The following is a 61,346-nucleotide window of genomic DNA, read 5'->3' on the forward strand; positions in this document are numbered from 1 at the left end:
CTCATACAGCTGCATTTAAAATTATTGCATTAACAATGAAGCGCAACACAACATTTTATTCTTAGATGGATTTCTTTTTGTCATGTAGGTCTTAACTTTTGAGTAAAGAGAAAGACCAGTTCTGTGTTATTGCTCCATGTAAAAGTGTCTCAGAAATCCACAGGGCTATATTTGACTATAATATGTTTTTCAGTTCTGATATTATTATACTTTTAGGTCTTGTGCCAATTTTTGAGACCTCTGCATGAAACTTGCATACCCATAATGAAATATTTGTCTGCTATTTGAATACTTCTGGAGTCACAGTGAAGGGAGATGTGTAAATAATTATTAGTATATGTACTGAAGAATAAACAAAAATGACACAGCACAAATTTAAAAAGTTTCAGGCTTGCTTAAAAGAAAACACTTTAAGGATAATATGACTATCACTTTGGAATGATGCAGCTGTAGCTGTGAACCTCTATTAGATCATAACACAATATGTGAACATTATCTCTGCAGCTCAAACTCTGAAAAGGTAAAGCAGAATTAAATTAGAGAGAGTTTACAGACAGTTCAGAGGAGGTCTCAGTTTGGTTCCATCTGTACTCAACATCCCCAAATTTGGGTACCCTCATGTGTTCATCATGATTCATCAAATCTTTGGTTAAGAAAGAAATGTTCATGCTCTTCATCATATCTTCCTGAGGAGATCATCAAAGTGGAGCATTAACGGAGAGAAATGTGGTAAAATCACTTTTTAATGATCTGAGTTTAATAAAAGATTTTGCAACAACAATGACTGCAGGACTTTTCTTTCCACTATTTTTAAATAGTTGGATTATGTGTTTTAAAGGGTAGACAAGCACAGATGACATGACTTTCACTGAGCTGTAGTTCAGTGGAAGGCACTTCCTAATTCTCATCACAGAGCTGTCTGACCTATTTAAGTGGTAAAGTGTATTGCACTTTACCATATGTGTAGTGTAGCATGTTGCCAGACCTATACCTGCTGGTACTAAGCATATAAAAGTCTTCTATGTGGATTGAGAATCACATCACATATAGTATGCTGGAACAGCTCTTATGTAACATTGGCTCCCTTGACAGCTGTTTCACACTTCTGCAGTCCAGACATGCATGGAGCACTGTACGAATATGGTAGTAGTGTCCGGAGGAGAAGCAGGAGTAACAATTTATAGAGCTCTGTTCTCTCAGCCCTGATAATAACTAGACCAGATCTGTGGCCAGACACAAGCCAACAATTTCCCTCTAGGTCAGAACTGGTGCCATAAGGCTGGGAGCTGAAAAGCTGGTGTTCATAGAGCAAGATACAGAAGTGCTGGGACAGAGTAATGTAGTTAAAATACAAATATCAGACAGAAAATTATTTGACATCATAGCTGAAAACAAGGACAAAAGTGTTTGAAAACACACAGGTGTCAGAAAAAGTTGTTTTGAATAAAAAACACTGAATATTCATGGACATACTAATTGCTTACTGTTTGCAAGAACCACATTTTATATATTGACATATAGTGAATTAGCATAGCATGTATAATAAATAATGTTAGTAGGTGTGGGGGACACTGGTGGCTTGTTATTTGATGCTAGAACGGCCAGATCACATTTAATCCCTCAGAATGTGCAATTGTGCAACTATTGTGCAAATCCCTATGCAATACACCTTTAATCTCATAATGACAGGTAGGCCTACTGAGCACTGTAAAATATGGAGCAGTACCATGCAGGACGGATTTGATCAGTCAGCACCACAGTCGCTTTTATAAAGGCCTAAGGTTCAACAGTATTTTGAGTTTGTGGCCGGAAGTTCTGAGACAGGAAAAACTCAGTAATCTTGTTAATGCTTTGTGAGCTGTGAGCAGGTTTGGGTACAGTGACAGGAAGACAATAGTGGCGCTGTGAGGCAGACAGCTGGGTTTCCACCACCCCCACCTCACCACTTCACCCAGCCCCCATCAATATGGCTTTGTTCCACTAGCATAGAAAGCTGCAGACCCTGGGCTTCCCCGAACTCTCTGACATTGCAGCCCAGCTGATAGGAAGCACAAAGGATCCTGCCAAAAAAAAAAAAAAAAGAAGGATGCCTTCTATTTATATATCTTGAATGACTTAAGTGATTCCACTGCTTGAGTTATTTGTGCAGAGCCCTCAAGCTAAACACTGCATTACAAAACATAAAGAGGGATTAAACAAAAAAGATTTACTTTCTTGACATACAAATTTATATTATTGCACAAAACTTTTAGGTAAGTTTTATGTATGAAAATGCAAACAGTGACATATTTGAAGTCTTACAATTGCTCTTTGGTTTGAGTAAAAGTGTACATTTATCATTTATATATTAAAACCAGGATTGTAGTGGAGGGTCATTACCCACCACACAAATTGTACATGAAATGTGAGATATGAATAGTAACATATTGTGTGAAATCATTTAACAGTGGCACCTCTAAGCATGAAAGTTCTCTTAAACTATCAGCTGGACTTCTAGGAACTTTGGTACAGATATCCATCAAGTCCAGAGAATACATCTTATGACCTCTGGAGACCCTCCTCTTTCCCAATGCAGTGAAATACTGCTACACCTTCAAACACTGGAGGGGGAAAAATCTGTATGCAGTATAAAAATGGAAACACAATCCATAGCATAATTTTACACTTCAGCTGTATTTTCCTCCATAATGAGCTCTAAGTGCAACATAAAACACAGATGATCTACACACAACATTATGCCTGAAAGCCTCCTGTGGAGACACAGCAGGAGCACCAGATCTGCTGCTGTTTGGCTACACGAACATGCTGCTCATGCTACACCTTTCTTATAGACACAGCTTTAGTCTTATCAGCAGCTCTTCGTGTGGAGGTTGTTTTGTAATGCTTTTGTTTTCAGCTTTTTTTACAGCTACACCTGCAGATGTTTTTGTTTATTATTATTTATTTATAGCGCTGACTTCAGGCAGACAGTATTTTGTGTGTTTTTGTGTAATTCGTTAGGATTATGGATTTCAGCACCCTTCAGCGAAAATAATGAGTAACTGATAAAGAACTAAATGAATTTCCCATTTGCTTTAGTATCTGAACATTATCTTTAACATGGTGCAGCAGGCATCTAAACAAACGGTTAGCACAGATTTCATAAAGAAAATATCCAGAAGTTACAATATTTAAAAGGTAAGTTGTATTTCAGCAGTGATTAATGGTACCATCAGATCCAGGCATGACTGCATGTGGAGTTCCACTGGGATCATTTGATGGACTCTTATTATTTGTCCAAGATTAAACGGATTAGAACATGGTTGTGAGGTTAATTTGTATGCTGATGATACAGCTTTCTTAGCAAGTTCAAAATTTCTGAAATGGAAGACATTTTTTGTCTAGGCATGTGAAAATTAAATCCATGTTTGTTGAACTTTTACTTCTTCGTAAGTTGCAAAAGTCCATACCCTCATTGGAATGGTTTCTGTTTTTGGCATTATAGCCTGTAATTTGGAGTTCATTCATACCAGCCCTGCTGATTCGAATACTAGCTTGTTTGCTCAGAAAAACTAGTTCGTTCAGGGAAGTTTCAATGCGCAAATAAACTCTGCTGTCAATCAAAGAGGCAAAATGTGGTCTGCCTAAAACTTCAAGTGAACCAAATGTAGGAAGTGGACTACAACGCAAAGGGCAGTGTGAGTTTAATACAGGGCACTGTCGGTAAACACAATCAAAACATACATGCAAGTCAAACAATAGCCAGGAGAAATGACTCGTGGTGGATTTACAAGAAAGTTCTGGTAGAAATATGATCAACCCAAGACGGCTTTCATGCAGCTCCATGTTTTGCTCTTATGTGGCAGAAACAAAAGTCCTGCATTAACCAAGAGATGGGCAAGTTTTCTTGTTCACCGTTTGTCTCGTCTTCTCCTTCAGTAATTCTTGATGCAGTGCCGTCTGTGGCTGGGGTGGGGATGCATTATTCAAAGGATCTGGTTCATTTACTTAGTACAGTGTAAAAACAAAGTTGGACTAGAGGCACCCTGAATTTATTTATTTATTTAGGGGGGTATAAAAACAAATTATTATTAATAATAATAATACAGAAAGAAAACAAAAGGTTTTGACTAAGCTCTTACTAATCCCTAAACCTTTCAACAAACCCCTTACTAAGCTCTGGTGCTATCAGTTACCTGTGAAATTCACATAATTAGCTAAATAAGTTCTACCTGTGTGCAGTCATGATCTGAGTACACATACACCTGCTCTGAGAGACTAGAACCTGGGATGACTGAAATTTTCTTCCCTGTGAAGGACTGAGCTGACGAAGGACAAGAACACAGGTGATTTTAAAAAGAACGGGTTTTATTTACCCAAAAAATAATCACACAAAACATGTGGGCCCTTAAAAGCGGTCAAATAAACTAAACCAAAGGTGTATCGTCAGCTCAGAGTAACTTCAATCTACCTGTTAACACAAAGAAACCAAATGAACCTAACAAGAACCAACATTACCTAACAAACATGAAACAAAGGGCAACTTAAATTCTGGCTGATCAGACCAGTCTGTAAACATGAGGGGTTGACAACTAACAAATAATCTAAGCAAAGAGACAAAACCTAAAGAGATAGTTCAATCACTCAAACAAAAAAAAATACCAAAAACAAAGAAGAAATCAAACTACTCAAAATCAAAACAAATCTAAATATTTAAAGAATAGAAATAAATGATCTTCCCTCTGGAAGAGCTGGCTTGGTACAGGCCCATGACCCTTCCTGTTCCTTAGCTTCTACCAGTTGTGCTCACTTCTGCCTCCAAGTTTTCATATGGCTCCCCCAGCACCAGTAAGAGAAACAAATACAAGTTAAACAAATGAACAAAAGTCTAACAAAGTTGCTCTAATGTGCCAACAAAAGAGAACTAAAGCATTTCAACTACATTTAAACCAAATATGTAAACAAAGAAAGAGTGTTAAATGATAAACTAACATAAAATGTGTAGGTGTATGAGGTTACCGCCTTTAAATGTGTGGCTGTAGGTGCGGCTATCACATTCCTGCTTTAAAGTACAGCATTAGATAGTCAGGTACAAAGCTGGGTGTAGGGCAGTCCTGCACCCAGCTTGCATGATCTTGTATTACCTCCAAGCACAGAGAAGGGAGCTGAAGAGGGGTCGATAAATCTCATATCCAGTTTCTTTTGTGCTGGAAGAAGGTACTCTAATGATCTGTCCTGGGATTTCTATCAACTTCATTCTCAGTCAGTACAGTATAGTTTTACCTTCCATCTTTATATTTGTCTGAGATGATGTCTTGTTAAACCCAATATTAGTTTTTGATGATACCCAGAATTCAGTATGTCTGTTCGATTCAAGGAATTTCCATCCTCATACTGCTATAAGTTAGTGTTTATGTTATATTTATGGTTCATATTCTGTTAGTAAGCTTTTTAAAATGCAAAAAAACTTAAATGTGTTCATTCAGTTTAACCTTTTTTAAATAAACAAGTACAACGGGAATGATTTTCAGTGTTTCATTGACCAACTTCATTGTACTCAGAAAATATAAACGAATTCAACATTACTTTAAATCCCTCATTCTTTCAGCTACACTGTAAATAATTTGGAAATTAAAGATACTAATTTTTGGCGTTTTGCAGAGAAATCTCTCCACTTTTGCTGAAAATTAAATTTTAACAGTCTTTATTGTCGTTTGATTCATCTGTGTGCTGCTACTTACATTTTTAATAGGAGACTATTGTAGAGTGCAGGCAGACCAGTCAAGCACACACTCCATGTCAATGAAGACACACTGGTATGTGTGCAAAATGAGGTCTGGCATTGTCCTGCTGCAAAAGCCTGACGCTACTTGATGGTAGCAAGTACTGCAAAATTCTGCAATAGTTCTTTCATACATATGCAAGTCCTCCATCGCATGAGCTGTAATGCTCCCAATATCAGCAAAGATGCTGGCTTTTTCACCTCCGGCTGACCACGTCCTGGGTGGTCTTTCTGTTCTTTGCTACATAGAACCTGACATACATTTTTTTTAGATTCATGTCCGAATTGAACGTCCATTGTCAAAAGCTTGTGTCCAGATGATCCAGTGCTGTTTCAGCACAGAGCTGATATATGTCCTCCCCCATGCAAAATATGGTTTGTTTAAAAATCTGAAAGCAGCGTGTTGAGTAAAAAGGGTTTTACAAGATGCTTCCCAGTCAGCATGTCAATACTGATGGCAGGACAGTTTCTGCTGCACTGTTGCCTGAGGGCACAAATGCAACAGTTGTTTCTGTCCCTGGCCTTTACACTCTTGGATTGTACCAAATTCCCTGCATCTTTTCACACTATTACTCTCTGTGGGTGTTTGAAAGAAATATCAAAGTCCTCTATAATTTTGAAATAAAGAATATGAACAACAAATTCTCTTTTGGGGTTTGACACAAAGTCTTGTGCCACTAACCACTCTTGCTAGAAAAGACTGGATCTTTGACTCTCTTTAATAAGCAATCTTGATACTTTCTGTTGTCAGTAATTAATCTGAAGATTGTAGAGTGTGAATATAAACTCACTAGCCACTTTATTAGGTCCACATTGCTTGTACTGGGTTGGACTGGGTTTGCCTTCAGAACTACCTTGAGGTGTTGGAAACATTTCTCAGCGGTTTTGCTCTATATTGACATGATAGCATCAGACAGCTCCTGCAGATTTGTCGCCTGCACCTGGTGTGGTCTTCTGCTGCTGTAGCCCATCTGCTTCAAGGCTGGACGTGTTGTTCAGAGATGCTATCTTGCAGACCTTAGCTGGAACTACTACTTATTTGACTTCCTGTTGCCTTCCTATCATCTCCACCCAGTCTGTCCATTCTCCTCTCACCTCTGACATCAACAAGACATTCTGGTCCAAACAACTGTTGCTCACTAGATATTTTCTCTTCTTCAAAACATTCTCTGTAAACCCTGGAGATGGTTGTTTGTGAAAATTCCAGTAGATCAGCAGTTTCTGAAATACTCAGGCCTGCAACCATGCTACGTTCAAAGTCACTTAAATCCTCTTTCTTCCTCGTTCTGGTGCTCAGTTTGAACATCAGCAAGTCGTCTTCACCGTGTCTACATGACTAAATGTGTTGAGTTGCTGCCATGTGATAGGCTGGCTAGATATTTGTGTTAATGAGCAAATGAATGTGTGTACCTAATAAAGTGGCTGCATGATATATGGAAATAAATCATCAGAATATCTCGGCTAACAGAAAAAATATCATGACAGTCAGTCTATAGGGAATAGCTTGTAATAAGTGGTCCATTTAGTGCACTGACTTCTAGTCTTTTTTTATCTATTATTCTCATTCTGTAAAATACATCTTCTTCCAAGAGACCATATTTATGTTTGGTCCAACATATCAACTTCTATGTACACACTAACATGGCAAACAGTGGGAACATATGGGAACAAAACACTGACATTTGTTCCTCTGAGCCAGTGAGGGGCATCTTAGGGTGTAAGTTAATGAATCAAACTTTACAGCCAATGTTAAAGTTTGAATGGTGTCCTTTACACAGGAAGGCAGAGAATTATTGAGACGTGAGAATCATTCAACTGATTTATAGACAGCTGGTCTCCCAGGAACACATATAACAGTTTTGAAAATTAGGGTATAAATATAGACTATTACTCTGTAACTCAATGCTCTCATGGTACGTACATATTCCAGTGTAGTTAAATTGATTTTACTGATCAAAAATCATATCTGCTGATAATTTTTGAAGACACTTCTTAACATTTCATTATCATGAACCATAAAACTCTGCATGGATGCATAGCCCTTCATTAAAGGTCCCATATTATGCAAAATTCACTTTTTAATGGTTTTGGAACAGTCATACTGGTCCCCCCGCATGTGTAGGAGACCCGTAAGTGTGAAACTCTTTCAGGCGCTCTCTCTCCCCCCTGCTCCACCTCTAGGGAAGTAAGCGCTGAATTGAGCGAGTTTGAAAGCCTGTACGTTAAGACGTCATAAGGGACAATAACCACTCCCCACAGAGCGATGGACCCGCTTACCGGCTCTCAAAGCCCGCCCTCTAAAAATCACCTAGCGCCCAGTGTTTATCCTTTTCGGCAACCCTCGTTAGCGGACATGGCTAAGCGACAGAAGCACTGTTCTGTTTGTGGCTGCATAAATGAACACGAAAACGTTTTTTTACTTCCATCCACTGAACCCACGAGGACTGAGTGGATTAATTTTATTTTTGGAGGAAATGTACCCAGAAAACTTCCAAAGGTTTTGCATGTCTGTGGCCAGCATTTCAAAGAGGACTGTTTCCACAACATGGGGGCATGGAAAGCAGGCTTCGCCAACCGTTTGAAGCTGAAGCCAGGTTCAATACCAACTGTCCGTGACACAGCTGGAGAGGTAAGAGCTGGCAGTTATTTTATCGTTTCGGCCTTATTAGTCTGATAGCTTGAAAATATATTAGCACTGTTGTAAATGTAGCCAAGTCACTGTTTCTACTGTTTGTATCCGGTGCCATTGTGCATCAGATTGGTGAGCGTAGCTAGCTGTGTTCTCCGTGCGTCGCGGTTTGGGTCGGTAATGGGTGCTTCAGGAATGGGTTCCGGTGTTCCGGCGTTTGTTTATCCTTCACTACGCTGTAATCAGCGTCTAGTAACCGCTAAGGCCTAACCTGTCAATCACCTCATGACGGGCGATGCGATGGGCGGAGCCAACAGCTGAGCTGCTCCACCAGGGTTCCGCCCACCATAAACGGCACATTTCTGAAGCTGCTAAAAAGAGGGAGGTGAAGAGAAGCCGCTGCACTCAAACTGAGGGTCGATTTGTTCATACCATGGCGGAAATATTTCATTTAGATATTAATGAATGGTCTCAGATTGGGAATAAAGTGTATAATATGGGACCTTTAAAGACTTAACTATGCCCTGAGTAGATCAACCATACACCTACAACTTATTCCAGCATCTTCTGTCCTCATTACTTTTCAAGACTTTCTGTCTTCCCAGCAGACCTAAAGAAAATCCTCTCACAAGCAACTGGCTGTAAACGTATCTCATTTTTACAGCAATACTCTAAAACCCAACGGCAGACGTGGGGAGACAGAAGGGCCGAAGGATTGGATTGCAAACTCCTGACTAGACATCCAGCAACCCCCTTCTCTCCTGCTGCACTGACTTAACCTCTGATACACTAAGAAAACACACGGCTTCATTCCCTAGAACCACGTTTGAACATTTATGTGATCATTAGCAGCTTCGGCCAGATCCAGAGGGAACAATTATGAGACAACTAAAGCACAGTTCAAGCCTCGTTCATTGTAGGCCAGCCGAGTCTGCAGAGTGTTAGAGGGTGTAAAAGCAAGTTGTAAGAGAGCGCCATCGCCTTCTGGTTCCACTCAGTGGAGCGGGGCGAATTCAATTTTGATTAATGGTGGCAATTAAACAGATGAAAACAAGTGGCCAAATGAATCAATCAGCATTTATTCCACAGTGTAGAGGGAGGCTTTAAAACCGGTCCCACTGCCTGACTTCATTAATTTGATAGCATAAATCACTGCAAAGGCTTAGGTTAGGCTTTAGTCTTGTTAAATCCTATTGAACGCTGCAGAATGCGATCAGACCTCCCTAATTAGCTTAGCCAATGGGAAACACTTATCTGTAATTATGGCCATATGTTGACTTAACTCAGCTTGATGAGAACTCAATTTGTATGCAAAGTAAATAAAGTTATAATGTTATAATGTGCAAGTGATATTTTAGTAAAAGCACACAACAGATGTAATGTTTAACTGAATGTCACTGGTAATAACTCAGCAGCTCTTTGAACTGTAAAGTGGAAGTAGGACGAGCCAGGAGCATATCAATCATCAGAGAGGATTAACTCTTTCCCCAGGGACTCTTGTTTCAACGGGAAAATATCGCTTAGGCAGACTGTGTCTCGGATCAGAACCAGTCATTGTGCTGGTCTGTGTGTTTCCTTTCACTGCATGAGATATCCTCCCAAGACTCTGGGCTGCCGACAGGTCAGCACACAAGGCCTTTGTCAGAGGAATCCGGATACAAGAAGTGAACTCAGCTTCTGCTCAATCTCCTTACCACCACCTTATTATTGTCATTAACAACATAAAACAGAGAGATTAGACATACAATTCCATGAAAAGTCCACAAAACTTTCCCAACAACAACATTTACATAACAGTCACATAGCCTCCATATTCTAGAGTCAAAGAGCAAACAAATACAAGTGCATTTAATCATTAAATGCTTAGAAAAGTTCCTTTAAGACTTCATGATATTGCCCAATTTTCTTCAAACATGCTTTACTGTTTCTGTGGCTTGTATGGCCTTCAAACTTTCCAGAACAGAAAATAATTCATGTGGAAAATATTAACAGTGTGTAAAAACATTTGTAGGTAAATGTGAACTGACACACCTCCTGGTTTGTTACACTTAATCATCACAGAGTTTAAAAAGCAAAATTTTTCAGATAACAGCAACACTTTTAAACAGAAGTTCAAATGCATGATTTACATAAAGCTTCTGTCTTTTATCATTTTTTATCATCTCAAAGTGTGAGAGCTAGAGTTTAGTGAGCTGGAATTCCTTAAGTTAAGACATTTTCTACAGTTTGTTTAACTGGTGATAAAGGGGAAACCATTTGACCCAAAACTTACTTAGAAAAGAGCAGATTTTCAGAAACTCAAGTTTATCCAGAGACACAAGAACATTTAGCACAGAGAAAATCTTTGTATATTCAGAACTGGAGAAGACTGTTGGATTAAAGGTTATACACCTAACATGAAGACCAGCTGCTTTTTATTTCATTTTAAGACTTCCTGACAGTAGTATTATTAATAAGAAGCTTTCTTAGAGTTTTTTTCTCATTTTTTTACTGCCCTACCGCTGTCCTATGTCTCAAAATATCCATAAATGTTTCTTATGCTAGCCTTACATCAGAAGACTTGAGAAGATTTGGAAAAGACACTATCAGCTCACACCTGCTCACATCTAAAGACAAGTGTTTAGAGTTTTTAGTCACAGTCTAGTCTCAGACTGAGATTTTACAAAGACTATTTACAGGACTAAAACTAGATTTTTGTGATATGTTGGACAGTTGATATCAAACAGGCAGAGCTGATCTGCCACAAGCTCTACCATCCACCCCTCTTTCTGGACGGTCCACCTACGACGTTTCATCACCGGTTTTTGCTTGTCTTTTTTTATTATTATTACTCAGTTATTACTGTAACCAAGTAATAAATATTTACACATGGTCACATTTGTTTGTCAAAGCTATAAAGCTATGTATAAAGTATATTTACTTTCTGGTTCCTGTGAAGGTGACATGTTAGTCCAACTCCGTGCTTAAAAATGCAGTTTACCATGGACCGCTACTTCTGTACGCTGTTTACTGTGAACGAAGGACAACCCTGCCCTGTACCATTGCCCCAACTAAAAAATTTGGCACGCTAAAAACGTGAACTGACACAACAAACGTTGAAATGCACACAAACGGCATCTGAGAAGTCCTTCAAGTTGCATCAAAACGGTGGGTCCTGAAACTGTTGCTTCAGGTACTGCAGAAATCAGTGGATAGAAACTATTTAGTTACCAAATAAAGTCTTAGTGAAGGAGACGCGAGTCAGACATATTCACTAATATTTTTTCATGAATCTTCTTAAAAAATCTAGTAGAGTGTACTTTAGAATTTTTTTTTTTTTCTTTTTTTTGTATGACAACCCCTCCATTAGATTCATGAACATGTTCGTAGACCACATATCATTCTTCTTAGACTGGTGAATACTAATCTCTTTTAATTTAAAAGGGTGGACCAGCCGGCCTTACTTTGCATAGATAAACGCCCAAAAAATGCCCATAAAAGGTCATGACTTACAGCGTGTGCAAATGGGACCCAGGTGAGAAGATGAGGAAAAATTAACAACAACAAAAAAATAAAATAACAAACACAATGATTAATGTAAACAAAAAATAATAATAAAGATGTGCAATGAAGCCTGATTTTCTTCATTTTTAAAATGTTTACTTGATCATAAATAATCACATGGTGAGCTTAAAGTAATATAAAAACGGCTTTATGCACAAACAGATGACAGCCTGCAGTCTGGCGTTAAGATGCACATCATTGCGTTGCCATGGCTAAAGAGGAAATGGTACACTGTAGAATAAAATGTCATTATCTGGCCTACTGTACCTTACACCGTTTGTAAAGCACATTTCCAGCTGCTGTGGCTTCATTTTAAAATGTGGTTCACTTATGGAGCAAGTGCTGCATCTGATTATCCTCCAGGTGTCATTATAATAAAAAAAAATACACTGTTGTAGTAAATGTTATTTATTAAAGACCACATTCAGCAGGTGGATCTGAAAGTTACAGGTGACTTGGACATTAATGGAGTGATATTCTTGTGGTTATGGGAACAGATCTGGCGTGTGTGCAATCTTTTGCACCGATGGTGTTAAGACTGCAAAGTCCATCTTGACTGCAATTTGTTCTTGTTCATCTTGTTCTTTAATGAATGAAATGGAGGAACAATAGTTTAATTTCCCTTGAGGGAAAATATAACGTTTGGGTCTGCAGTACTGGTAATTATCTTAAATAACAATATGCTTTATACTTAACCAAAAGTTATTTACAGATCTTTTCTGTAGTTTAATCATTGTATTTGAATTAAGAGAACAACAGAAAACAACACAAATGCTGATTTTGTGTTGGTTTTCAGATGTTTGTAAGAGTAGTCCTGGGTGTTTGTAGGATTTTTTTCTTAGCTAAGAACACATCCAAAGTGCAAAAGTTTTGATGGATGCCACAATTTTCATAAAATGTTACGAAGTAGGATTTTAGAACAAATGTGTTTGTAGGATTGGTTGGTGAATGAGGCCCATTGTCTTTAAGGGCTTTATGAACCTGATCGATCAGGAAGTGAGCATTACAGAATGCTCACTCATGCTGTCTCTACCACATTACCATCATCTGCACCATCATCATGTTCTCAGCATACAGTAATCAGTAATAACATCATCAGCACATTTAGGTTAAGAGACATCTCTGCAGGACATATCGTATGAACAGAAAATATTCTTCACAGCATATCTAACCCCTCATTTCCACCAGGTGCGTTATGGCTGCACCACGGCCTCCGAATCTATTCGAGGACATTTTAGCCAGTGGTTTGGTTCACAACGGGGAAAGTCACGATGCGTGTCAGAAGCATCCCAGAAGCACCTTGTCCCAGCTCTCCGCTAAACAGTCCGAGTCTATTTTTGACGGGAACACGGTAGGAGTGTAAAAACTTCTGGTATTTTCCAAAATAAAAGCCCCTGGGCAGCTTTGCGCTGCTAAACCATGTAAACTTTAAGGATAAAGGGTCCAATATTTCAGAAAACTGGGCTTCAAATATTTTTCTCAAGTGAAATTAGCTTCCGTACCAAAGAGCATCACAAAATTGTGAGTACTGGCTTAATATTTAGAAAGGTGAACAATGGAGTGGATTAATGAAAGTTCCCTGATTGGATCAGTATCTGCTGATAATGCGGATGAATGGATGAGGGAGAATAAATGAATGAAGAGCTATAGTGGGGGGATGAATGAATAAGGGAGGAGAGTGGCTGAGGGAGTAGGAGGGTGGGGTTGAAAGAACAACACAATGTTTGAGCCAGGTCTAAGAGACCTTGCCAGGTGATTAGAAGAGTGGTTAAATCATGTAATCTTTTAAGTAAACCAAAGTAAACTGATAATACTCTTGACTTTAGCTGTAGAGCTCCACTTACTGGAGACAGAGAGCGTTGTCAGCCTGCTATTTCCTGCATTTAAATCAATATGAATCATATCACAATATAATACATGATGTAAATAAACACCTGCTGAGCTATTTACATTTTATAAATTCTCCTATGAGACAGTTTTTTACAGTTGAATTACTGCCTGACCTTTCAACACTCCTACAAACAGAGGTGACTTTTTGATTCATTATACAAATGAATGGAATTGAACAGAGCTCTAAATTGTGCCCAGTTCACTTTGAAAATAAAAAATATTATTAAATAAGACACAAAGTCAGTTTGTTCATCTCTGGGCATAAAAAAAAGATCTGTTTTATAAGCAGCTTCTACCAAGCGGTCAAAGAGAAACTGTACCAGTGGACCAGTTGAGGCTTAAGTTACTAGGTTACGTGCTTGAAGGCATCTCAACAGTAGCTGATGAGAAGATGGAAAATTTTAGTCATTTCCCTTCACACAAATATCACATGAGCTTTGGGGAGTCTGATGTATTTTGCCAAACCCCCAGTCTGCTTGTCCACATCTCCCTACTGAATTAGACAGTTTATTATTATAACTACCTCCCACTATTCATTTGTACCAGTCACCCTGAAATTTTGCCCCCTATGAGCTTTGAAAGAGACTTTTCTATCAGTGGGCCAATGTTTCCCTGAGGGAAGGATTTTTATGTTATGTATGTAGCTTATGATTAAAGGTTTCATTAGCTAATGTGATGTCCACTCACAACCAAATTTCTCACCATTAAAAGGTCATTTTTGGTCAAAGAGACAGAAAATCTCAGAGAAAAAGATTCTTTGTGCGAAAGCAAAGGGTCAACCAGGGGCATAACAGCAGGGTCAACCATGTTAAACAGGTCTCAAGGGTAGGGACACAAACACAAACAATGGATCCAGGTTTCCCTTTCCCAGTCAGGCTCAGTCCCAAAAGGGTGACATGACAACACCTACAGGAGGGGTCATAAGGGTCAGTGTGAGCTGGGTGGCAGCCAAAGAGGGGACCCTGGCAGTTGTAATAAGTTGTAAACTAACAGGCCACCAGTTTACTCCACTAATACATCCATACAGTCACACAAATTAATTTAATTAGTGCCGACAAACAAATTAGACTAAAATCTTTGTAAGGCAAGATAAACTTTTCAGTTAATTTAAGCAAAATTCTGGTGTTTACCTGTGGAGGAGAAACTTTGCCAGCTCTCCTGGCTCCTGACTTCTCCACCTTTCAAAAGATTCTCCAATATTGATCCTCATTTTATTCCGTTTTTGGTTGTTTGCTTTTTTAGCAGGATGCCAAGGCTTTTTAGGTTTTTCTGAAACTATTTCTGGTCCGTTTCTTTAACTAGCTTCCATACCTGCACGCTGCTGCTCTTTTTCCAACATAAAATACCAAAAGCTGCCTGTTGTTGTTAGGCAACCGTGGGGAGTCGCATATGATTGGTTAAGGAACCAGGAAGTAGGGAAGAGCAACACAGTGCACCGAAATTATTCAATCATGTAACTCTTACTTTGAAAGGAGAAAAGCTTGACCAAACATTGTTAATGTAGAGAGACAGATTGTTTATAGGGAAGCTTCCTTTTATTCCTCGCAACAAATAAAAACATTTTAAATTACTTTTACAGAAAAAAAGCCTAATTATTCAGCCTTTAAAGAAACAGTTAAACGTGAATGCTTTTTTTATACAAAGTAATTCTGAAGAATGGGAGGTCCTCAGGGCATAATATTCTGTTCACCGAAGTTATTCCAGCATGGAACTCTTACATCAACAAAGACATTGTTGATGTAGGAGACCGATTGTTTATAGGGAAGCTTCCTTTTATCCCTCACAACAATAGAGAACATTTTAAATTATTTTTACAGAAAAAGATAAAATGGTTTTCTTTTTCTTTCTGAATATATTTTCTCATTGACAGTGGTGGCGGAGATAATGAGGATGATTATGATTATGAATTTTTAATGGACTTTTTAATGATTTTGTTGCCCCTTGCTTTTAATGTTTTATGTAAAACGCTTTTAAAGAGACTCGGACTTGAAACGTGCTATACAAATAAAACTGCCTTGCCTTGTGCTACTGGCTAAAATGTTAGATATTTTCCAAGGAACCAACAGGACCAACACAAATCTAAAAGCAGAGTACACGAACACATGGTCTTCATAAAGAAATGTTTTCTTTTTTTCTATAATCTAATATGGCCCTGTGATAGACTGGCGGTCTGCCCTGGGTGTACTCAATCTCTCACCTGATAGCAGCTGGGACAGCCTCCAGCCCCCCCATGATATTAACTTTATGAAGTGTATATAAAAAATGTATGAATAGATGAATGGGTTGGGTAATCTGATATCAGCTTGTAGTAAAAATATCTTATGTTTGTGGTATTTAAAACTTTCCCAATAAAGTTACTGGAAAAACTTGCTCATTACATCTAACTATCAGCATCATTTCAGCTCTTATTGTCCTTTAGGTGATTCATACAGTGAAAGGAGGCGAATTCTAAACATATCAAGTTGTTGTATGTTGCGTCATTTAATTATAGGGGGCCAGTCCCTGGTTATATTACAGCTGACACTGCAGTGAGTATTGTCTCTTCTCTCTGTCGTTACAGTCAAAGCCGCCAACCAAGGCTCCCCAGTGAATGTCTGGAATGACGGCAATTTACAGGGTCAAACACCATAAATAAATTTCACTGACAGGGGGTCAGTACTACTGATCTTTTAAAACTGAAATAAACCTTAAAAAGTTGTGTTTTGTGGCATCTTTCCTAACTGAAATTTAATCGTTGCTGTCGGGCACAAACCTCCTATGTCCAAAATTCATGATTTTTATTTTTTCTTCATAAATCAGTACTAATGGTGAGCCTTTATGTCTGTCTGTAGTTTTACAAATATTTAACCAAATATATATGATTTAAAACACAATACCAAGTCTGATGACATTATGTCCAATTATTTAAAAAAAACATACAGTTTTGTTCATTTCTTGAAAAATAAGAGTTTTGGACATAGGAGGTTATATTCGCCTGACCAGCGATATATGTCCTAGTTTCTCTGGAAAAGGCTATTAACAGAAACAGTTTTACTGTTTGAAAAAAGCATCAGGAGTGACGGTGCTCACAAATCATCATAGAGCAATCAGTCATTAATGCTGTTTAACTTGGTGGACTCTTCATGAAAATGAGCAGTAATTTGTTGCACACAGCTTTGAATGCATCATTCTCTTGTACATGAACTCTTAGGGCGTTTAGTCACTCATTATGATTTAAAGAAAATACAGGGTGCTTCTGACATGCTTCTGATTCTTTGACTACTGTAGCTATCAGTATTTGTCCGCCACCATAGGAACTTAGCTCTTAAATGACAAATGTTTGGAAGGAGAGTTTGCTAAGAGTTTGTGTAAACACAAAAGACATATTTATGGCAGTACTGAAGGGATGATGCTGACAGATATATGCTTGAAAGATTTTATTGCGTGGTTAAAAAGAAAAATAAAAAACAGTTGGTTCTTTCTTTATTTTCCCTTTTCTCATGAACTCTTGCAAGGTTCTGAGTTGCGTTGCAACATGAGTTAATGCTCAGATGCCTCCATGTGAGCTCTCATTTTTCTGACTGCAGTAGGAGGAAATAATAACTATTATTAGCATTTTTGTCACATAGTTGCACCTTGTAAAGCATGGGAAAGATCCAGGTGCTCATAGTCCACCTGTCTTTGAACATGAAGGATCAAAGCTTTAGGGGAGGACCTGAAATGCACAAACACTGTCCTTCATATCATAAGCAGAAGCATACTCATCTAGATCATTAAAACAAGTTCACTCACAGCTCTAAAAGGTTAAAGTTGGCTAAGTGGTGCTAGCGTTTCTAATTAACGGCAGCTTAAAATTAGCTGGAGAAGCACAGCTCATCCAGGCATTTTTAGTGAGGGTGGTAAGTGTCAGGGCAGTAATTTAGAGGCAGGGCTTTGAAAGTGAGCCAGACTTTCCAAACCTGTAGCTTTTCACTCCATAATTCTTTTTTCTCCACTCAATAAGGCAACATGCTGCATTGTCCATGTATCTGTGAGGGGAGCCCTATGTCCTGAAAAGGTTCAATGGCCTAATGTTCTGTAAATGTGAGATTCAGTGTGTGAAATATTTCACAAGAGAGTCAACCTAATTTTTTATTCACTTCAGATTAATGTGCGATGCCAGCTTTCCCTTTGAGCGCCACTGTTTCTAGGAATCTGGTTCAGAACACAGTCTGGCTTTCTGGTGATGGATTCACCTTTAAAACTCAAAGTATATTAATTATACAATTTGCCTGTCTGAAAGTTTTAGAAATTCACCCTTTAAGTTAGCTCTAAGAAACAGCATTAGACAAATACTTATCTGCATTTTTCTTTTCCTTTACGCAATAATAATAAGAATTAAGTAATTAAGAAGTTTTGTTTGTTTGTTTATTGTTGTTGTTGTTTTGCTTTGTTTTGTTTTTGTTTTTTGTTTTTTGTTTGTTTTATTTTTTACCAAATATAGCCTTATATAGTAACAATAGTAAAATTGTCAAAATTTGAAACAGTAATGAGATAACAAACATTTACTTTTGGTATTACATGAACCAAGTTGTAGAGATGGCTCAAGCAGGTTTATTTCCACAGAGTTTTTAAAAATTCGTTATAGTCACTGAAAAAGTTTGTTCCACCAAACGGTAGAGCAGGTTGTTAAAGGGTTTAAAAAGTTGTGAGGTTGTCTCAGCTTTAAATAAAATAAAGAGTACAAATGTCATCAATCAATTTAAAACAGTCAAATGTTAAACTTTAAATGTTGAAAGAGACATTTCACTGTTTCATTAAACATTTTACACGGCCAAGAACATTTAGGACAGGAAAAAGAACAAAGCTTAGAAAAGTAAGGAGCATGTTGCCACTAATTATTGATTATTAAATTTAATGACATGATTGGGTTACAGATTAAGTGAAGTGAACCTTAAAGTGACTGCTCTGAAAAGGGCTGTAAATTCATGAGAGGAGGAGGATCTGTTCTATTGCAAGTCTTTCTGTGGTGTTTTGAACAAAGGTTTTTCAATATCTCTGCTTTTTGTTTTATAATGTAACATATCCAGAGTCAGAAAAAAACCTGTTACATACTAAGGCTGGGCCATATCATACCGTCCGCTGTGATATCTGTGTAATGTTTGGAAATAATATGAAACTAAAATACTGCAATAAAATTTGGGAGAAATGCGCATGCACAGCACTGTTGCTTTCATCTCTTCTAAAACTCATGGAGCGAGAAGCATGGCAGCAGCTGAGGAGGAGGGCGAAAGCAGTGCATTGTCTGACACAGATGAACCAGTTTTAGTTTGCAAAAAGGGTGCAACCTCCGTGGTGTGGAACTGGTTTGGTTTGGGGCCATCATCATCATCATCTTCTTTATTTGTCAGTCTCAAGGTCCATAAAAAGAAACATCAAACAAACACAACAACAACAACAACAACAACAGTTATAAAAGTGTTTCTACAGAGAAGACTGGTAACGTACTCTACTAAAACTAGGATACACCAGAGTTATTCAAGCGACAGATAACTCTATACATCGAATTTCTCATTAGTGCCTGAAAGGTACTGACACGAGCGTGAGAGAACAAAAAACTGGCACTGCTGGACCTGGGCTTCTTAAGTAGAACCCTTAATGCATCATTGTAAGCAACTTTAAGCTTCTGTAGACTAGCTCTTTTATATTTACACCACAATGGGGCAGTGTACAGAGCTGTACAATAATTTCTGAAGAGTTGGATTTTTACATCAGATACACACCAAAGCATTATTTTTTGCAAAACATGTAAGAGGAGTGTTGTGGCGAAGACAGGAAACACCACAAACTTGTTTCATGATTTGAAGCAAAAGCATGTGAGGTAGTACAACAAAGCTGTAAAAGCAGTTGAGGAGGCGTCTGCGTCACCCCATATGAAAAAGGTAGCAAATGCTGGGGTGGCCTAACTAACGCAGTGACACACTGTTTGGCAAGGGATATGATCCCCAGTCAGATAGTTGAAAGAGAGGGCTTTACAAATATGCTTAAAACGTTTGATTCCTGTTTCAAGCTGCCACCCAAGAAGTACTTCTCTGAGGTCGCCTAGCCAGCATTATATGAAGAAGTCCGTACTGACGTGTCAAATGTACTGTCTTCGGTGGAGTTTTTCGCCTCCACCACGGGCATGTGGTCAAGCCGCACATCGGATGACACTGTAGCAAGACAAGATCAACTCGTAGAAAAACTGAAAGAAACCCATTTTTCTTTGCAAGTGGATGAGGCTACAGACAGCCATAAAGATTATCTGCTTATTGCTTATGCTCCCTTTATGACATCAGACTAAGTGAGGATTTGCTGTTCTGCAAGTATGTCGCAAAACAGGGGAACAGCTCTGTAGGTATTTAACCCTACTGATGGATACTTAACAGAACACGGGTTGAAATGGGAGAATGTGTAGGTGTTTGCATGGATGGAGCACAGACTATGGCAGGGAAAACGATGTGTCTGCAAGCTCTAATCAAAAAGGTCTCACCATATGCACATTGGACATACTGGGTTATACACAGGGAAGCACCTGCAGCAAGACATATGAGCCCTGAATTAAACGTGGTAAAGTGGTATCATGAGTGTTTGAGCCCTGTGAAGAAATTTGAGTGTTTCTCAAGAAGAAGTTTGCTGATGAGCACTTCATGATGAAGCTGGCCTATCTCAGCGCCATATTTGGAAAACTCAATGACTTAAATCTCCAGCTACAAGGCAGAGACCAGCACCTTCCACACCTGGCAGATGAGATCAGTTCATCTCTAGTAAGCTGTAGATGTGGGACAAACACCTTCAAAGAGGAAATATTAACTCTTTCGAGAATCTAAGTGAATATGCTGAAACCAAGGATTTGGATGCCTCTGCAGTGATTTTGTGTCTGAAAGAGGACATGGCTCCAGACAGCAGTAGATAGATAGATAGATAGATAGATAGATAGATAGATAGATAGATAGATAGATAGATAGATAGATAGATAGATAGATAGATAGATAGATAGATAGATAGATAGATAGATAGATTGATAGATAGATAGATAGATAGATAGATAGATAGATAGATAGATAGATATTTTAATGTTTACTCAAGGGTTTGTGCAATTTTATTATTTAACTTATTTTGCATACTTCAGTTTTATGTTAAAAGCAACTCTGCTTTACTTTTGTGAATAGTATACATGGTTATGCCTATTTTTTAAGTTTAAATGAACTTTTTCCTTTTTTTTAATTTGCACCAATAAAGAGCACTTTTGAATTATATCGTCAATTGCAAATTTTCTAAGTTATATTGTGGTCAATATGTTCAGCCAAATCAACCTGGCCGATTACATAGTCCTGATGTTATACGCTATGGTGAAAATTGCCTTTAGATTAAACAATTACCATGTTACATGTGGGATGCACTGTAAGCATTTCTGGGACTTTAAAATATAAGGTTACATAAGGTTCACAACCCAGTCCAAATTATTTCTGTGCAATGTCATGTAAAAGCAGCACCCTAATCTTAAATTAAATGCAGTTTAAGCCTGCAGCTGTGGGGACCGAGCTGGAAGACATGCATCTTAATTTCTAAAATGGGTTACACACATCTGCAGGATATTAGATACTCAGAGTGCTACTGAGGGCCCACTACTGGAGGGTCAGGTCTAAATTAAATTATTGTAGCCACTCTATTTCAGAAACTAACAACATCTGTGTAACAGTCCATCCAGACCCATGATCGCTTCATAAATTGAAAGTTCTGTAGAATGTGTGATAATGAGAACCATGCATAGATTTGCTTCAACCATGAGTTTTTTTTTCTTTTGGCTCACCCAAATGTCACTCACTTTACCTTCTGCTACGACAGCTCTATTCACTGAGAGCAAAAGAAAACAGTAGCCGTTGACAAGGAAAACACTATCCTCCTGAGAGGCCCTGGTGCTTCAGAAGATATGGCCTCCAGCAATAAAAATAAAGCCATGTGAATGTCCAGATCATCTACAGACAGACAGACACACTGAAGCCTCTCAGAAGCAAACTACAAGGTGACCATTTTAGAGAATAGAGCAACATATCATCAACACCTTGAACATCAACAACTTCAAGAACATAAACTGAAACTGTAAATTTGTTCAGAAAGAAGATAAAATGTACATTTCTTGTCCAGCCTGTTAGAAACCAGCTGAATACAGCAGCGAGTGTAGCAGCCAAGGTGATCCAGACTATGATGAACAAAGAGTCACAGTAAGAAAGGAATTTCTTTACATTTAAAGGAATCAGTACGTTTACTTATGTTTGGCCATTTAATTATACTACTGTCCTTCTTTCACTATACATGCACAGGAGAGGTATTGATTTATTGACTGATATGTCGTGGTCGTGTAGATCATGTGAACTGTGTGACAAATATTTCAAGATAATTTGCTTCTTCCAACTTTCTTTGTGGAAGATAATCATACCTGTAAGTACAGCCAAATTCACTGCACTTCATAGGATACTTGAATGTTAATTTTTGTTAGAAGATGCTGCATCAGGTCCACCTGTTAAATCACTTGTTAACACAAATATCTAATCAGCCAATCACATGGCAGCAGCTCAACACGTTTAGTCATGCAGACATGGTCAAGTTGACTTGCTGAAGGTCAAACTGAGCATCAGAATGAGGAAAAAGGGGATTTAAGTGACTTTGAACGTGGCATGGTTGTGGTCCTGAGTATCTCAGGAACTCCTGGGATACTGAGATTTTCACACACAACCATCTCTAGGGTTTCCAGAGATGGTCTGAAGAAGAGAAAATATCCAGTGAGCAGCAGTTGTCCGGACTAAAATGTCTTGTTGATGTCAGAGGTCAGAGGAGTGGTTGGAGATGATAGAAAGGCAACAGGGACTTAAATAAGCACTGATTCCAACCACCAAGGTATACAGAACAGCATCACCGAACACACAATATGTCCAACCTTGAAGTTACAGCTGAGGCTGAAAAATGTTGGTTCTCCATTTCAGCTCCACATTTCGATGGTAGGGTCAGAATTTGGTGGAAACAAAATGAAAGCATGGATCCATCCTGCCTTGGATCAATGGGTCAGGCTGCTGGTGGTGAACAAGAGAAAATACAGCTGTTGTCTGGACCAAAATCCCTGGTCCATTTTTGTTCTCACCAACTAATTTGTTCTTTTTTCTCATATAATGGCATTTTACAAGCCCAGGAGGGTGCAGATGGACGGTTGCATCCCCATGACTCAGGAGAGCTGAGTTCCTGTGTTTTGCAACCATTGAATTTTCATTTTATATTTAATTTTTCTTCATTAGCTGTTGATTCTTGTACCAATATGGCTGTTGGTGAAACACATTCTCTGTCAACAATCTCATGTTGCAAAACATTCAAAAATGAAAAATAACTTCAACTGAAATGAATTGTACTTTATCTTGTAAAAGATAAATAAGAATTATGTCCAGTATTTTAGTTTGTGGCTGTTTTTACAATTCTTTTCCTGAAAACAGGTGGGAATATTGGACTTAAGTCTCCAGAAAATGGTTGGGAACTTATCTGTGTTTTACACTTTACATGTCATGTGTTTTGTACACATAACATCACATATTCATGATTTTCAAAAAGTGGCACTACAGGCTAAAGATAAATGTAAAGTCAAACCTTAAAATCCTGTTTTATTTTAACTCTACACTTCAATAATTCAGACTCTGGACTCACTTTCAGCCAAGTAAAGATTTGTATTTCAGATTTTACAGATTGTCTGTCGCACGCCACAGAAAATCACCTCAACAAAGACCTTATTCTTCTCTTTAGTGTTGAAAAGCACATGTGAAAGACCTCCTGGTCCAAAGAGAACATAGCTGGCTGTCAACAGTCAAATTCAATCAACTCATAAGCGTAAGGACAAGGCCATAATCAAATTGTAGTACATTGCAGAGCATGGCAGGCCACTTCAATAAAGAAAGCTTTGCAATCTTGATCCTTATCTTAAAGATCCAGTACAGCTAATCAAATCAAGATGTGCATAATGATGATACTTCAAATTTAGTTTTGGACAAGAAAATGTCCCAAAAGCCTGAGTTTACTGTCTTACATAATTTACTACAAGACAGACTTTTAAAAGTAAAACATGAATAAAGTTGATACTAATCTTTAAAGTTAGGTTTTTACAAGAAAAGTTCTCAAAAGCATGAACTCATTGACCGTTTACTCTTCTAACCAACATTTAGTTATAGAAGGCCCTATAATTAGGGGTGGGTGATATAGGCAAAAAAAATCTTGATTATTTATTCTTTATTTTCCGAAAACGGTAATCTGGTGATATTCTTTCAACTGTGTGTGTGTGTGTGTGTGTGTGTGTGTGTGTGTGTGTCTTGTTTTTATGTTTGTTTTTTTGTTTTTGTTTTTGTTTTTTATAAAAAAAGTGCTGTCAAACTCTAATTCCTCACCAGGACATCTATGGAAAGACAAGCATTTCAGAACAACAGCTCTTTATTTTTTAAGTGCTTCATGCATCTTGTGCAAAAGTGTGCACACAAACATATTATGGCATTCTGCAAAACAAAATATTCTATGGTCATATTTGACAATGACCAACTTGAAGTTATGTCCAGGCTTTACTTAAAATCACAGGAGAAAATGCCAAATAAGGTTTGTTCAATAGTACCTTACTTAAGCTTTTGAACAAAAAAAAGTAAAAAAAAAAAAAAAAAAAAGTAAACAAATATTAGATTAAGTTGACATCAGAATGTAAACCTAATTGTCTATTTGATTTAAAATATTTAAACAATGCCAAGTATAGTCACTAACATAAAAATTGGACTGAAACTTTAAAATTTTAAAAATTGGCAGAAAGGAATGTAGGCCAGCTGTTCACAAGTACTATTATTTACTTCAAACAGCCAAAACCACCAGACTGTCCACAATGAAACCGTGTGGCAGGTTTCATTTTCACCTGTGCTAAATGCCCTCTCTGACGGGTTACTTGAGGCAGGTATATAAATATATATATATATATATATATATAAAATTTCTTTCTTTCTTTTATCATTTCTTCATTTCTTAAAGAAGCACTACTGAACTTTGTCAGTTTCACTCCCCCTAACGATGGCTAATCAAGCATCCGGTTTGCATCCCATTTCTTCTCTAAGTTCACTCCAGCCAGTAAAAGTCATTCTGATGTAGACTGCTGTCTTATATCTTGCTTTGTCACTTACTCTCTTTCTTCAATTATGTCCTCTTGCGTTTCTTTGATGAATCAGCCATTGTGCCCTTTCAAAATATGTGTTGAAATCCAGTTGCAGGTGCGTGAAGTGGTGCCATAAAGCAAAAACAGTTATGAAGTGTGATTTCTCAGCCTCAGAATGATGCAATGTAATCTTGCTTTAAGGTCACTATACCTGTTAATCATTAACCATTATATCACGTAAATATAATGTTTATGGGTGGGTTTGGGTTCCAAAAATAGTAGGACCTGCAGAATGTTGATAACACCAATGCTTGCATTGTTTTCATGAAAGTAAAAGGTCTGTTGGTCGAAGCATTCTGCATCACTGCTCACTGTCTGCACACACATCTACCTCTGCATCCTCTGTGTAACTTACTCATGAAACTTTCATTGAGATGTTCTTCATAAGCTTAAAAGCCAACACAAAGAACCAATAAGCCCCAGTCAAAACATAATACAACCTGTATGTCTAAAGTGGTAAGTTAAATCTGACGTAAAGTACTTTAAAGGTCCCATACTCTGCAAAATTCACTTTCTAAAGGTTTCCTAACAGTCACACGTGTCCTCATAACCTGTGTATGAGGTAAAAAAAATTAATTCTGTCTCCTTTCTCACTTGATTACTCCACTTTTTACCAAATGTGTGCTCAAACGGGTGAGTCTGAGATCTTTCCTTTTGTGACATCACGAAGGGAAATAACCAGTCCCCTTTAGTGGATACTGTCATTGACCTGCCCCCCGGCTAACTGAGCCTGCCCTTAAAAAACATTCACATGAAATTATTGAAAAAATGTATATTATGGGACCTTTAAGAGTTTATTGATTTTGCCACAAAATAAATGTAATTTCTGGCTTTTATTTGAGTGCTGTAACAGGGTGAAGTGTGCTACACTATAATGTGATCATTGCTAAATCTTGCTGGTAACCTCTTGCATTCCTGAGGTAATATGGGTAAAAAGGTGGAAGTTATTGACATAACATAGTTTTCCTTCTCATTGCTGGACAGTTATGGAGCCATAAACTTATGTGAAAATGCATCTACAAGTTATCATTAAATGTATGTAAAGGTTCAATGAACAAACTAAACAGTATTTGTAAATCTCATATAAGAGAATTAGCTCAAACTACTAGAAGTTTTAAAGAAATTTAGAAAGTTAATTAATGGGTTTAAGTAAATTCTAATGGTTGCCCATGTTGAGACAACTTGACATGTTTGATTTCAGCATTTGTAAAAACTAGAATGGTTTAAGGCAACGGGTTTCCTCGAAAATTTCAAGTAAACTCAACTAATCCGGGATTAGAGAGCATAAACACCGACTTGACGTTTGTAGAGTCAGTGCACCACAATCGGCTGTAAACAAAGCAGATGACTGGACTTACGGATGGTATCTTTGGTGTTGTTAAATAAATTTGGCTGCGTCACTTTTCAAACGTCTCTACTGTGTCTGTGTCTTATAGAGTTCATCATCACAATGTAGCTTTAGCCTTCATTTTATATTAAGGATTAATTACTTAGTATAATGGATGTCCACATCATTATTATCCCAAATGCTGGGTTTATAATCTTGGACATATTCAGATATAACAAACTGAAGTATGCCCAGCACCAAGAGGATCTGAATATGAAGAAAAATAAAACATCAAGTACTTATTTTGTCTAACTGTAAAGAAATATCTAGGCACAAATCAAACTTTGTCATTCATCTAAGTTGCATTATGTTCTCATTTTACTTTTTAGATTTCAAGAATATCAGTGAATGAATTTCAAGCTGAATCTCCACATCTGTGAGCACCAAGACTCTGGAGAACCTTCCTTGTTATAAATGAAATATTGCCTCAACAGAGGGTCCTCAGACAGCCACTTCATCATCTCAGTTCCCAAGAGAGGGCATGCCAATATCCACCTCCAACCAACCGCCACATCTGTAACTCATCTCTTCTGTTCCCACCGCGTTGTTTCCCAGTCCACGTAATAGTCTGGAACCCTGACTCATGACATGGTCCCTCACCACCTGAAGTTTCTTACTTCTGAATATGTGCAGGAAATGAGCCCAGGTTGCAGCTTTCACCAGAGCATTTCCTGCTGTCCTTAGTGGTAAACCCCAACATGAACCTGGTCTCATGCTCCACCTTCAGGTTAAGTAGTCAAACACATGCTGAGTTTGCATGCCATGTGGTTTTGTCTTAAGTGGTTTGTAACCTGGGTGGCCCAAATGGGAAATTTTGGTAGTGGCTGAATGGTTGCTAACAGCCAAACGGAGAAGAGGGTCTGACTGTCCTCACAATGCTTCATGTCATGGAACTATGAGTCAAACTGAAATAAATCCAGACCACTTGTATAATCTACACTGATGCTTGAGCAATGCCTGTCCGATCCGTGTTCATGGAAAACTTCTTCCACCAAAGGAAACCGCAAGACTTTGCCAACATTGATGATGCTGTTGCCATGGCGTAGGAAGCAGATGGTTCGGCTCAGCATATTTTCAAGGTGTGGTGGGAGTTCGGCCTCCCGTCATCTCTGGTTTGTTCCATCCCCACTTCTTGCTGACTGTGTACATCTGTTGAAAGTGTGTGTATTTGCAGGAGCTAATGATGAACACCATGAGAATGTGTATTTACCACATCAGCAGGGGGAGGCCACAACGTGAAGCATGGAAGTGAGCTCAGAACACCAGAATGTGCCTTCTACTGTTAAAACACCACATGAAACAGACTCCTCGGGTTTTGGGGGAATCTAAGATTTTTTTACTTTGCCTCCCCCCCTGCTTCTGGAGTTTTCCAGCCGGGGGCCTCATGACGATCATGTGTTGAACAGTGTTGCTAAGTGATCCGTGAACACAGCCGATCAGCTACTGTTCATTACACTGTGGAGCTTACAGTGACTGCATCAGAAACTCATCCTGTATCATAATTAACAGGGAGGTTGACCAGGGCGTAACTTTAAGTTACCTGAAGGGTCTCTGAGTAAGTGTTGAGCCACATTTTTCCATCGTGGCGGGGGGGGTAACCTTTTACAGTAACGATGGAAACCACAGCAGGTAGAAACTTTAAAAGCCCAGCAGCATCTTCTGAATGTCATTCACTATTTCCACTGAGTAGTAAAGCAGCTTCTGGCCCTAAGACAAAACAAACTAGAGAACAAACAGTTTAGTGTCTCCTCAAGAGCCCCCAGAAGCAATAATAATAAGTTATTGTCTGGCAAACCGAAGACAAACACAAGAGCTGAACACAGTCCACCATATCTCTGCCAAGAGAGACACCAGAGGGAGTCGGATAGTAAAATCTAACACATATTGCATCTAACAGATGAATAATAACATTTTTTCCCAAAGAAAATCAATATTTCAAGACTATTGGCTTAACCATAAACTGCTAATAAAATGTTTTGATCCATATTTCATAGAAGGTCTGTTTAATTTAAGCTGGTCCTATAATAAAAAGTGAAGGTCTATAGTAAGAATCTCTGCAGTTTCCTGAGACTCTTGATTTCCTTCCTAGAAAGAAGTTCTCGACTGTGAGCTGCAGTTCACAGACAGATTTTCCTGAAGTTTTACTTGATTGGTGGTAGAGTTTAGTTTTTATTCCTTCATCAATAATGGTTATTATCACAAGACCAGACTATAACAGAGTATTGTTGTAAACAATGAGGCTGAGTGTCAATCAAGTTAGAAAACTCTTAAAATCCCTCTTTCGTTTTGATGAAAACACATTACTGTATGTGGTGTGGTTATCACTGTAACTTGAATCTTTCTGGTATCTTCATGTTCACCTCAAACCTGTGAGGGTTTTCACCAGGTACGCTTCCTCCTACAGGCCAGAACAAGCTGGGTTAATTAGTGTTTAAACTAATCACACATGTCTTTGGCAGATCTGCAACCTGCGGCTCCAGAGCTGCAAGTGGCTCTCTGGACCTTCTTCAATGGCTCTTAATACACGGCTAAAAAACTAACTAATGTTTTTAAATACAGATATAATAACAAATGCTGGTTTTTGGCAACATTTCTATTTCTTTTCATGGAATAATTGGATTGGATTTTTCACAACATAATGACACTGAAAGTACCAGCAATATTTATTTATCTGTTTTTCTAGTCATTAGGTTGGAAATTATGCTGTTTTTTGTTGTTTTTTTTTGTTGTTGTTTTTTTGTTTGTTTGTTTTTTTACATCATTTTCCACAAATATCTACATATCATAGAAGAAAGTCTTTCTGTCCTCTTTTTGCAAACATTTTATGTTTTGTTTGGTTTTTTTAAACCTAAAAATAGAAAATAGAAATAAAAAATTGGTTCTTCAAAAAGGACAACAAATTTTCTACAGTAGATAAAAAATCTGACATGTATTTGATTAGGGCACATGTACAAAAGTGACCTGGGTCTGATTTGAAAAAAAAATCATATCTGTGCTCTTCAGGATATCATAAAAAAATGTAAAATTAAAAAATAAAAAAACAGAAATGGGTCATTTTGGGCTAAAAGGTCAGATTTTGGCCACTTTTGCCTGCAGTGTGAATGCAGCCAAAGATCATTGCTGATGTCTTTCCTCCTTGGCATTGTGGTAACACACACCTGAGTTTTGCAGAGCAGCAAAGTGACCAAACTTCTCGTATAGGGGTAATCATACCTGCTGGTGATCAGTGCATTTGATCAGCAGAGCCTAGTTTTTGTGAAATAAATAATGACACTGTCATGTGCTGTTGTTGCTTATCTGAAGTTGTATTTCAAGACCTGGTGAGGACCAGATTACTTTTTATTATGTCCTAAAACTTTCTTTTTCACAACTGTCCTGCAGAGTAAATGAACTCATGAAGGGAAAACTGCTGGAGAATGGTTGCTTGTATACCTGTGTAAGGAAAAACACAAGACTTCCTGTAAATCTTGTCACTGGTGCAGCACTTAGAAAAACATCTGTGCTTTAGATGCTTTACAGTAGACCTGCAGCACTCTCCAGTGAAGTGACCGTGCTGGGAGGAAGAAGCAGTACAGATGGAAAAATGGGAAAATATAAATGACACTTAATTAATCAGCCTCCTTGCTGGTCTGCTTCACCCCTAAATCAGATAAGATACAATACAACAGACCTGTGCATCCAGCATGGGGCAAGATAAAAGTTCTCTGAGATGCACAACAGTCAATGGAAACTGCATGTCACATTTATCTAATTTATCTTTATGTGCTGTTAAAAACTACCAGCACTGTGCAGCAGAAAAGAGTTAGCATCATATCAAATAAAAATGTATTTAAAGTTTATATAAAGTTTATATATATATATATATATATATATATTCAGGTATTTGTTTAAGTTTGTTTTTTTTTGTTTTTTTTTGAGAAACAAGTTCTCATTCAGGTTTCTGATCATTCTTCACCATGTCTGCAGGAGCATTAACCTCCACAAAGAAATATGACCTGTGTGTGTGTGTGTGTGTGTGTGTGTGTGTGTGTGTGTGTGTGTGTGTGTGTGTGTAAAACTAAATCTGGATGAGAAATGACTGAAATGAAAATGATCCCAACAATGCATCATTTCCCCTTTTTTTATATAAACCATAGTCTCCAGGTGTTCAGGTCTTATTCAGCCTTTAGAAATGCTTGTTCTCTTATTACTGAAACCCATTTTATCTTGTCATACAGGGGGCTGAGCTGGATATCATTTCCCCTCCACTCTCTCCATTGCACGTTCCTCAGGATTCTTTGTCCTTGAGCAATGCGCTCACAATGACACTGATCAGTCGATAGCGAGCGTTTTCTCTGCCCTTGGAATAAAATGAGGATTTACAGCTTGTCCCAGGATGACTCTGGGTATAAAGAGGAAATTCTCCCTCTAGGATATCCCTGTGCTAATCCACATAACAGACCACATGCCTCGGCTCAGCTCACAGACTGCAGAGGTCATTATTAAGATCGTAATCCCATGCACAGTGTAATTACACTGGGATCAGCAAGCGATGCTCTAAACCACTCTGACCATGCAGATAACACACTGGCAATAATAATAATAATAATAATAATAATAATAATAATAATAACTCCTTTAGTTCACACATTCTCACATCGTTTTAGCTCAGTTTGTTGTCGTTTCTTGGACAGTTTCCATTTCTTCCAGTTCATGTTTCTTCCATTTTTAAATGATTTATTGGCTTTCAATATGTCCCCCTCTCGTTGTCTCCATTCACAGCTCCTGCATACAGGGGTTCCAGATGTAATTTCTAACATGCTTTCTCATCTGAATTGTTTGTATTAAATTCCCATTTTTCTGTCATGTATTCAGTCAAATGTTTATTTGTTACCATGTTCTAATGTAGTTTTGATTTAACCCTCAGGTGCATGAATTATTACAAAACAGAACCACATTTTTTAAATAAAATATTTTACTTCAACAGACATGCACATTGATGCTTATTTTAACTTTTACTCAGTGTGTTGATTTTTCTATTTGATCTATAAAAATATTTATAAAATAATATCTTGTCATATTAATATAAATTTTCTATAAAAACTGGATCATTTTCTTGTCCTGTTTATCACTGAGGCAAACATGGTAATTACAATGTATGTATATATACTACATCAAATGTAGTTATTCTTTATACGTGGCAGAGTGTTGGTGACTCACTAATGTCCAATGAAGTTGCTGATGTATGGTCCACACCCAGGCATACATTTAAAAACAGCCTTTAAATATGTGTCCTCTGTAGTGGACACTATGCATCAAAGGGTTAATTCTAGTTTGTGTCCATTTTATGTGACAAATAAAATCTGAACCAGATCAGGGAACTCTGTTAACCTCTTCTTGACGAGAGCCACCTGTACTGGGTGCAGAAATGAGGACTCAAGTCACATTTCTAGTGACTTGAGACTCGACTTGGACTCACGATTGGAAACTCGTAAACAGTTTTATTTTTGTTTTTTTTTTAATTATCTTCCACATTGCACATGCAATCAATTAAAACATTGACAGGAATATTTATTGGGTCTGCAAGTATTGGATATTAATTAACTACAATACTGAGTATTTTATGCTAGTTATTTCAAGCCCTTTAAAAATATATAATAAGATTTTTTTTGACACACTAGTGCAGTGATCACCACCTGTGACTTTACATGTTTATCTGCTCCAATACACCTGATTCACATTATTACTGGGTCATAAAGAGGCTGGTGCAGAACTTAACAACAAGCTGTCATGTGGATCAGGTGTGTTGCAGCAGGGAAACGTCTAAAACCTGCAGGACAGGTGCTGATCCTGCACTAAAGTGCAGCATATTGGTTTTCTTGAACTGCAATATTAGTATTTTACATTTCTTGGGGGGTCCAGATATATTTTGGTTCACATTAAAACTCTTGGATAAGTTATGTCAAGAGCATACTTACTAATCTAATAGATTTTCCATGCTCATCTCCAGGTTTTTGCCAAACTTTGTAAAGCAAAGAACTCATCCAGAGGAGAAGGACAAAGCATTAGTCAGCTTAAGCTCCAGATCAGTGCTGTTACTAAATGCAGGAAGATAAAGGGTGAGTACAGATTTTAAATTCCTTGGGAAATTACAATGCAGTCGTCTAAACAGACTAAATGGCAGATACTCATTACAACTAAGAGTGACTTGAGACTTGACTTGGATTCATATGGGAATGTAACAAAACATGAGAACTGTCAACTTCAGAGCTTCTGCTAATTTTTGCACTTTAAGCTAACAAGTTGTCATATGAAAGCAGAGATTCTGAGAGATTACTTACTTTTGCTGTTTTGTGGTGAAAAGTTTTATTCCACCTCAAAGAAACTCTGCTAATCCTATGACTCTGTCTTTGTTTGAAATTAATCATGAGGGTAGTTTCTAAACTACCAGGACACATAAAGTCCTGTTTCTATAAAAAATGAATGAGGTTTTATAGTGAAGTATTCAATCTTCCTAAGCTACACTATATTCACATGGTGTTTCTAACTGAATTTGGGGGCTATCCCTACATTCTCCTGACACCAACCATTGATAAATGTAAGTTTCTACATCATCAGACATTATTTCCCTAACCCCGGATGAATTTAACTGCTATCTTCACCCTTTCACTAAAAGTAATGTGGTTTTCTTTTAGGAAGAGACCATTTACATTTTCTACTGTGTTTCAGGTGAATACACTCGGACACAGTTACACATATCTTGATTCTGTCACTTCTGTAGTAATTGCACATACCTCAGCTTTCTTTTGAGGCCAGGATAATAGACACAGCCCTTGTAGTTGTAAAGATATACCATTTATATTTGGTATGTAATTTCAGGTGGAGGCAAAGAAAATAGGCCTCTTATGACAAGAAGAGGTTAATCTCCTTGTTATAACAATCTCTTCATTGTAGGTACAACAGAACAATTCTCACTTATCTAAATTATATGTTCCTTTCATATCTTCTAAGCTTTGTAGCTTTCTCTGAAATGCAGCATGCTGTGACCACTTTGTTTGCTTACATTTTAAATCCTTCATCATTTTCCACCCATCCTGGGATTGTTTTTAACTCGTACTTACACACATAGAACTGCAACCAAACAAATTATGACAAAAAACAAAACCAGATGAGGTTTAGACAAATGTCCAGAGGAGAAAATATCAAAACCAAAGTGATTTTAGTTGAAGCAGTTCAGTGTCTGATTGAGTTTTCAGAACTAATTACTCAGAAACAGAACAAAATTGTCAACCATTTAATTTCATACAGATATTCATGGTCCCCAGAGGCTGTTTCCCAATGAAAGTTAGGATTTTTTTGGTTCAGCTTCTTCCTCTGTTTATGTTTTTAAAACTATCAAATCAACTGCCAAGAAATTTAACTCACTAATTGAAACTGGAGGGTAAATCTTACAAAGATCTCTCTGTGTGGACAACCTCACTCACAAAAATGGCAGGTAATGTTTTCTCATCCTCCAGACAAACACCATCTTCCTGAGTTCCTTTCACAGGTCATTTCCTCTTTTCCAGGGCTGCTGGCTGCGCCACCATCTCTGTCTTTAAAGCTATGCATTCAACAGAGTTTCCAGAGGAAACCAAAAAGTGGGCTTGGAATAGCTATTTCTTAATTATTAAAAGCTGTAAGACCACATAAGAAGTAAATCCAAGAAAGACAGAAAACGCGAATGGACAAAGGGAGGAAGTCTGTCAGAGGGATGCAGTAAGCTCTTTACCAGATGTGTGGGAGCATTAAGAGTTCCAGGGAATCCACTAAGAACCAATACGCAATACATAATGAGGAGTCAAGAAAGCATGTCCACTGACGTTAGTTAGACCCAGACATGTTGGATTTAACCCACATGGGTCAGCCCTCTCCTACGAGGTGAGAAGTGAAATAAAACTACAACTTTTAGAATTAACCCCAAGAGGCGACTGCTGTGTGCTGCTGGGGCCAAAGTGGGGGTGTTTGGAGTTATGCAGCCAAAGACAATTAACGTAATCTGCCAATATACAAAACGTTTCCACCTTGACATAGGAGTTAGGAAAAGTGTGTAAACTCTGTGACCTTAGCAGTGGGAATGCCTGCCAACTGAAGCTGGTCTGAGTAGGGAAAAACCATAAGCTGAAGACAAGGTGTTGAAGAATGTGCTAGAGCAAGTCTGATTACAGTGACTCTAACTCCAGAATTACTGGACTTAAAGGATCTTCTATGTGTGTGTGTGTTTGTGTGTGTGTGTGTGTGTGTGTGTGTGTGTGTGTGTGTGTGTGTGTGTCTGCCGTGTGGTTCAAGAATGCACAGAAACACATGCCACAAAACTATCAGAATGAGTGTATGCGTTTTCCTGCTGTTTTCCCTATTTCTTCCTGCTGATACAATCGTGAAAAGGTTTAAACCACCTCTTTCGATCGGATTAAATATTCTTTCCCATGTTTACATGACTTTTTTTCTGATTGGACATTCAATCAGATTGAAAGTGCTTCATGTAAACAAAGCTGCTGTGGAATGGTTGCAAGTCCATCACACAGAGAGACAAAGAACAACAATTTAGAACCACCAATAAACCAAACATGCATGTATTTAGACTGTGGACGGAAGCTGGAGTACCTGGAGAGAACCCATGCATGCATGCATGCATGCACAGGTGGAACATGCAAACTCCACACAGACAGGTCCTAAACTGAGCTTTGAACCGGGAACTTTCAAGCTGTGAGGATGATACTATTCAGCTTGAAGTCAGACTGAATAAAATATTTCACTAAAATGTAAACAATGTATATACATAAAAAACAGTCTTTGTGTGATGGTGTTATTCAATGCAGCAGACATGGTCTGTATTTCCCCTGCTTCATTATTTAGAGTGTTCTGGATGTATTTGTGCAGCAACCATTGAGGGGGTTCCTGCAATATTGCAAAACCATCAGTGTCTTGCTGATCAGGATTGGGCTACACACACATAAAGTAGTTTTACATGAAATCATGTATGGAATCCTCCCCAGCTCCACAGAGATGAGTGAAATGCTGTGAAACCACCTGCTGAGGCAATTTGTAAACACTTTTTTAGCTAGCATTTAACAAAGGGTTAACTGTTGTTATCTGTATGTGTTGGGGCTTACCTTGTCAACACCGGTCATGGAGAGCCAGCCAGACATGCATGAAGTGTGCAGGCAGCATATTTAGTTTTTCAGTTTTCAGTTTTTTATAATGCATTGGACAGTTCTTAACTAAGTTTTTTATGCATCTGATTTGGCCACTTCTTAAACAGACTAACTTCTTTTTCACAACCACAGGATGTTTTTCCTCTTATGGTTCTTTAGGAAATGAGAAGCTACCAACTACTCATTGCGTCAATTGGGGTTAAATAACTTGTTGCTAGTTGAAAGATAATCACCCACAGTAATTATCTAATAGGAGGCTCCTGTTTGCTTAGTTAAATCCAGGTGGCAACTTTTTTTGGTCAGGCAGTGCATTAGCTTATTTTGAATTTGCATCACATCTGTAAAAAGTTGGAACAGCAGCAACAAAAGGCTGGAAAAGTAGTTGGTACAAATCAAAAACCGGGGGAGCATTTGACAACTACTTAGGTTACCTGACTGAGTATAAAAGGAGCATTTCAGGGAGGCAAAGTCTTGTTGATGTGAAAATGGGCAGAGGTTCTGTGTATTGTGGAACAACACTCAGCCCAGATTAGTTGAGTTTACTAGAAACTTGCTTGGAAACCCATTGCTTTAAACCATTTTATTTTTACAAATGCTGAAACTAAACGTGTGACGTATCAGCCATTACAACTTACTCAAACCCATTAGTTCAGTTATCTAATTTTCTTTACAGCCCCTTGTTTGAACTAATTCTCTTAATTGAGATTTAATCAAGTTGTTCATTTCTTCATTGACTTTTGTCATACACCTACTGATAAATTCTAGTTGATTCTTTGCAACAGGTTATGGGTCACGAAATGCAATTTGCAGAACTGAAAAGCTGATAACTGGTTAAGTCAATTACTATCACCTGTTAACCCATCAGACAACATACATATAAGCTCTGTCGTCGGTGGTCGGTGGTTTCTTTTCCTCTACTGTCCATTTCACTCATGGTACCAACTTTAAAATTCAAACAGGGCAGAACTTACTAAAAGGTTTATGTTCAAACAAAATCTGGGCTCAGAGTTCTTAACATATCTGGGCCCCAAAGGCTCATGGGAAATGCAGATTGAGTTTAAATTTTACCTTTATTTTATTGCTGTGCAATAAATTTGAGTTATGTACTTTAATTCCTGTGATATGTGAACAATTAGACAATGTCAGAAAGTTCTGTCCTGCCCTGTAAACTCAACTAATCCAGTGTAATTTATTTAAATATGAACAGGTAAAACTGAAACTGATTTACTGAAATGTGCAAACATGAATGTAAATATATAAGGCACATACACATATATATATATATATATATATATATATATATTATACACACATATATATATTATACACACACACTTATTTGAACACTTCCAACAAGCTTGAAAATCTGAGCAGCTTTATTTTTCAACATGTAGGGGTGGCTGAAGACTTTTGCAGAGTTCTTCAAAACTCCATGAATTTATCTTTGCCACTAAAGTGTGAAAATAATTAACAATTTATTTTCTTTACCTTAATCAAATAAACACCAGCTACGATTCAGTCTGTTTTTTTTTTGTTTTGTTTTGTTTTTTTTTTTTATCAGAAATACCAGAAAATTTCCAACTGTTGCACTAAGTGACCATGAATGCTTATCGTTATAAATTTACTATGATTTTCCTTTGATGCAGTTAATAACGCTGCCATTATTTTTTCACCTCATTACCTAACATCTGTAACACCCTCCACCCCATCCCTGTGCTGGTTGTGCTGGTATGCTGCTGCTCTGTGTGCAGGTGCTGGGTGCCCCCATGTGGTGAAGGACAACCAAAGCTCTGGTACGCTGAAGAAACACTGCAAACATGAGACACAGCACTTCCTTGCATATAGGGCATCTTAAAACCTTTAATAAACCAAAATACAAATATGGAACAAATTTCCTTTTGTACAAAGAGTTTACTGACACGACTCAACTACACACAGAATGCAGCAGAAAGAACAAGACGGATGAGATTGCTACAGATGAATGCTCTTCATCTTAATCTGAACACGGGCAGCAGACAGATCCATAAACAGAGAAACAGATATGGAAACAAACTTGTTTCAAGTTTGACATTTTGGAAGTGATGCTTGCAGTAAAGAACCGACATCAACAAATTGTTCTGTTGCAATAACAGTGAGGCAGTGTGGCATTTCCTTCAAGTCCGCGTCGCTGATACAGCATTAACACCGACCAGCTCAAATGTAATATCGCTCCCGGCTGGAGTCGTGTGAAGCTGCACAGTTCAAGATATAAGCTGCAGGGGAAAACAAGATGGATATGTATGCAAGCCCGTGTGTGACATTTAGTCAATGGGAATGAAATGTGAAGCCCTTTTGTTGTAAATTATTCTGAAGCCCCACTTCAGCTTTTACAAGAAAGAGTAAAAATGAACAGCGAGGCTCAAGCCAGCACACACTTTAGGCATGAATAAACACAGCAGCTTGTTTATTTTAGGCTGCAGTCACACAAGCACAATGCAGCTTTACTGTATGTGCAACAAACCCTTCGAAGAGTTTCTATAGCAACCAGGATGCAAAGAGCTGCAAATGAGACTGAGGTCAGACTGTAGGTACATCAGCCAAACAAACTAACATGTTTCTAAACTACCTCAACACAGAACTTTTCCACTCCATAAATAAAATCTGTGTATTAATTAGATATGCTTAACTTTCTTGCACACTCATGTTGTATACTATGTAAAAATAAATCATAAAAGAAAATACTGGTCTATGATAAGAACCTGCACTTATCTATCTATCTATCTATCTATCTATCTATCTATCTATCTATCTATCTGTCCATCTATCTATCTATCTACCTGTCCATCTATCTATCCATCTATCTATCTATCTATCTATCTATCTATCTAAACTTTCCTACTGATATATCTCGTGCACAGAGAGGTGTCAGTTATCTGTTAAGTTTAAAATCATGCTAGATGTGTTTGGATGAAGATGTCAAAACCTGGAAGCCAATCAGGTTCTGACCTCAGTTTACATAAAAATCACTTTCCTGTGTGCACATAAAAACATTATTAGTCATGTAATCTCCTTTAATGAACGGGCTTCAGATGGGATGACAAACGTTTTTTATAAATAAAAAAATACTTTCATTACAATCAGTGGGCTCAAGAAACATTACAACAAACAAAACGGCAAAAACAAGAGATCCAGGCACTTTTTCTTTAAAAAAAAAGGTTTTAAAACATAAAAAAAAATACCAAAATTATTACAATAACATCAATAGCTTTGTTTTTGGACACCTGCTCTGCTTCCATCTCTTTCTCACCTTCTGATTCTATTGGTCTGTATGTGGATGCAAAACAAAACAAGCTCCATTTGTGTTGGAAGTATTACTGTATGTGTGTGTATGGATTTCACGTTGATGCTGCTTTTTCAACACTACGTAAGTTTGTGACTTTAAAACTCTGTAATTCTCACTCATTTTGATGGCACACTGACATTGATTATTTACATTCCTGGAGCCGTCGCTGTCCAGCAGCATCCCAAAGCTGAGAAACTACACTTCACAAATTCCCAGCCTGGAGCATCACGTTCCAGCTGCGTTTCGCCCTATAGCACCGTGTCAGACGCTAGCAACTGGATATCAACACACTGGCTGATTTGAATGTGGCTGATTTACCAAAGAAGGTCAAGTGGACGTTATTGGAGGAAGAGAGGAAAAGAAAGAGAGAAAGTGAAAGAACAAGGGATAAGACAAGTCAGCCTTGAACAGGCTTCTACTGGCTGGAGAGAGCTCGGAGAAGAGACAGGATGTAAGATGTCTGCTGAATAAGCCGTCATTAGGGGATTTCTCAGTGTGAAAACCTGCCAAAGTTCAGTAGTGTTGCTTCAAAGCTGACAAGTCAGATCGGTTTTGATTGTCGATATGGTATTTCATCTGTGTTCAACAGCACAGGTGTTTTCTGTATTTGTTCAGCTGCATCACGTTTTAATCAGCCCAGTTGTTTCAGGCCTGTTTTACATCTCTGTGGTTATTTGTCACTTTCTGGTTGTGGGTTCATTTCTTATCATTTTACATCCCACTTGAAGAGTTTGCATCTTTTCATTTTCACTCTGTTCATAGTTTGTCTTTACAGTTTATTACATCCATTTGCATTGTTTTGTGATTCTTTGCATTCTTTCTGCACTGCACCTTAGTTATCTCATGTCTTATTAAAGTACATCCAGACCGTCTTCCAACTCTTCACACTGGGATGTTAATGGTGCATTTTGACATACTGTGTTCCTGAATAAAACCCAGTATCCAGCATGTTAATAAGGTGAGTGGGTGTAATTTTAGTCCAACTGGGATCATTTTCTAACCTTAATCAAGCAGTTTTAGTTTATTAGACTAATAATAATATTGCTCCATTTGACTCCAAATTGAACCTTATGCCTATTTCAGTCACCATAATTTAATTTTCAATGTGTAACATGTAACAGAGTATTATTAAAATCATTACTGCAGAAAGAGAATTATTTTTCTGAAATTTGCAACCACTAGATGTCACTTCATCTCACACTAGCTGATCAAATGAATTAACTTCTGCTCCAAAAAGCAGGATCAAATATTTGTAAAGATAAGAACATTTGGGATTTTTGTAGTTTTAGAAATTCAGCAAAACAATTAGGATTTGTTTCTTTGCTAGACAGATACAAATTGCTCCAAATGTCCTGTAGAAGCAGTAACTAGCAGAGGCTATTCTGAGACAGTGGCTGCAGACATCAAGCTGAAAGCAACTCCTCACAATGAGCATCAAGTGTCCCACAACACAACCCATGCCCCACTGAATGCTAGATGAAGGAGCCAATAATGAAAAAAATACTAAGTTTACTATTAAAAGATATTTACAGAGTTTATCCAAATTTGTATGCAAATATATGTTTATTTCTAATAAAATATGTCATTTTTCCATTTGGGCAAATATCCTCGACTACCATCGCTGTTAAGATTTCCTGGGCAAGCAGCAGAGAAACAGCTGCAAGCTACAGTGCAGCCTTCACAGATCCAACATGAAACTAACAGCAAACAAACAAAACAAATGAACAGCATCCACACATCAACATACACAGAAACAATCACCACTGAAATACTCAGAATTCATGGAATTCAAACAATGTGCACCACAAATGATTACCAGCAAACACAAGACCCCAGAGGTGGACGCGGAAATGTTTAAAAAACTGTAAACCAGTTTAAAGTCCGACTGCACCTTAAACTGTGTGCAAAGCTGAGCGATACCGACACTGCTGCTGGAAACCAGTCATCATGAGAAACAATAGGAACAAAAATCTGTCAATCTGACCAAATGTTAGGCAGTACGTAGCAACATCAGAGACATACTTCATCTACTACCGTGTCTAAAGGTGATGTAACTTACTTCCTCTCTTAAGTATCGCTGGTCAAAAGGCTCACTGTTATTTGGGAATATCTGAAACAATCACTTTTGCAACAACCAGAGCTTCATTTGTCACCTGCAGCACATAATAAGCTTGATTTTCTGCCACTTTTTTGTAGAACTGAAGATGATGAGCCTCATCAATGGTACAAAAAGCCACAATACGATGGCCGAACATTAGAGGCAGTGTTGTACTTGTCAAATAATTTAACAAGCATTATGTGTTTCGATTTCTTGGAAAACCTCTGTTAGTTAAAATGATGGAGGGAAAATAGCATTACCCACCAGATTTCAATATGTGGGTGCACTTTGGTAGATATTTACTGCTCTGCTGAATAAAAACTCAGTTTGATTGAAAACCTACCAGCTAATAGCCAAAAGCTCAATCTCACTGAAAATTCATCCAAAAACCTAAAGAAACAAACCGATCTCAGAGAGAAATGTCAGTTTCTGATGATACAGTACAAAGGTCAACTGATCAGACAAGTTAGTAGCAACAAAAGGCAGAACTGGATTTACACCCTCACGTTTTGTTTACAGCCCTGTGAGGTCTACAATGGCCTTGATGAAGATGGTGTCGTCACGTATGTAGGAGTTTTTAGAGTCCAGCTTGGAGAGCGGACAGAAGAGCGGACAGCCACTGGCGATGTTCATATCGCTGACCGGCCTCTGGAAGGACGAGGAGGAGACATCGGGCCGGAAGGCATCAATTATGTGCTCCCTGTTGTTCTGGTCAAGCAGCATGAGGGTAACCTGCACACAGATGTTAGAACACACACCTTCATGTAAGAAACTGGAGCCATTCATAAACACAAATTTAAATATGTTTTTGCCTAATAAGCTTTTCCATCAGAACTTGCTAAACAGTTTTCCTGTTTCCATCGATGCTAAGCTACGCCAGCTGTCCAAGGTCAGTGGTTTTCAATTTTTTTACATCACATACCACCTCAGAAGTGCCACCCTTATGACTCACAAACACCTCCCTTTTTTCATCAGGCACGCTTTGGACGGAGGCAGGTTAGTTACAAATAAGAATATTAATTACTGTTGAGTGGAAGCAGGTTTGATCATAACAGGAGTTTATAACCAGAACTGATGTTTAAAGCTTTATCTGACAACTCAAAGGTAACCCCTCTGATAGTCCTGATTACTCTAAAGGTCTGAAACTATTTTGTTTGTTTCAATACTTTGCAACTCCTGATATGTGGATCAACAAATGTTTGCTTCAGTCTCAGACTGACTTTACATCCATCCCTCTGTGTCTTGCTTTTATGAAAGCAAATTTAAAAAAAGCTGTTTTTACAGAGTCACAATTTACAGATTATGCAGAGTGTGAGGGGTGGAGCAGAGAAATTACCCTGGGATCCGGGATTACACCACTATGGTCGGATCACGTGACATTTTTACTAGAAAGTGCAGATCTGAAACTCTCCTATTCTTCATATAATGTTGATGGAAAACTGGAGATATGATGGTTTGACCAAAATAGTGCAAAAACATTCAGGCATAAATAGTGTACAGATGGTGATCAGTGTAATCTGTAAACTGGTTGGTATCAGTAAAACTTTTCAGCATACCACTCACAAACCACTACGAGGAGTGTGAGTACCAGCAGCGGTACACCTTCCACTACAGACTTAGTGTCCAGTGCTCATCTGTGTCACATAAAAATGAAGCTATAGCATCTCTTACATGAGGATCTAATCAGAAGAGGTCCAACTCAGCCCTGCAGATTACGTATTGGTTCTTTTTAAAGGATGATTAAAAGAAAACACTGAAAAACAGATAAGCTGAAAAAAGGCTCAATGCAAATCTCCACTGCTTGCTTTGTTAAGACAAAATGAGGAACAGAAGCTAAATTTTCTAGAGTCTAAGCAAGTGCTATTTGAAGGTTTATTTTATGTGTTTAAGCTTTCAGGACAACCTAAAAAATTAAATTGCACGCTGCAGCCTGAGTCTCCTCAGGGACCCAATCTCTCAAGGTTTCAAGAACAAGATCAGCTCCAGTGGCATTATTTCCAACATGATTATAACAGCTTTTACCTTCTGATTAAAAGGCCACTTGAGGAGAGCGTCGCTGTGTCCTCTCATCACCACAAAAAATAGAGACAAGTGGGTACCGCGGCCCGTCCCGTCGCCATTCAGGTAGATCCGCAAGCACATTTTGTAGCCGTATTTACTCGTATAAAATGCTGGAAAACATGATTCAACAATGAAAGGTCATAAATGTCTGAGAAAGTAGTGGAAATGATGGTATTAAAGACATACCGGGGGAGAACATAGCAGGGGCGCGGCCAGCCACAGCATCCTGCCTCTTCTTGGTGAAGTCGGAGATTTTCCAGATAAAGACGCCATCATAGGTTGCTGCAGACATCTCCCTCATTTTCCCCTCCATCTCCACGATGGACAGGTCTCTCAGGCTCACCGTCCTCTCCAGCTGACGAACCTGCAGCAATGCAGCACCTGAACAAAACTGGCTTTTTTGTTCTAAATCCAGACAGTCTATCTTTAAATTACTGAAACTGCTTAGTGTAGTTTGCAAAGCCCAAAAGATACACTTCCTCTCAAAAGTTTGGGATCACTTGGAATTTCCATGGAAATTCATATGAGATGAATCTGAGTAGAAAATATAGCGAATGAACAGAGCATGCAAACACTGTCAGAGATAGAAATAATGATTTTAATAGAAACGATTAATGTGCGTTTCAAATTTTACCTTCAAAAGAAAAAAAAACACCCTTTGCAGCAATCACAGCAGGGCAGACCTTCAGCATTCCACTTCTTTGTTTTTTAAGAGAATCTGTTTCACCTCATGCTTCCTGGAGCAAGATGGACTGGCTTGATGCTCCCACACCATCTGCGTAGGGTTCAGACCTGACGACTGTGCTGGCCAGTCAGAGTTCTGGCTAATTATTTGTTCTTATTGCTGACAATAAGAACATCTTGGCAGTATATTTTGTGTCGTTATCATGTCCACAGGGTATTGTAAATCTTGTGATAATCTTTCGTCAAGGTCCCTTCCATTCTTTTCTATCTTGTCCAAAGAATCCCCAGACCATCACACTTCCTTCACCATGCTTGACTAGTGGTAATAAGCTTTGTTGTTCTTCTGTTTGGATCCTTAAACTTAAATCCTTAAACTTTCCACTCATCTTTCCACAACACCTCCTTCCAGTCTTCCAGAGTCCAACATGCTCTTTACCCCATCTCAGTCTTTTCTTTTCATTGGTTAGTCGGAGATGAGGCTTTTTCTTAGCAATCCTGCCATGAAGTCCGGCATCCTGAAGTCATGTCTTCACCGTTGATGCTGACCCTGGTGTTTGAGGGGACCTGTGAGGCATCTTTGTGTTCAATCTCACACTCTCAGATATTTTTCTGCTTATTTAAATGTGCATCAGGGCCTTTAACTTAGTTTTTTTCCTTGTTAGAGCCAGTTTATGCTGCTCTCCGATATGAATAGTTAGTAGGTTTCCTTCTAAAGCACAACAGGAGACTGATGGCTCTTTTTGGCCATTTTGAGCATGTAAAACAACAAAAAACCAACTTCTGATGCTAAACTAACCTAAATGCCATGTTCAGCTTTGCAACACAATAAGGTTATTATAAAAAATAAAAAAAAAATGTAGATCATTCATTAAACATTTGACTGATTTTAATTCTTTAATTGAGCATATTCTTTGTCATGTATGAAAATCTGTTTTTCTTTGGAAAACAAAGACATTTACAAGTAAACCCAAACTTTTGAGCAGTACTGTAATTGCACTACTAATTTCAGTGGGACATGAAAACGATGTCTTGATTGCAGGTTTTCAGATAGTCCGTGCTGATCGGACGTGGACTGTAGCAGAAAGTACTTTAAGCAGCTAAATAAACCACCATCAGAAACATTTTAAAGTCTTGACCTCGGAATATGATTTAAATATAAAGTTGTGACCGGAGGGCTTCACTTTGCTTTCTGAAACTTAGGCCGGCTGAATGCCTGTGAGGATATTTCACCATCATTTCACCATTTAATCGAGAGCGTAGTTTTTCGGTTTGAGAACAGGTTTCTTTGTTTTCACGGTCAAACATCAAGCTGCTCTCTCTCAAAACTCTGCGTTTCCACTCAAAAAGCTCCTGCTTGCAGATAAATATGTAAATAAATTTCTCATCCTCTTCACTTCGGTGTCGTGCATGGAAATCTCTTGCGATCAATCTTGAGCTCTTCTCCTGAACTCAGACTCCTTCTGTGCTCTTGGATGTTTTCTGTGCTCGTTGGCTGTTGTGAGAGGAGTCTGACAGACTTCCTCCACAAAATAGTAAAGCATCCCTTCCTCCTTCTGTGTCACTCATTTAGACAAGCAGTTGTTAACTGGGCTGAGCAGATCAGCTTAAACCAGTATAGATAACTCAAACCAGCAGCTCAGGTAAGAATTATGTCGTAATGGTGCTTTTCCTCTGGTTTATGCAGGTCAGTGTTTGTGAAAGACAGACGTGGGATTCTGGACTATTCAAGATTCCACTAAATCCCTGTCCAACAAACTCCCACTAATTTTTGTAATTATTAAAATATGGGCAGTAAACATTAATAAAGACTGATGTGTAAATAAACACTGACGTGTAAATGTCTCAGATTTTAGCCACTGGCTAATTTCCATCTGTTGTCCCCGGCAGGTTGGCGTCATTCACAACAATAATCTTAAAAAGCTCAACATCAGTTCCTAGTGGGATTGGTCCCACCAGGAAAGCAGACTGCTTACAGTGAAAATGTTCAATAAAATAAAAAATAAAATTAATTAAATCAGGCTGCTAAAAGAAAAAATTCAAAAGCTTGTGTCAGTTCTAATAATTATCAATTAATTTGAATGTAATAAAAAAAAAAAGAAGGAACTTAAAAACTGATGGAAAAAATTTGAAATTTGATCAAAAAAAGTGATGCAGTGATATAATAAACACATTTAAAATAATAAAAGGTTCCAATTAAATAAACTCGAAATTGTATGTTTTAACTAAATAAAAAAACTATTTAGTTACCTAATAAACTAAGGTTTGCAGTATTTTTTTTCTCTTTATCTTTTTCCTTTATTTATTTATTTTATTATGTTATTAAAAATTCTACTTTTTGCGTTTGGTTTACCTTCCAGAGAAAATCCTGCGTAGGATAAATCTACCCCAACATCTGTTACTGTCTTTTAATCACGGCTCTGTAGAGTCAGAGCATCCTGGTGTGGTACAACAGCAGCTCTGCAGCTGACAAAAAGCATCTGCACTGATCAGAAACACAGAATATAACAAACACAGCTTCCAGCTTTTGAGGACATTTGCACCTCCTGCTGCCTTCAAATGGTTTAACACATATTACAGGACCCACGCCGTCCAGCTCAGAACCCATTTCAGCTCCTGGAAAATCCAGGTATGTGTGTAAAACTTGAATATCCACTCTGCAACTTGTTTTATGTTTACAGTGTGGGTTGTATCTGTGTGTATGTGTGAGGGTGTGATTAGTATGCATATATTGTTTTTTAAGTTTTAAACAGCTCTGCTATTTAACAGTATCTCAAATTTCATAGTATTTCACAATGAATTTGAATGAAACTGGATCCTCATTATTGCCCATTATACCAGTCGATAAAACAAATAATAAAAATAATAAACTGCAGATTATAGTGCATTAGTTATACGGGTTGCTTCTAGTCATATCTGACCACTCAAAGCACTTTTAGCACATATTCACCCAGTCACACACACATTCATACAGTAAATACTAAGTGCTTCTGTGAATTTCACACACATATTCGTTTCCCTGATAGAAAAATCGGTGGCATTTAGTGTCGTTCCTAAGGAGACTTCCACAGAGTCTGGAAAAGCCAGGAATTGATCCACTCATGTTCCTACAGGTAGACGTTAGCTCTTCCACCTCCAGCTCGTTGCAGTGCTGAAGTCAGAAGTGGTCAAATTTCCTCCACTATCAGCAGCCAGGTAGTCTCTGACTCTACATGCATCTATGCTAGTTTTAGAAAATTATGGACAATAATGTATCAAACTTTAATGTTGAAGAGGATGAGCATAATAATAAGTGATGTTGGGTGAGAGTAACCAAAAAAATGCACAAAAAGTGAAGTAAAAGGAGAACGCAGAAGGAGGCGGTCAGTGTCTTGTCTGGCTTTCTATTGGCTGGAGGAAGTTTGACACTCTTCTCACAACAAGCCAAAATCATGCAGAAAACATCCAAGAGCGAACGTTTGGTGGGAGGGCAGAAGCAGTCTGAATGCGTTACAGCTACAACAGCTGCTTGCTAGGGAAACGACCACTGATCAAGAAGAAAATCTGGCTTCACTGGCCAGGACTGAAAACGGCTCGTTCACTCTAAGTAAACCACGGGTGTCCATAGTCTGTCCTCCAGGGTTGCTGTCCTGCAGGTTTTCAATGTGTCCCTGCTCCAACACACCTAACTAAAAGGAAATAGATCGAACAGCCTAGGAAGATCTGCAAGATATCTCATTAGTTTGAGACAGTTGTGTTGGAGCAGGGATACATCGACAACCTGCAGGTCTGTGGGTCTTGAGGACCGGAGCTGGACACCCCTTAAGTAAACTATGACGCAACTCGAGTTTGGTTTACTGGATGGTTCTTTTTCTTTCCCACCGTAAGTCCGGGTGCTCAGCTCCGGTCTTTGAGGGCCAGAATTCTGCAGAAAATTGTAAATATAGGACTGAGAAAACACGGAAGCTTCCTTCCAAATCAGAGATAACAGCAAAATATTGTAAAGTACTCCTTTAAATCTGATGACTGTCACACAGTTAGGTGTAAGCTTGTGTGTTTCAGTGGGTAATGAGGCGCATGGACATTTTCAGATGTAATTTGTCACCTTGTTGTTTAGGATCTCTATTTTGTCCTGGTCTAGTCGGTGCTGGCGGTTGTAAGCCTCCATGGTGGCACAGGAGCGCTCCATCTCTCGGTTGAGGACGCAGACGATGTTTTCAAACGTGTTGACTTTCAGCTCCAGCTCCTGGCAGCGCCAGCTCAGCTCAGCCACTTTGGTCTTTTCACTCTGCAGCTGCAGCTCCAGCGCAGCACCCATAGCGCTGGGCAGCGGGGTGAAGGAGGTGGTCAGAGTGGGGGCACATGCACCCTGTATGGGTGCTGCACCACCCCCACCCAGCTGGCTCATCTTCAGCTCCAGCTCCCTGAGGGACTGGTGGAGCTCCTGCAGCTTCTGGCTGGCCACCTCCAGGCTCTGGGGCTGCAGGCTCTCCAGACTCACCTTGATACCCATGATGAAATGCAGAAGCAGGTTGAGGTGCTCGTATGAACACTGCCGCTCGTGGTCATGGATCTTCTCTTTCTCCACCTTAGAGGAGAAACAAACAAAAACACATTGAGACAACAGTTTCCACCCAAAATTTTCTCTAAAAATGTTTGTAACGCTGGAACAGAAGAAGGAAATAGTTAAAGCATACACCAAATTGTCAAAGTAACATTTAAATGACATAAAACATGAATATGAAGAGCCTTTACGGAGACTGGTATGGTAATTTTTTTATTAAATGGAGAGATAGTTAGATGTGACAAAGTGCTAATATTTTATGTATCTAGATGGTCAAATTTCTCAGCAAGTCATTTTTGTTAAAGGTGAGGTCTGATGTGTTTCAAAATGGGGAGACTCAAACGTTTTTAGTTAATTTTGATGAAAACATTCAGCGATGAGTCAAAACATGACAATCTCTCACAGAGCAGTTTGTGAAGCTAACACTGAGAAATGAGCTGGGTTAAAGACCTGAGCGGGTTTAATGTGGACCATACTGTTTATCCAGACTACTGGATCAGAGAAGCTTGAAAACAGTAAGACTTATGGATTTTCCTTTCACTGATATTTCTTTGGCTGCTTTTGGAGGGATGTGCTGGCCAGGAGTTACTGGATGAGCAGAAATGCTGAAACGTTTCCAGATGAGAATTGCTCATTTGTGTAAATTTGTTTGGTAACACATCAGTGCTTTGATTTAATGGCAATAAAAAGTGAAAAAAAATATATTTTTTTTACCCTTCTGCATTGATCCTTTTTATGATTAAAGCTAAAGATGCCCACAGCATCTTGCTCTGCAGAAACTCGCCCCTCTTCTCACTGAACTAAGTTATCATCAAAAACTCTCGTTGTTCTATCCATCCCTCCAACAATTAATCAGTTTTCTTCCACTTATTCACGGTGGTTTACAGACGCAACAGCTTCATGAGGGGAGGAAATCTGAGACTGGTGCAATGTGGGCAGAAGTTTGGGCAAGCCTACTGCCAACATCTCAAACCAACAGTTTTGAGCGACAGAATTTTGGCTGCCACTGCAGATGGGCCCTCCAAAAAGCTACTGGAATATCACAAAAGTTAGCTTGACGTGAAGAGGAACTGACAAATACTTCATCAGAAACATAAAGCATGAAAAAAAAGGACTTTGTTTGCAATGACACCTGTCTTTTTGTCTTGCAGCAGGGCAAAGCTACATGATCAATGTCGCCAACACATGTAAGAATAGCCTACATCAACGACTGTCACACAATATTTTGAGACTGCCTCCAAGTGGCAGCGAATGACATCCCTCGTTAGACAGAACTTAGCTTTCAGTTTGGAGGTGGTAGCAGGGCTCACTCAAAATAATGCTGCATCTTGGTTTTGTTGCCCGATGGGACGAGCCTTGTCAAACTCAGACATTGAACAATAGACTGAACACCGTCTATTCTCACAGGTGATGCTAATCAGACACCAGATTAGCATCTGAGGCACCAGAAGCTCAAAACAAGAGTCAAGAGCAGAGTAGGTTGTTTGACACTGGCAGAGAAGACAAGTTGCCTATGGATACAACCCACATACCCTACCTACTGGAAAGCTGCACAAATGTGTTTGCATTTAAAAAGGAAAAAACAGGCTTTCCCTATAGTATAAGATTTGTTGCAGAGAAGTATTGCTACAACAAAGAAATAATCCACCAAACACGTATTGCCTTGCTAAGATTATTTGTGTCTTCTCGAAGCACTGATGCATAGCAGGGTGAGTACCATACTGGGATCTGTAACCGTTCTCCAGTTCCAGGCTACATAACATTATCGCATTTCTCTGCAGAGTAACCTGATGATTCAACAGCGGGAATCACTAAAATATTGACACTGTTAAGGTTCAGCCTGGGAGCAGCAGGTAAACAGATTTCACATACATTCAGAAGAAATAAATCCTAAACTGTTTCATCCAACAGAACCATTTAAGTTTACCTTTGTGTCAGCTTGTATTATTGTTGTTTGTCCCAGCTGTTTTAGAGTCATTCTCGGCAAAGTGTAAGGTATATTAATCCATATAATTGAGTCTAAATCAGAACGTTATTGAAGGCAAAATGATGCTAATTCAAACAAGCCAATAAACTTTGTCTAATCTTCCATCTTTGACTTTATTATTCATTAGTTGAATTTCTTTGAACACACATTTCAAGAAACCTGTTCTCTGTTTTACTTTAAACGTGTCAGTTACATTTTTTCAAAAGAGCTAATTCAAAGAAACTAAAACCAAGCAAATGATCTCAAAACTAGATAAGATACCAAGGATTGCTTGATGGAAGCTGAACAATAAGACATGATAAACACTGGCTCAAGCATAAGGCACGGTAGCAGGAGTGTCATGCTGCGGAGCTGGTTTTCGAAGTAGACCGAGCTGGATTTAACAAGGAGAGTTCACCCACTGAATTTTGGCAGAGCAAAGGGACACAGGCACAAAGTCTTGTCCATTAGCCTAACCACAAACTAGAGTAGCACTTGTAACCATGGCAACTATACACAAGTCCCCTTTTATTAGCATTTTATGTCTCCTAGTTGTACGCACTTTGGCCAAATATGTTGTTTTTAAATGTGCTTATAAATAAAGTTGACTTGACAAGGATAGCAACAGCCTCAAAATGAATCAGTTATTATAGGACAGTGATGTATGTGACTTAGACTGGGTGAATACTTGATGTAAGTATTTTATACACATGTAAACACAGACTTAATATTCAACAATGGAAGATTGTTTTTACAAGCAAGTAGTTGCTTAATGTCACAGCTTGGCAGAGTTAGTCTAAACATGTCAACATTGTGTCTACACGTGTCAGTTTATATATTAAGTCTGAGGAAGATCAGGCAGTTATGACAGTAGCCAGTGACACACAAACAGCAATTCATGACAAAAATATCTACTTACAGACGTATCGCAGCCAACAACATGAAATCTGCATGGTGTTTTAAATTTACTGCAGAACTTAATATGGTCCACATACTGCAAAACAAAACAAAAAAATGAAAGAAGCCAATGATGTAGAGAATATGTTGTAGATTTTGCTCCCTAAGTAAATGGAGAATGAGATCAATCTTACAGAATTATGAGAAATCACCTAAATATCTGAGATACCTTTTCTCTGGGGATCTTTTTCTTTGCACAGCCCTCACAGATCATTGGGTACTTGGGACAGATCTCATCGTGGGCCTAAAAACAAAGGAAAAAATGTTCATAATGAAAGAAAAAAGCTCCTTCACTTACTCTGTAGGTGGAAAAACAGAATTTTTTCATATCCTCCTGTCTACCAGTAGTTCAAATTTGTCCTCTGTGGGGGACATTTGTAAACTTGTAAATTTGTGAATATCTCCCACCCACTGCATTCTACTGAGTTAACTCCTTTTGCTATCTACAGAGGACGTTTAGGGCTTTTCAATGATACCAAATGTGAAGGGGTGGGGCTTTGGTACCTTTTGGTTTTATTTATTTATTTATTTATATATATATATATATATATATATATATATATATATATATATATATATATATATACACATATACATATACACACATATACATACATACATATATACACACACACACACACACATACATACATATATAAACATATACATACATATACATATACATACACATATACATACATATATATACATGCATACATACACATATACATACATACATACATACATACATGTATATATATATATATATATATATATATATATACACACATACACATACACATATACATACATACATACATACATACATACATGTGTATATATATATATATATATATATATATATATATATATATATATATATATATATATATATATATATATATATATATATATATCTGAAGAACAGAAAATATCCAGTGAGCAGCAGTTGTCTGGACCAGAATGTCTTGCTGATGTCAGAGGTCAGAGGAAAATGGGCAGACCGGAGAGAGATGATAGAAAGGCCAACCAAGGTCTGCAGAATAGCATCTCTGGACACACAACACGTCCAGCCTTGAAGCTACAGCTGCGGCTGAAAAATGATGACTTCATTTCAGCTCCACATTCAGATGGAAGTGTCAGAATTTTGTGAAAACATCATGAAAACATGGATCCATCCTGACTTGTATCAACAGTTTAGGCTGGTGGTGTTGTAATTGTGTAGGGGTTTTTTCTTGGCACGCTTTGGGCTCCTTAGTACCAACATGGCCTGGTTTAATCACCACAGTCTACCTGAGTATTGTTGCTGACCATGTCCATCCCTTTATGACCACAGTGCAGCATCTTCTGATGCTACTTCCAGCAGAATAATGAACAATGTCACAAAGCTCAGATCATCTACAACTGCTTTCTTGAACACAACAATAGCTGCATTTACACGGAGTACTTATGATCCTGTTAAGAAGGAAGGTTTAAACCTTTTCACTATCAGATCAACAGGAAAAAGAAACCATAGTCCCTCATTGTGATTGTTTCTGTGGAGTATGTTCTTTCTGCTCATGCTCGAACCACATGTGCTTAGTTGATGTGGTGAGTTACAGGACAGACTTGAAAAATAGTGACAGCATAGCAGAACTGGACTGTAGTAGATTTATTTTAGTTGGAAACTCTGAAAGAGTTAAGAATTGTTGAGCGTCTTGACCGTCAAAAGCTCAAAACAAGTTGTTTGTGCAGGTAGTTGATTCACTTGGATCAGATTTTCTTCTTAATTAGTCAACATGTCAAAGAGTTATGATTGTATTCAGTTTCTCTATCGTGTAAACACGCAGCTGACTGGATCGCTTTATTATGCAGAAAGAAACGTTTGACCATCTAAACGTAGCTAATATGTAAACTGGACTCCAACGGCCTCCACAGTCATCAGATCTCAATCCAACAGAGCAGTTTTGGGATGTGATGGAACGAGAGATTCTCATCACGGATGTGCATCCGACAAACCTGCAGCAACTGTTTGATGCTGTTATGTCAACATGGAGCAAAATCTGAATGTTTCCAATGCCTTGTTGAACCTATGACACCAAGAATTACTAGCAATGTGGACTAAAAATGTGGCCAGTGAGTGTATACATATTATTTGTCATAAAAGATTTAACATCTAAATCTAAGCAATTGGCTTTTTTAGAGACCTGTCTAGATATGTGTCTCATTCAAGCTGTAAGGTCGAAGTTATACGACCTGCATAAGAGATTTTTAACCTGAGGGCTTCAGCTCCAATCAACACTAACAACCAATACTGTGTTTATGTGAGTCATGTATAGGTTACATTAAATTTGTTTGTATATATAAAGACAGATGTACTATGACTAGATTACTTCAACATGGAGAAACTCTTTATTTTTTTCAGGAGATTTTCAGACGTTTGTTTGTGTTTCGTTTTTCCCATTAAAGAGATCAGCAAGAAAGTCACAGCTGTTGACGTGTTGCAGTTTGACAGAGTTATACCTCAGAGGAATATGACGATGTACCAAACTGTGAAGCCAGAGAAGTGTTGATGTGGGTAAATGTTGAAAACATGTCAGCACTTCCTGTAAATCCCTGTGAATCTCGTCGGTCATTAAAATGTACTGTTACAGCCCTAATACACACATGCAACATGGTACGCGTTGGATGATTATATTAGAAACCTGACCTTGATGTTCTTTAACAGGAACGGCTCCTTGCAGTATTTGCAGTTGAGCGTCCTCTCTGGACACTCCCTCTCGTTGTGGCGCTCCTGTTCGTTTGCTCTCATCAGCTCTTTACATGAAGGACACATGATGATCATGAAGTCACAGTTCCCCTCATGGCCGGCCTGCCCATCACCAACACGAAACATTTTAGATTTCTGTTTACTGAACAATTAACTCACCATTAAACGTCACAAGCAGCTGTAAACAACAACATAAAAAACTGTCTTGAAATGAATATCAATTTTCCCATAAACAGCTGACAGAGACCATAATGGCTGCAGCCTGGAGCAGAGTTCAACTCTGAATGATGTCATACAAAGTACAGACAAAAAACAGATGAATAAATAATATAAATAAATAAATAAATAAATAAAGTACATAAGCTGGAAAAAACAACAGCATTGCAATATTCAGTATGCTGTGTATTGTATTGTGTATTTAACTTTGATTAATCACATATTAATTTAAAGTCTGACATTTAACAGCAGTAAAATGACCCTAAAACCACATTAGCCTGAAATTTTAGGACTTGTTAAAATCAGTGTTAAAAAATTAGAATATTTTCTTCATTTTACATATTCATTCAGGTGCTACACATTTTTGCACACTGAAAGTATTTCTAAGCTAAGTGATAAGTGAGATAAGCTACTTATATATTCTTAATAGATCTAAAGGTAAAATTTAGTCTAAACAGTCCCTGTCAGGTATAAACCTCTAACAGCATGTGGGTTAAGAAATGTGAATAAAGCTGAGGGGACAGAACCTTTGATTCTATTCATACTGTACGCAGTGAATAAAAGTTGGGTTTTTATTCAACTTTATAAGGATTACAGATTTGTTATTTGTTAACTAGATGAGAATAAATGTGGTCATGTGGATTTATTTTGTGCTCGTTTGTACTTGTTTCTCATACTGATGCTTATGGAGCTAAATTCATACTTTTATCATCCGTCTCCTGTTTATTCAAATATTCATGGCGCTAATGTGATGCTCTGTTGATTCATGAATGTTGGGCTGTTGTGGAATAGTGTGCATGATATGCATGAGGGGTGTGAAAGAAATCTACACATGTACCTCAAATTCTTTGATAGTTCCAGTCCATATGCAGCCTTCGTTAGGACAGACTGCAGCCAAGGCCTCCACCTCTCTCCGGGCTGCATTATCTGGGAATGCCTGGATGAGAAAACAAGGTTGTTGTCAGCGTTGTCTAGTTTGTGTGTTTGGTTTCAGTCTGTAGGCTAATGTTACAACACTGCAGAAGTTTACTGAGGCTCAGGATGCTTGGAGCTCACTTTTCTCCCCTGGCTCTGATGTCTCCTGCACACGTGATCACATGCTGGCAAAGATTACAGAACAGTTAAATGAGGTTCTAGTACTGGATCTATACTGTGGCACATCAGCTATGAAGACAAAGCCTGCTAGGTTACAGAGCAGATTATTTGTAGGGTTTCAGATCCACAAACATTCTGTTTTTCTTCACATAAGTCAGCCAAAAGCACATCACAGTCCTCATTACATCTGGCTGCATTTTGAGGCTCTTTCGTTGATCCCTCTTCATTTCCTATGCAAGAACCAGAAGGAAAACAAAGTTCCAGGTAACCAATTTACAAATTTGTAAATTGGTTCACCCTCCCCACCCAACAAAAAGGCTTGTTTTCCCAGCATTTGACATCTGAGGTTTAATTTTTATACCTGCTTATTGGCTGTGCAGACAACCTTTAAACTTCACTGTTATTTAGCCAACTGGAGGAAGACAGCGAGCTCCGCAAGCTCAGACATGAACAGCAAAGTGAGCATGGATCAAAGAACCAGAAATGTTTCTTCTTTTGGACACTTGACCAAATATAAGGAACATTAAAGTTCTTAAGTTATTTTAAATGGATTTTGGTTAAAAAGCAATTACAGAGATGCAGGAAAAAGTTAAAATTGTACTTACACCACCTTGATGGAGAATAGAGGTAGGTTCTTCAAACAAGTCTTCTTTGATGCATGCACTGCAGTTCTGTGGTCCAGAACTTAGGAAGAGGAAAAAGAAAACACATAACTAGAGACGCTTTGTGTTTACATTTCCATTCATATACTGTCTAATAATAAACTGATACAGCTGACACCGTCATCACGGTGACCTCATTTTACAAACTGAGGGGTGCGAGTTAAAGGTCTGATAAAGCTGTACAGATCATTATATCGTACTCCGCGACCATAAAAAAATAAAGTTGAACTGCTTTGGTAAAGACTGGCTTCCAGCATCCTGCATGAGGGGAAACGTTGGGTCCAAAATTATGATTCTGTGTGATCTAATTATATTTCTTCATTGATACATGATGCCAGGTGGGTGAATGATTTTTACTCTACAGAGTTTGCTTTTATGTGGTACCAGTGCATATGTATAATTCTTTTAGCTGTAGTTTAGAGAAATTCTTGGTTGCAGTGTTTGGACAAATTCTAAACATACCTGTGAATATCTTCAAATATAGAAATACATAATTAAGGATTAGTCTTAAGGCAAGGCAAGTTAATTTTTATAGAACATTTCCTGTACAAGACAATTAAAAACGTTCAAAGCATCACAACGGGGTGCAGAAGAAGCATTAAAAAGTACATAAAAGAATATAAAAGAAACAAAATTATACTTAGAGATAATTAAAATAGTGTCAAAAATCTAATAAAATTTTAATAAAATCATATTAAGTAGTTTACATAAGAACCGCTGTCAGGTAAAGTTAGCACTGCTCATCTGTCACGAAGCCATGGATGTGAGGACCCAAGGCAGACCGGTGCAGGTAAATGGTTTTAATAAGTAAAACTAAACTCACTTAACAAAAAGACTCCTGTGGCAAAAACGCTGACATGGCATGGACTAACATCTATTCTACAGTCTTTAGCAGACACTTTTCTCCAAAGTGACTTATATCTAATAGTCCTTTGTTTAATTTCAAGATTATAATTTCTACACACAATATCATCTTGGGCATAAGTGCACTCATCTTATTCAGTGCTGAGTTGAGCCAAAGACCTGGACAAATCTTTCTAACTCATTCTGACGAGTACAGGAGTAAAGCTAAGTACAGAAATGTTCTTAAACAGCTGAATCTTTAGCTTGCTCTTAAAAGTGGATAAGGACTCTGCGGATCGGACGGAGTTTGGTAGATCGTTCCACCGCTGGGGAACAACAGAGGAGAAGAGTCTAGCTACTGATTTTGCGCCACGTTGTGGTGGGAGCACTAGGTGTCTTTTACTGGCAGAGCGTAACTGTGGAGAGGGAGTGTAGCTCTGGATTAAGTAGTGAAGGTAGACAGGAGCCGTTTGGGTTACTGATTTGTAAGCCAGAAGCAGAGCTTTGAATTTGATGCGTGCTGCAACTGAAGAGTGATTAGCAACGGAGTGACATGAGCTCTTTTGGGCTGGTTGAAGACCAGACGTGCTGCTGCGTTCTGGATCATCTGCAGAGGTTTAACTGAGCATGCAGGCAGGCCAGCCAGTAAGGAGTTGCAGTAGTCAATGTGTGAAATGACTAGAGCCTGGACCAGGAGCAGTGCCGTGTGCTCTGTCAGGTAGGGTCTGATCCTCCTGATGTTGTAGAGAGCAAATCGGCAAGACCAGGCAACCGAGACAACATGGTCCTTAAAGGTCAGCTGGTTGTCTACCATGACACCAAGATTCCTGGTAGAAGACGTAGGCACAAGTGTGATAGAGTCAAGCTACATGCTTATCTCTGGCGGTAAGGAAGGATTGGCTGGGTAGGCCCAAGCAAACAGTCCAAGCAACAGAGTTCCAGAGAGTGGCTGGGAAGCAGCGCAGACAGTACACCAAGTTCAGGAGGGCGGCCCAGAGGCCCCGCAGACAGGTGATTGACCTCTGGTGAGTCCAGTAAAATGTTCTTAAAGACAGGTCCTCACGTAAAAGGTGGAGGAGGTGCGACCTCCTCGGAGGCGTGAGCCACAGGAGACAGAGGAGGTGTGACCCCCTCAGAATCATGGACATGAGCAGAATGAGGAGTGTCCGATCCTGGAACCCCTTTGTGAAACAGCGTGGACCTGGGCGCCAGCGTTGGGTGCTGAAGCGCTGGAGAAGACCTGGGCGCCGATGTGTAACGCTGCAGAGCTGGGCAGTACCTGGACACCGGCGTGGGATGCTGCAGAGCTGGAGGAGACACATGGACGAGAGACTGTGGGACTGTGGCACTGGTGGCAACACTGAGGATGTGGACCATTGAGCTAGAGGAGATACTGGAGACATGAGGCATGGAGCTGGTGGCGACGATGGGAGGCGATATTGTCTGGAGCCTCGCCTCCTTCTGGCCACCAGCATCCACTGTCCATGCAGACCCATGAGGCGTGGGTCTTTCAGGAGGTGTCCAGATTGCCAGTCTGGACCCCCAGAACGGCGAAATCTCAAGATCATTGTCCGTCAGTGCGGCACGCCACACCAGCCAGCTCACCAGTTCTGCCAAGGTGATGTAGGGTAGACCCGCTGGGTCCATGTGTGGCCAATCCATTCTGTCACGAAGCTGTGGATGTAAGGACCCAAGTACAGGCAGAAGAGGCAGGACTGGTGCAGGTAAATAGTTTTAATAAGTAAAACTAAAATCACTTAACAAAGAGACTCCGGTGGCAAAATCGCTGACATGGCATGGACTAAAATCTAACAAACAATCATGGCATGGACTACATTTAACACTAACACCAACACAGGTAACAAACAATGGACTGGCAAATTAATTGATGGACCCCCATATCTGTATAAAAACCCTCACAAGAAGCCCACTCAGAAGAGACTTCAAGGGATTTATCATTAATATTTATCAAATCAAATCAACATTGTTTATATAAAGGTATTTGAAATATTATGAATGCTATGCTTAATTTGACAGGAAGGCAGTGAAGGGAAGCCAAAGCAATACGGTCTTTCTTAGTGGCACCTGTAAGCACTCTGGCAGCAGTATTTAGGATTAGTTGGATGATATTAGAATTTTTTTAGGCATCTTAAAAATAGGTCTTGGTCAATAATTACTCCAAGGTCTCTCACATTGCTGGGAGCCACAGTATTATCGCCCAAAGCAGCTATGTCCCTGGAAAGAGAATGTCTTAAGTTTCATAGGACCAAAAACAATAACCTCAGTTTTATCTGAATTCAGCAGCAGATGATTGCAGGACATCCAGGTTTTAATGTTTCAACTGAGCCTTAGTCTGACTGGGTCACGAATTTTTACAGATTTTTACAGATAATGCTGTCAGCAATTAAAATACGCTGCATAATGCATAAGATGCAAAAAAGACGTGGGGGAAAGCGTGGCTTTATCACGCACATGCGCAGTATGAGGAAAGAAAATAGGTGATCTCACCGCAATCCTTCCCCTGTTCCGTCGCACGTAACAGGATAACTGAGATTTTTCCATTTAAAATCTTAACATTAAACATCAACTTTAATAGAAAAAAGGGATTATATTCATTTATTTAGTTGTTCTTGCTGTTATTTTAAGACAAAAATTATATGTAATAAAAAGCATGAGCAAACTCCTCTGAGATCACATAATTTACTATGTAGAAAAGGTCACCCAAAACTCTCAACATAAATGCTCCTTTTAAGATAGTTTCATGGTTTACAAAAGATATACACTGTGATAGTTTATGGAAATAAGCTGTCGGATCCTCTGGTGGGCATATAATCAGAGTGGATAATCCTTTCAGAAATTAAACTGTTAGACACATGAGCAGCCCATCGAGGTTTTGTTTTGTTAAAAGGTTTTGGATAATTGCCTATGTGTCAAGTTTTTCTATTAGTTTATTAGTCATAACTTATTTTTAATCGTATATAGTGTTACGTGTGACAATATGCAGGGCGGCGTTAAAATGTAAAATATGTGAATGAAGTCTGGTGACGAGCGTCTGAGCTACATACAGTCAAGCTAGCTGACTAGCATCCACGACACACTCACCTCACAATTTTGTTGAAACAGAACGAACAAAAGCGGTGACCACATTGGGCTTGCAAGGGCCTCCGCAGGATTTTCTGACACGAGTTGCACAAGTGCTTGTCTTCCAGGTTGTTGGCCAAAATTTTCTTTGGGAAGCCCGGCTTGTTGCCTTCCAGGGAAGATGGTGGAGACGGCTCCTGTGCAGCCATTATTATTCCCCTTGAACAATATCGGGGGGCTCAGCGGGGTGTGTTCAAGATAACTACACACCGCTGGGTGTAATTTTCCAAATAACCGGCACTCATTGCTCTTTCACAGATTTATTAAAGACGTGTATACCTGCTTATGTGACGAGCCCATAAGGACATCTACTCCTCATATGCACAGACCAGATGTTTTCATGAGGCAGCTGAGGATGCTGCGCTGGGCGCCGCGAGCCCGACAGGAGCATGAAGGCGAGCAGCATCAGGAAGCTGCGGTGGACTGGACCACAGGGACATGACCACCAAGCAGCGGAAATCTCAACAGCGGTGTCATTGTGTCTTCACAATAAAAAATGTTTGTATTCATCTGTGCTGGGCCTGGCAGAATAATATTAAGGGAAGCTCTTGGGCTGCCTTAAAGTCCTCAAACAGCATTGTATATCCTTTTTTCCAGAGCCGCTGCTAGCCATTTGGGTGAATATTCTTAATGGGATTTTAACCTGTAAAATGGTAGTTTGGTTGTTTGATGTCACTGTTGTTGTCCTCATTTTTAGGACAAAAATATCCATTCAGTCACACTTTTTTTTCATGTGATAGCTGTATAATTATCCATAATGTTATGTTAGGGCTTCATTTTCTACTGTTTGCCTTTGTTCCATATCTATAGAAAACTCAGTTACTATATATCACAGCCAAAGAGGTGGTCTGGTTAGGCACAGACCACCTCTAAAATATGGCTGCCCCCCTCAGGTGTCACTTAAACAACAGAAAATCAAATGCTTACAAATATTTAGTGTTAACTGACCTTTATCTTTGTAAACTTCAGATTCCCAGGTGCAAGTGAATGCAGCAGGGACTGTTGACATATTGCCTACATAGGTGATAATTTGTCCACAAAAATTGTGCTTGTCTTATAAGCTAAATAATGTACAGTACAGGTGACATTTCAAAACAAACAAAAATAAGAAACTGTGAACTCATTGGAACTTTTTTAACTTAACCAGCAGCTTTAAAATCAACTGGTACAAATTACATGAGTATTTTTTAACTGGGTGATTTATTTTATTCAGACCTCAGTATTTCTCATTTTCATGTAACAAATGTCAAAGTTTCCAGAACTGAACAGAAGCAAATATCCCTTGTAGGGATATTTAATGCAAAGTTGAGAATCAGAGGTCAGCAATAGGAACAGCGGAGAAATATTTACATGGCCCCATGTAAATATTTGGGACACTCATGAAGCCAATAACATTAACAATGACAACAAC

At 38.6% G+C, this 61,346-nt stretch overlaps 1 protein-coding gene across 1 annotated transcript; it reads right to left on the bottom strand.

The window, feature by feature from the left end:
- Positions 1-40,320: 40,320 nt before the first annotated feature.
- LOC121649087 (TNF receptor-associated factor 2-like) lies at positions 40,321-60,329 on the bottom strand. The gene is made up of 10 exons (XM_041999641.1): positions 59,897-60,329; positions 55,895-55,973; positions 55,033-55,131; positions 53,919-54,080; positions 51,399-51,473; positions 51,192-51,266; positions 47,848-48,330; positions 43,269-43,446; positions 43,044-43,192; positions 40,321-41,753 (listed from the first exon to the last, which is right to left on the bottom strand). Exons 1-10 carry the CDS (start codon positions 60,082-60,084, stop codon positions 41,535-41,537), a joined length of 1,707 nt encoding a protein of 568 aa, XP_041855575.1. The 5' UTR covers positions 60,085-60,329; the 3' UTR covers positions 40,321-41,534.
- Between the last annotated feature and the right edge of the window lie 1,017 nt (positions 60,330-61,346).

Source organism: Melanotaenia boesemani, chromosome 11 (genome assembly GCF_017639745.1).
Source record: "Melanotaenia boesemani isolate fMelBoe1 chromosome 11, fMelBoe1.pri, whole genome shotgun sequence".
NCBI classification, from domain to species: Eukaryota; Metazoa; Chordata; class Actinopteri; order Atheriniformes; family Melanotaeniidae; genus Melanotaenia; species Melanotaenia boesemani.

Excerpts from the sequence above, each read along its gene's own strand:
- LOC121649087 (XM_041999641.1), bottom strand. The coding sequence starts at position 60,084 with ATGGCTGCACAGGAGCCGTCTCCACCATCTTCCCTGGAAGGCAACAAG. Across the intron at positions 55,132-55,894 it reads CTATTCTCCATCAAGGTGGT|GCATTCCCAGATAATGCAGC; the intron begins GTAAGTACAATT and ends TTTCTCATCCAG. Across the intron at positions 48,331-51,191 it reads TTGTTGGCTGCGATACGTCT|GTGGAGAAAGAGAAGATCCA; the intron begins GTAAGTAGATAT and ends TTCTCCTCTAAG.